This window comes from Macadamia integrifolia, chromosome 8 (genome assembly GCF_013358625.1).
Source record: "Macadamia integrifolia cultivar HAES 741 chromosome 8, SCU_Mint_v3, whole genome shotgun sequence".
Classification (NCBI taxonomy): domain Eukaryota; kingdom Viridiplantae; phylum Streptophyta; class Magnoliopsida; order Proteales; family Proteaceae; genus Macadamia; species Macadamia integrifolia.
The window spans coordinates 12,532,523-12,604,611 of NC_056564.1; the positions used below are offsets into that span (position 1 = coordinate 12,532,523).

The 72,089-nt window shown below is 39.4% G+C and overlaps 3 protein-coding genes across 4 annotated transcripts in view; all 3 read right to left on the reverse strand.

The window, feature by feature from the left end:
• The window catches only part of LOC122085382 (putative GPI-anchored protein pfl2), a 7,844-nt gene extending 6,971 nt beyond the window's left edge, over positions 1-873 (reverse strand). The window contains exon 1 of one of the 2 annotated variants that reach the window (XM_042653775.1): positions 637-873. In XM_042653775.1, coding sequence (XP_042509709.1) covers positions 637-751 — 115 coding nt within the window. In that variant the 5' untranslated portion in view covers positions 752-873. Of the gene's footprint in view, positions 1-630 lie in introns of both variants that reach the window. The other variant, XM_042653774.1, reaches the window with a different exon arrangement.
• Positions 874-11,029: 10,156 nt separating this feature from the next.
• Positions 11,030-12,821, reverse strand: LOC122085909 (dof zinc finger protein DOF3.2-like). The gene is made up of 3 exons (XM_042654518.1): positions 12,803-12,821; positions 12,609-12,717; positions 11,030-12,080 (listed from the first exon to the last, which is right to left on the reverse strand). Exons 2-3 carry the CDS (start codon positions 12,633-12,635, stop codon positions 11,187-11,189), a joined length of 921 nt encoding a protein of 306 aa, XP_042510452.1. The 5' UTR covers positions 12,636-12,717; positions 12,803-12,821; the 3' UTR covers positions 11,030-11,186.
• Positions 12,822-20,276: 7,455 nt separating this feature from the next.
• LOC122086723 (phospholipase D delta-like) lies at positions 20,277-58,799 on the reverse strand. Its single transcript, XM_042655704.1, has 8 exons — positions 58,740-58,799; positions 57,995-58,111; positions 47,615-47,809; positions 28,001-28,282; positions 27,805-27,873; positions 26,958-27,105; positions 22,202-22,350; positions 20,277-20,369 (listed from the first exon to the last, which is right to left on the reverse strand). The coding sequence occupies exons 1-8, from the start codon at positions 58,797-58,799 to the stop codon at positions 20,277-20,279; spliced, it is 1,113 nt and encodes a 370-aa protein (XP_042511638.1).
• Positions 58,800-72,089: the final 13,290 nt, after the last annotated feature.

The window sequence follows — 72,089 nt, forward strand, 5'->3', positions numbered from 1 at the left end:
TCATAAATGAAATTTCCAAAACTTGTACTTTCCAAAAACGAACCTACCTGTCTGGTGGTACGAGTTTCCAGGAACTCTCATTGCAGATTACCAACTCCATTATCTACGGGAAAACTCTCTCTTCTCAACCTATAAACCTATTTTCCACACCCAAATGCATTTAGGCGTGACTTTTTCGCTAGTTAAACAAGTGGTTGCAAAATTTTAAAAGCCTCTGCATGTGCAGTTGCAGGAAGCCAAAATTCACAAAAGTAACCATCTTTCATCTTCAAAGGAAGAAATCTGATTTTTCATCTACTCTTAGCAAACACCATTTCATATAAGCCAGACTTCTAGTCTACGAAATTACAAAGAAAAATACCTTTCGCAATGAATCAACGAAAGAACTGCAACTCCAACTACAGAGTCAAATCTAAATCATAATTGTAGAGTAGCAGAAATCATCTAAATACAACTAAGAACAAAAAAGAAATCATCGAACCCTAAAACATTGAATCAAAATACTACAAGAAAAGACAGATACAATTAGAACAAAAAAGACCACATCCCACTAATTAGAGTCAGATCGTTACTGTCTCTAGCCAATCTCTAGCCAATCAAGACGAAATAAAAGAAGATGAAGGGACATACTAGAACCTTGCAGATTCAATGTCCTCCCCGAAGGAGAAGCTATCAAGCAATCATCGTCAAATGAAACATCGAAGATGTGAAACCTCTCCGTCTCCTGATCTCTCTTCTCACTATCATCCATCGCTAAGTAAACAAATCGAAACGGAATCCTTCCGAATTTATGAACCAGAACAGTAATCAGACAAGAACTAGAGGAATCGAGATTTCAAGTTTGAGAGGTTAGTCTCTTCTTGGAACCAAAAAGGATTAAGGAAGAAGAAATTGAAAAAACCGACGGTTTAATTAATATTAATGAAGTCGGATTAGAACGAAAGTCACTGCTTAGCCACTATGAGCGGGAATTTTGTTTTTTTCCATCTCAAGGCTTTCACGGTGGGGAGCCCAAAGCCCAGGTCCAGGTATAGGCCCAGTCCCACTTTTTCTAATGGATTTTCTTGGATCTGGCCTACATTGTCCGGGCTGAGTTGAGCGGGCCTAGTTGCAAAATGATGCATAGCGACTGATCTTTTGCCTGGCAAATGCGCAGCCCCTAAGAAGAATCCGTTCACCACTAGTGATTTCATCTTGTGATTGGGCTATTATGTCTTCATGAACTCTCACTCCCTATTGTTGAAGGTCTGAAATGCCCTTCTCTTGTTCAATAAGAATTACATTGGTGAGTAAAACCTTCGCCAATGAGAGATTACAGAAGAAAATTTATTAGCCCATATTTTTAGTCCCAATTGGTAACACTCCCAATTCCATATTCTATTGATTATTCTTTTTATTTTTATTTTTTAACCCGAATATTATTTGGGAACCAATGGAACCCCTAAATTTTTATTAAATAAGTTAAGAGAAACAAAAGAGGGGGGGAGAACATAACTCGCCTTATCCCAACTCATGAGATACAAATCACTTACACGGGGGTGTTTAGTGCCCTTCATTGGTTTCAGTGAAAGTTGAATGGTTCTCATTCAACCCCGGTATGACTCTGTTCATGTGGTTGTGGGGTCAGTATGGGCCCGTGGGACTAGTCAGACCAAAGGCCTGGATATCCGTCGTTAGAAAAAAAAAAAAAAGACACAAATCACTCTAACACTCATAAAATCCAAAAGAAAACCTGCAAAAGTTGAAAGTTACATTCTAAAGATTGGTAATCCCGCTTTATCCTCCTGAATGATATAACTAATATTAGATGTGAGAGCATTATCACCATAAAAAGCCGAATTTATAGTAGATTCACTTGCAAAGTTAACTAACCAATCCGCTGCGCGATTGCTTTCCCAAAATGAAAAAGAGATATGAGCTCTTAGGGAATCGTAGAGGTTGATTACTTCTTGAAACCAATACCAGCAGCTCCACAAGGCATATGATTTTGAGAGATAAGTATTACAATCAAGGAGGAGTCAGAATCAATATAAAAGTTAGAGAGGCCCAAATCCTTATACAATACCAAGCCATCTCTAAGGGCCCTCATCTCCATCATTGAATTTGTACACACCGTAAAAAAATTGGAAAAGATTGTCAAAACATTTCCCTTGTTGTTTCTAATAATGCTTCCTCCACCACTAGTACCTGGATTCCCCTTGCTTGCACTATCCATATTTAGTTTAACTGAATAAAAGGGAAGGCACCAATAAATAGAAATTGCACTAGCCATATTCCATTGATTTCTGTTCCGCAAGAATAGATTGGGAATGGAATTCTGCTTGGTAACACTCGTCTGATTTCATGTTCCCATCAGTGAGACCGGTCCCAAATGCCATACAAAATCAAGAATCTCTAAGCCGGGCGTGGAAGGTACACTTAAGAGTGTTAATTTGGGATCGGAATCAGAAATTGTCCTAGAATTGACCTTCTAAAACTCGAAACACACCTGTCCCTAATGGGAGCTCACTTTGGGATTAGTTATTAAATGAGATGGAATATGGTTATAGGATGGGCTTCCCAATAGGTTTAAAAGCGAAAGATCAATAAGAGATAGACTAAACGAGAACTGCTAGGACCTTTTAAGATACATACTTATTTAGAGTTGTTATTATTATTAATATTTCTATTTTTTTGTATAGCTTTTTTAGGGCTAGTTAATGTTTAATAGTTATAATATATAAGGGTTATGCCATAACTATATAGAAAAAAAACTTAGGCACCGTTGAACAATATTCCGTTTTTGTCGTTTCTACATTTTCTTCTTCCTAGAAACGGAGAAACAACCAAAAGCATTTGATAAAGGGCCCGTTTGATAATGTTTCTGCCGTTTCTATGTCAAGAAACGGCAGAAACATAAATTTATGTTTTTGAGAAGAAAAAAAAAACGAAATTTAAGGTGTTTGATAAACTCTGTTTCTAGAAACGTTTCCAGCAGGCAATGGTGTTCGATAACAACAAGAGAAAGAGATAGCAATGAGTTTATACATCATACCCAGTAGCAGTGCACAACAGTTTCAAACAAATATTCCCACAATGACCACACATATAGAAGTTGATTTCATAGACATTAAACTACAAAAGGAAAAAAAAATAAAAAATTAAAGCAAAATAACAACTTCTTTGCTGTGAAGCAACTAGTCGGCAAAATGAAGCATAAGAGAAATGCATGAAGCGCTCAGAGATAACTTTAAACGGAATCATACTTGAGAAAGGAATCCAGTCATGCACAATGATGAAAACCAAAAAAGGATTGAAATCCCCTTACTAATCTTGAAGCAGCCATTCCGATTTCTACAAAATTAGTTGTAGTCTATCGTATCCAGCGAAATGGACATACAAAACCCTACAAATTTTGATCGCCACCTTCGCATATTCCACACAAATTTTTGGAAAAAATTTCTAGGGTTTGTGTAGGAAAGGCGAATGATATTCTCAAAATCCTCTATCCCGAGTTCCAGAGAGTATTATGGCATCGTTTGAGCAAGAGAGAGTCATTGGAGCTACTGCTACAACTTAAGAGCAATGGAGATGTTTCAGCAAGAGAGATTGGAGACCAGGTTCACTGGAGCCATGGAATCGTTTGAGCGAGAGAGAGAGAGGCAGAATGGGAGTCGTTTGAGTGAGAGAGTGAGAGGCAGATTTCACCAGCGATATGGCGTCATTTGAACGAGAGAGAGAGAGAGAGAGAGGCAGAGAGAGAACAAGAGGCACCGTCATCAAATGTCGAGGAAAAAATGTCGGGTTTGGGGGAAAAAAAAGTCCACAAATCTATTTCCAGAAATGACGAAATGAGTTCTACTCGTATCATCGTTTCTGTTTCTTGAACCAGAAATAGATATAAATTGCTATTTTTGTTTCTGTAATTTGGTGAAACGGAACAGTTTTGTCAAATGTTTTTTGTTCCGTTTCTGTCGTTTCTTGGCACAGAAACGGCAGAAACGCTTTTCTTGAAACGTTAACAAATGGGCCCAAAATTGTTCCGTTTCACCTGTTTCTAGAAACATAAATAAAAATTTATGCATATTTACAATTCTAGAAATGACTTCAACGAAACAAGTCTCTATAAAAGAATTTGAGAGAAAAAAAAAAAAAATGTTGTTGTGCCCGATAAATCTCTCAACTATTTAAACTTTAAAAAAGGCAACTGAACCCTCTCTCCCTTTTGGGCATCCAATGATACTATTGGGTTTTTTAGTAGCATTATGTTTACAAAAAACATTTCAAGAAACAAGTTTATCAAACACCAAAACATTCGTTTTTGTTTCTGAAAAACGTGAAAAGCCGTTTCTATTATTTTTAGACAAAGAAACAGCATAAACGTTATCAACGGTGCCTAAAGTTATTTGTCAAAGAAACACTTATATGCAAGTGTTTGAGACATTTGAGCGCCTAAAACCACCAGCGAATCATAATCAGAACCCAGACCATCCCATTATTAAACATGACTAAATCCTAATTTTGGGACCATTTAATATATGTGACGGTTCGGGGATTGACCTCTTAGGACTAAAACTAGTAAGAATTGTCTCTATTTTCATAACCATTCCTTTTGACACCCTTAGGTACATTAGCACCATCTCTCTCTCTCTCTCTCTCTCTCTCTCTCTCTAATCTATACAAAACCATTTTGTCACTCCTCATTGGTGTGCTCCCTAAATTGTTTGCTCATATAGAACCCTCTCCCTTGAGTTAAGGGTGTTAAATAGGACAATTTGATTCCAGTCCCAAGGGGCCAATCCCTACTAAATAGTCCCAAAATTAGGATTTGGTCTTATTTTTCTAGTAGAACATTTCTGGTCCCTCAACAGTTCTCGGCCCTCAGAGTCTCAAACACTCAAATATAAGTGTTTCCTCGACCCAAAAAAAAAAAGTTTTAAATTTTTTTTTTTTTATAATGATTTTTAAATAAATTTAACTATCAACAATTAACTAATCTTAATAAGTAAAATATACAACTTAAACGAATCCTAACGATTCTTGTTCTAACCGATTTCTTATTGATCTTCCAATTCTGAACCCATTGGAAAAATCTATCTCATAATCGTTCCATCTCATTTAATAATCGATCCCAAAATCAACTCCTAAAATTGCCTCATTTATTAACAGAACAATTTGGTTCTAACCTTTTAGGGTTTAGTAGGTCAGTTTATTCCAATCCCAAATTGACACCGTTACGTGAAATAAAATTTTACAACTAAGATTTCGGTGTTAATCTCCTCTATAGCTCTACACTTTCCCAAGAGGCAAGACCATACATCCACATATAACTGTTTTTTTGGTCATAACTCATTGGCCACATATATTCATAGAAACACTCATCTCATGATTATTTATTAACAATGAACATTAATGTTAATTTTGTGAAAGCTCTTGTTCATGACAATAAGCTTGAATTTTCTATGACATGACCCAGATGATGGCTCCCACATTGATTAGTACAATAATATGATGGAAAAAGAAGACAAAGATTGATGGCCCTTTGTAAGGTAAAAATGCATCCCCCCGCCTCCTACTTGAGTCACCATCTTAGGCTGAGTTTGATAGTCATTCAGAAAAATGTTTTTGGTGTTTTTTCGTTCTATGGGAGCTAAAAAAAGGAATAAAAATTTTGGTGGCAACTTGGTGTTTTTCCCTTTTTTTGGAACAAAAAGGCAAAAAAAAACGCTAGAAACGCAAAATGATGGTATGACAAAACCTTGTTCCGTCATTTCCATTTCATTCAAAATACAAAAAAAATGTAAACTAAGGTAATCGTTCCTGAAACAGGTTCACCAAACACCACTTTTTGTTTTAGAACAACATTTTGACGCAAAAATTGAAAATTCCATTTTTGACACAAAACGTCATTTCTGGAACTGAATGACTACCAAATGCAGCCTTAGGGTTCTAAAATATCTCATTTATTGGATAAAGTTGATAATATCTTCTTCATGTTATGTGATTTCCTCTTTTATCCATCCGAAAGCCATGTTCAAAGTATTCTCCTTCATTGTGACTTAAAGAAAACTTGATAACTTTTTTTTTTCATACAATTGAGGCTTGAGAATTGAGACATGGATTGGACTTTGGAGCACCCCACCTCATAACGGGACCAAAAAATAGAAGACAGTACATATATGTATCACTACTTATATATAATGATAAGAAGTATGAAAGGTACAAACACTAGCTGTAGTCAATTCACATTTTTTTTCTTTTTCTAAATAGTTAGGTCTCGTCCCTTATTATTATGATTGGTTGCCTACTTAATATGTGCTATTAAGTTTGTACAAATGTGGGATTCTTAATCCCATATAAAGACCAAATAGGTAGTTCCCTACATAGGCAAATGTCCTTGTTTGCTACAATGAGGGAAGACGTAGGACCCCATTGGATATCTTACCTTATTCAAATATTTTATAATATCCATTAATCTAAATAATGGTTACTATAATGATATATGTTTAATAAGATATTACCTTTAACTCTCCAAAGTAATAGAGATTTGCAAGTTACTCCAAACAATATAATATGATGGACTATATAGCAGTAATATATTACTGCTTCTACCAAAATAAAACATTACTATCCAGAGATCATGTGTCAATAATTGGACCAAAACATTTAATAAAATAATATTAGTTTTAAAAACAATTCAAATATATATATATATATATATATATTTTATAAGCAGAAATTCTATTAATCTAAAATAGTTACATTATAGTCATAGTGTCCAGGTTACAAGCCATATGATATATGAAGTTCATAATTGGGTAATCTTCTACAGTCTTAAGGTGGAAGGAGATTGTTTGTGAGAGAGATAATATCTCATGGAATTTTGCAAAATGTCGGAGAGGCCAAGCTTCATTGCTGGGAATGGAAGTAGCTGAATTAAAACCATTAATTTAAACACTTTATAAAACCATTACTTGTCCAATCATATATTTACATTATTACATTCTCTCTCTTAGATATAATTCATAGTAAGGCAATAGATTCCGTGCTGTACTATAATTCAGTATACCGACATATAGTCAAGTGGATATCAACAATTGGTGTGCCAAAATTCATGATGTTTAATCGCAATAATAAGGACTCTTCAGATTAAGAGACCAATTGACTAACTAAGAATCGTGTCCTCATCAACCAGTAATGACACATGCAAGACTACCATGTGATCATGTTCAATGCACACATTGTATGTGTACTCACACTTGTATCTTGCAAGGTTTAAGATCTCGCTATTGCCCCCCTCTCTTGCTGATCCAAAAAAGAGAGATCTGGTAAGATCTCGCCGAGATCATGTATTTTTTTCCCGGTCGGCTCGGTGGTGATACTTTGACTTCGTACCCTATGTAAGTAGTCTCTAGCTCTTTGGACCGTAGGCCAATTAGCTCTATTCCACAATATACATTCCATAATCAACACATGACACAACATAATTATAAGAATTTAAAAGACATCATAGATAATTACTTCATATTTAACAATTAACATTGATGACTGATGAGTCACATTCACATACATTGAAAATTAAAGTAACTCTAAATGTGGATGATGAGGTAATTCTACTCTTTAAGCTTCAATGAGAGTAGGAATGGAGATCCTCAAGCAAAAGCACAAAATCTTTGCTCCTTAGTGTTTATTCTTCAAAAAATTAGAGAGAGACGAGATCTCAATTGAGTTATTGTACAATTATAACTTGCCATACATCTCGTCTCGCCTTTTTCAAAAAGATAGATGTTAGCGAGATTTCGCCGAGATCTTAAACCATGGTATCTTGGAATCTATACTCATAAGAAGGTATAGTATGATGTCCGAATGGAATGTTCAATTCTACCCCTAGTTGAGAACCATTGTAGGTGAATATGTAGGAAGATCATAGCCCATTAATAATCATAAATAATAAAATAATTTAAATATGGGCGCGAGAACCCTGCCCGTCCATATGTCTGGGCATGCTGCCACACAAGTTGATAGGGTTCTTTTTTCCTGTAAATATTAAATAAAGATGCGAGTTTGATAAACATATTTCCAATCATAGATCTCAAGAAGAATTGAACTCATGATTTGTATCTTGTAAAGCATTGATCCTTGCCAACAAAGCTATGACCTTGGGTTATAATTGAAAGTTACAATAGGTAGCACTAGTCATTTCATTCATAATGACCAATGTAGTTGAAGAGAGAGAGAGATTGCGATTATTTATATATACTGATGTTTGATTATTTCATTTAGGAACAAATTTTAATAAACCCATGGAGTGGATTCATCCACCATCTTAGAGTTCACAAATCCCTATAAGATTTTACTACATTCTTAAAATATCCTCTCAATACACTTCAAACGCATCTCAAGCCCTGCAGTGAATGAAAATCCATTCAAAACTCGGTCATTTTCATTTTATCTCCACACATGAAATCATGCAAAGCTTAACTATCAAAAAAAAAATCATGAAAGGAGCTCAGCCCATTAAATGAATACCAGGTTATGGGCGATGCAAGATTGAATGAACAGTTAAATGTAGTAAATGTAATTGGAGAGAGAGAGAGAGAGAGAGAGATTGTTCACAATAATATTTGTTTATTTTAATTTATTTTTTGCATTCAAATATAGATTTGTATATTGAATGGAGATTCTTATCGTTGTAACTTAACACAACGATTCATTACTCATCTTAATGGAGGTTCTTTAATTTAATTTGACCACCCCTTCCTCCATTTAATTAAATTGGACCAACCACCCAACTTAAACAACTACGCTCACCAACTTATTGATTTGAATAATACTGAAGGGTGGCACCCTATCGTCCCACCTGGGCTTTACAGAGTTCAACTCTTGGAACAAAACCCTCTTAGCAAAACCACTTGAATGAGAAACTACTAACTTAAAAATATTTTTTAATTGGAATACTCTTTATTCATAAAATTAATATCAATGGGTAAACTTCAATCTCATTGATACACATAATATTTTGGAAAAAAAAAAAAAAAAAGACCAATAACATAATTATTAAAAAAAAAAATAGAATCATCAGACCTTGTAGAAATATACAATTATCTACATTTAAATTTTATTTCTAAATATTCATAGTTAATTTAAAATTTTAACATCTAGAAGGGTGGCAAAATATTAAGAGGCTAGATATAATAATATTGGTGATACTCGTCCCTAACACTCCTTATTGCCATCCCAATTGGCATAGCTAATTGATCTAATGAATTTTCCTTTCTCTTGGATTTAAGCATGATTATAGGAGATGAAAAAAAATTAATGAAGAAGGCCAATTCAAAGTATATGTTATGGGTTAATATATGTAGAAAAAAAAAAAAGAAGGAGAGAGATAGAGAGAGAAATAATATATACAGATAATGCTTAAAAGTATAATTCTACCTTTTTGCAACAAATCGACTATTGGAATGTTTTGCCAAAGTGTGGATTTGTTTTAGTAATTTGGCTGGTCTGTGAGTCTGTATTCTCTAAAAGCTTTCTATGGCCAATCAATGGTTTGAGCTATTCTTAACAACTATTAATTTTTTCAACCTTAGCAAATGATGAGATGACGAAACACGGTCCATGTAGTTTGTGGGGTCAATATGGGCCTACGGGACTAGTCAGGTTGATGATCTAGATACCCGTCGTTAGTTAAAAAAAAAAAAAAAAAAAGGGTGACCAAACCCACTTCGTATTTTGCAAGAGAAACTGTTTTTTTTTTTGGGGGGGGGGGTAGGGGGGGTGGTTAGACGGACCTCACTATATTTGGGAAGCTAGGACAGTATGAATTTTGAAGATCAATTTTGGACACCCTTTTATAATTAAAACTATGTTTGGAAGCCAAGAGAAGAAAAAGGGGGTATGTGTACTTCGTTATATAAAGCCAAATTACTTAAATAAATTTCCTTTTCAAATTTAGATTTTTCATTGACCATTATATCCGTCACCTTGCCTCAGCTAATTATCGAACTGTTTTTCTGAAATTATTTTCATATATATACCATTTTAATGGAACTTTAAAGGTTTTTTTTTTCCAAATAATTTATAGAACTGCAAATGGGGAAAAATCCATGCATGGTTGGTATCATCTTCAAATTTGAACTTGTTTTATATCAAGTTAATCTCTACTACTCAGGAAGATACATGGTAAATGAGCAACCAGCGAACACTAATCCTTAATTTCCCGTGACATCATCATACTATCACTCTCTCACATGATTTTTTTTTTTTCCTTCTCTCCTCGTCACTATTGATGATTTGATGTGGCATGGCAGCTGATTCCCCTCACTGGCGTTGTGTGAAACTCTCTCCCATAAAAATAAATCAAATAAAGACCAAGTGGTGTGAAACTATTCTACTATATATCAAAGAAAGCACCAAAGAATCCAATTCTACAGAAGAAAAATCTTCTACCAATGCTGTCCATTGGTAGTGCTTAGCAGTTTAGCCTACACAGTAACACAGCGCATGCTACTATGCTACTATATATTTAAATAAAAAAACACACTTCTAAGTCTTGAAATTTGAAATTCTGTAACACAGTACTGATCAGTGCTTATATTTATATAGCTACTAGGCTTAATATACTGAGCAATCTCTCACGCCCAAATCTAACTTAGATGTGGTCACCTATACTATATATGCTTCACTGAAATTCTTACACATTCATGGGAGAAAGTAAACAAAGGAAGCTGAGCAGATTCATATCAAGCCATCATCCTTAAATTATTGACCTTAATTAGAATAATCATTTTTATACTTCATTCTGTATCTTTCTCAAAATAAGAGTCAATCATGAAAGAGAGCATCTTGGAAACCCTGCAACCAAGGTTACCCTTTGCCTATTCTTGGACTGAGCTCTTAGCCATGAAACATCACTGTCTCAATCTCTCATTCTCTCCTTCTCTCCTTCTCTCCTTCTCTCCTTCACAGTACTCTTTCCTTATATAGATATTAATGAGAACCCATTAGTCTCTAGCTCTGAATCATATATTTTTTACTTGGTTACTGGTTAGAAAACAAATCAGAGAATCCATTAGTATATCAGTCATTACAACAGAGACAAAGAACAAAAAAGAACAAAAAGAAGAACCCAAAAAAGAAAAAAGAGATTATAGTAAGAGAGCACAAGACACTTCATTCATGAGACCATGAAGAAGAACTAGATACTACATCAGAGGAGTACTGTTAACAAGTCCATGCCAAGAAGACCCAAATCCATTCCAGCTTTCTCTTCCTGAGTCCACACCACCCATGTTTCCATCTCCATTAACCTGCCATGGAAACCCAAACAAAATTCTATTCTCTCCATCTTTACCTCTGTGATACTCTTGTTTGATCGTTGTTACTGTTGCAGTTGTTGCTGTTTCCTCATAAGGGAACACCATCTCACCACCACCGACACTACCACCGCCTCCGCAGCTGGCGGCACCGCCACCTTCTAAGTCTCCCAGGTTTCCATTCCCAAACCCATAGTAGTAATTATGATGAAACCCATTTAAGGAAGTATCAAGAAACCCACTCCTAAGAGCATCAAGAAAACCAGGACCTGTAGTGGTGGTGGTGGTGGTATCAGGGTTTCCAAGGATGTCACAGTGGTTGGCATTATTAGGGTTTCCCAAAAGAGAATTCTCATGGTCATCAAGGCCTAACTGCCTGGTGGGTTGTTTCTGAAGCCTAGCAAAGGCAAGGCTGAGGTCATTGGAGTCATAAGCAAAGGGTGGGAGGGTATGGATTGGGTTATTAGAGTTTGTTGCAGTGAGAGATTGGTCTTGTGTAGTCATCCGTTTTGATGATGATGATGATGAAGATCTCTTGTTCTTCCTGCAACCTCCACCCACTGGAACATTTCTCAGTGATCCTCCTTTGGTCCAATATCTTCTACATGCCTTACAGAAGTACCTAGGCTGTGAGAGACTGTAATTGTTGTAGTAACAGAACTTGGTATTGCTGGAGTCACATCTAGGGCACTTTAATGCGTGTTCTGGTTGTGGCCTGAGTCTCCTCTCCTGCTGTGGTTTTGGGCAACCCAACACATCTTCGATTGACTGGCTAGACATGGCCTGCAACAAATTTGAGAAACCCAGTAAGGAAAAACTGTCTTCAATGGAATTCAAGCTTCACAAATCACATTCCAATTTAGAAAACATCAATTTATGGATACGGGTTCCATGATTTTTCAGAGTAAGAACTGGATTTAGTTCACAAGTTCTTCACTTTACTAATTTAGAGTTTTCTAGAAAGAATTCTTTTGAATTCAAATCTATTACTCATAATTGTTTTATTTTCGAGTTTCTTCAGAATTATACCATAGTCTTGAAAGAGACTCAAAAGTAAAGGCATTCAGAGAAATAACCAAAACCCAGAAAGACTAGTTTTCATAATAGAACTCTTCATCATGACCTTCCTTCTTTATGGCTTTTCAACATAATCCAAAAGCCGTTAAGAGGTCTAGTTCTCATTGATTGTTGTTTTGTTAACTTTAAATCAAATAAAGCGGAAATGGAAGAAGATGAAATTGAAAAACAAAAATAGTGAAGCTGAGTGACCCAAGGAAACAATTTGTGGTGATTTTAGCTCTTTCTCCTTACCTGCTGTGAAGCGTTTGAAGGATCCATCCATGCAAGAGTGCAAACCTGCTCTGAATCTGTGATTGACGCACACAGACGGAGCGAGAGATGAAGAGAGAGAAAGAGAGAGAATGTGTGAGTGATGCAAATTGTGAAGGGTGAAGAAGATCCTTGATAAATAAAGCAACGAAAGCACAGACTCTGTACATATACAGGTAGAGAGAGAGAGAGAGAGAGAAAATGATTACTTTCCGTACGGGATGATCGATGTGTTTGGCTTGCACGCAGAGAAAGCATGGAAATTTCGAGTCGATCTTGCAACGGATTCATGAAGAAGCGTGGGCCCGAACGAGAATGGGGAAAACGCAGGTGGACCCCACTCCTCCAACGAATTCATCGCCCAAGATCTCGCGAGTTGGCATTCGAATACTCGCGGGCATTGTTTGAGGTATCGGTTATCGGCTGGATCGGGTTTGGGATTGTTTTACCCTACAGGATACCGATTTCTTTGACAAGTATACCATATGTCCGTACGATTTCTTGTACTGTACACCGATTTGGGATTGATGGGTTCGATACACCCATAAGAAACCAGTTACAACCAAAACATTATGACCCATTTTAGATTGCGTTTGGTAAACGATGTTTCATATCAATAATGGAAATTTTAGTTTATGTATCAAAAGATTAATTTTTTTTTGTTGAACGAACTGAAATGACAGAATTACGTTTTGTCGTTCCTTCAATGCTCTTTTCTAGAGTATTTTTTTTTTTCACTTTTTGTTTGAAAAAAAATGAGATACATCTTTAATGCATCAAACGCTTTATTCTATTTTTTCATTCTATAGGAATGAAAAAACTCCTAAAACATTTTTTTAAAACATTACCAAACGCTTATTCTCATTTCTAGAGTATTTAAGATGCATATTTACTGAATCTAACACTAATCTATAAGGCCGAAATGTATCAATATCGGATATTGTGAACTAAAACCTTAGTTAATCCTCATTGCCTCATCGTATTCCTATAATCGTAGCCTCGTGGCTCTCCAAGCCCGAGTCACCAATCCCCAATCCCCAATACCCAATCCCAATCCCAAACCCAATCCCCAATCCCCAATCCCCATTCGAAGATCGCACGTCACCGTCAACTGGCATCCTAACACTATGGGCCCACTACGGCAATTGTAAGGTTTTATCTCCATCCAATCTCAAGCATCCTCTAACCAACAGGGCACACTACCCCTATCACACCCCAGTTCCTTTTGACCCGTTCGATTAAGATCATACAGATAGGGTAAATATCTTGGAAATTTGACACGAATACCGAGTACCGACGCTACAGGAAATCAACAAACAATAATTGATCGCACTTGGTCGGTCGGTTGGTCGGGAATCGGATTTTGAATCCCAACCAGGAGCGGCGGCTCTTTCTTCATCCCATTAACTATATATAACAAAATATTCCAAATCCCTCCAATGATACATCGACTACCAGCATCAAATCTTGGTGCGTCTCACTTTTTGTGGACCCCATTCCTTGATTAAAACAGTAAGGACCCACAACCACTGCTATCATTGGGATCAGTCAAGATCATTGACTGGTCAAACTTACCAGTCAAAGATTAAACCTCTCCCCGAGGCAAACATAGGGAACATGTGCCTGACACACACATACACCGTATCAAGTAGCCAGATAAAAGGAATCTAACCACTCTACGAAGAAATCCAATGGCTCCAGAAATCAAGGCACATAACAGTTCTTGACCCGACCCATATCCATAAACCCGGAAAACTTTTACATACTCTCTAATTCCGTTGAGAACTCGGGTTTGGGTTTTGAACCGATCCGGATGTGGATACGGTCTACCAATAGCATCTTCCTCGGCATTGTCGACAGTGGACACTGGAGTCCACAACAGCTATGTAAGTGGCCTGCAAGTGTTTTCATGGTTGTTGTTTTTTTTTGTTTGTCTTGGTTAAAAACTTCTAAAGTGCGCATGCCCTTCATTAGTCTATTCCAATTTTTAACTAGAAGACAAAAATTATACTCTCAACCCAGTCGGACCCGGTTCTCTACCACTAAGTGGTGAGAAAGATGTTCTTTGAAGTCATTGGGGCCCACTACAAAGAGAACATCAACTTGTGGATACAAAGCCAACTACTTTGATTAGCCATCCATCAAGTGGTTTGGATGCATTCCTCAAGGAATTAGGTATGGATTGGTTGCACCAGTCGATTTAGATCAAAATTGATCGTGATTAATTCTATATATCGATTTTAGCGGATTCTTTTCAATTTCAATCAAAATGAAAGTGTAACTGTTGATCAATTTCAAGACTCGAACCATATTAGGATCAGAGTTTTAAAATATAAAATCAGATTCAATATCGACCAAAATTAATATGAATCAACCTTGAAATAGATGTTTTGATGTCCTAACCCAAGTCAGAGTCATTTCATCCGATCCAGCTGATTCAATCTAGTTTCTTGAAATCCTAGATGGGGCCACTAGTACATCAGATAAGGCTCTTTTTAGGGTGTAAGAGTTTTAATTTTTATTTTATTTTATTTTATTTTTTAGTGGTTGTGAATGTTCTATGTTTGGACCACATGGACCGGCAAAATTTCCATCCTGCTTGGATGGCCTGCCCTACAACTACTTTTCCCACCATTAATGGGCCTCGAATCAATAAAAATTATAAAATACAAAGAAAATCATGATTGCTGATCATATTTTAATTATAAGCCACGTGTCGTAAAAAGAAACAGTATTACAACATATCCAAATAGGTCCTGTTACACCGTAAAAAACGGGGCGAAATTTTGAAACAGTGAAGCGGGGACGAGCCGACGAGGAGAGGAGAGGAGAGGCAAGGGGAGAAGCAAAGTGGGGACGGAAGGTGAGTGATTGTCGGTGGGCAGTGGGTCCATGTCTGATGCCTATGTCCCACCTTACACGTGGCCTCCATTTGCGGCCGTCACGAATATCTTGATTTTCTCGGGGGGAGAGAGAGGGGATAATGAAGTGTGAATTGATGGAACGGAAGGAAGGTGGGGTCTACCTGAAGTGAAATGCGGGGCCCACAGGTTCCTCTCTTGTGAAGTAAGGGATAATCTTCGTTTGAGGGAGAGAAGAAAAAAAATAAATAAATAAAGAGAAGAGAGAAGACTTGACTAGAACGTTAATTAGGTGTATACAACACGTGGATAGCTGCTGACGCCGTCCATGGGATACACGATATGCGTTACTGTTGGAAACGGACCTAGCTTTGTCTGAGAGAGAGAGAGGCAAACGGAAATGGCGAACTTCCGTGGAAAAAAACAAGAAGTGTAACTGTATGGGTAGAGTAGTGCCAAAGAAGCTATTTGATAACGTACGAGGTCTCCGTGATCCTCAAGCTCCACTGAGTTTCCTTGTCGGCGTTAAGATGTGAACATACATGTGTATTTTGTGAGTTTCCTATTTTTATTTTTGAGGAATTATCACTCCCCTCCCCTGAATTTTGAGAAAATATCAAGTTTCTCCACGATTTTTTGAATTAATTCACTTTTCTCCCTTGAAATCAAAGTTTCTACCACTAGTTAGTTCCTGTTAGATTTTACTATTAAGTGATTAATAAATTTTTTAAAATTTCAAAATTACCCTCTAATAAATCAATTAAAAGAAAGAAGAGAAGTCCTCTTATTCAACGAGAAGAGTTGTAATACCCTACTTCTTAAATCCGGTCTGATTTCGCGGTTGACCTGGTTTAACCATGCAGGACCCGAACCGAAGAGAGTTAAAGCGGGTTCCTTATAGACTATGATGGCAAGGGTGACCTTAAACACCGGCTGGCCCGACAAGTCCGAGTCAGTGCCAGAAGAGACGGGTGCACCCAAGCCGTGTACATGCACCTATCATAAGGCTATGTATGGATAAAGCAGGTATGTAGCCGTATTTTAAAGCGCATACGTATATTACATCTTATGCCAAGAGTGAGATTCGTGCCGATGCCCGAATTCTGTCAAAATCCCATTTGTTGGCCAAGTTTTGACCCTCAGGTGGGCGGACAGGTGGGCGCATCCACCCACCTGAGTGACCCATCCATGTGATTGCTTAGTTATTTAGGAAGTATAAATAGCATTTAAGTTTTCCTTTTTCTTTTCTCGTTTATGACACTTGTACGTTGGTGAGAAAAGTAAAGAAGAGAGAAAAAGAAGGGAAAGAAGAGGAGAAGAGAAGGAAGAGAAAGAAGAGATGGATTTCAACGGCGCCGAGGCTTGATCTTCCCATTCCGACGCCGGAAGAGTGATCTTCAACACTAGATCTACGTTTAGAGGTGAGCAAAGGCTGGGTTCCTTAAACTTTCACCATACCCAAGTAAAACCCTTGATTTGAGTAGGGTTTTTTGAGATCTTGAAAATCCCCCTTGAAATGATGAATCTAAGGTTTAATAGATGATTTATGTGTTGATCTTAAAGGATTTGAAGAAGTATTTACAAGGTTGGAGAAGCATTGTGGATTTGAAGAAGTATTTACAAGGTTGGAGAAGCATTGTGGATTTGAAGTGATTTTGGGGTTGTGAAGGTGTTCTTGAGCAAAGAATGTAAGATGGCTTCACATTCCTTAAATCTAACCTAGATCTAGGTTAGAACCATCCTATAAGACCTTGAATGTGTGAAGAATGGGTTTGAAAAAGCCCATTTGAATCCTCAAATGTTGGAAAAAGTTGGGAAGAAACAGCAGGTTTTCTGCCAAGACTGGTGGGCCATTTGGCCCGCCTGGGGGCACCCGCCTGAGAGGGCAGGGCCCTCGGGCACAACCGGCGGGCCAGACCGGTGGGCCACCCTGCCCGTCGGTCTTAACAGGGCCTCGGGCCTAATCGGTGGGCCAACCGGTGGGCCGACCTACCCGCCAGTCCAGACCGGTGGGTCTGATTGGTGGGTCAGACAGGTGGGCTGTCCGACCCACCCGAGAGGCTCCAAATGTGATTCTTACGTCCGATTGGACCAAAATCAGACGTGTGACGTTCTTTTAGGATTCTAAACATGATCTTGTCATTGGATCGTGTTAATCTTGATTCCAAAGTGGTGAAGTACTAACCCCGCTCACTCATGATAGGTTCACCAAATCCTACGCTTCTCGCACTGGATTTCACCCGTACCGAACGTGAATCCTTGTACACTACAAGTAAGTGGGGAGAGGACGTTTGGCCTTGTTTCAAGGCATTGTTTGGCATTCATTTAATTGTATCTAGTCTAGTCATGCCATCATGAAAATGCTATGTAGATTAGTCATCCTCACATGATTATGCATGGGTGTTGTGTTTATTTTCTAAATGCCAAGTGATAATATGCTTCTGTGATGAATGTTGACATCATTATACATGATGCATTAATAGACTAGATGCCGTAGTCGGCTTAGAAACGAGTGCATTGGTGGCCCGTGGTATGGGACGTGGTGGCACTATGCAATCGTACTATTGTCATATAGGAGCATGCGGTTTAGGATTATCACCTTCCCGTGCTACGACCCTTCCAAACAGGGGTTAAGGTGTTGGGTTACCATTTGGGGGGAAGCAGTGGTCGCGGCTGTCGGGTCACTATGGCGGTTAGACATAACGCCCGGCGGGTCATTAGGACAGTCGGTAACCCCGGTGGTATATTCAAGAGGACCAATCGTACTACTTTTAAATTGCTGAAGTCAGCACCTTTAATTTCAGTCATTTACTTTTCTGTTGAGAGCCGGTGGTCGGCATGTTTTTACTTTTCCGAGTACTCACGGTGGGCCTTCTCCGACAGCCCTATGGGCGTATCGTGGGATGGAGTTCGCGGCTCGTACCCGGAGTATACGCGCACTGTGGCTGTAGTAGCACTAAACCAAAGACTTAGTAATGTTGCTTAGGTGGATGTGATTTAAAATGTATTGCATAGCATGTAGTGCATATGGTTGTGATTTGTTGTGTGGACTGCTGTGTGGTCCATCTTTTCACTTACTGAGCTAGTGAGCTCATCCCACGTGTGCACCTCTTTTTAGATGATTTTGCAGGTCATCCATCTGAAGAGCATGGGTCGGGTCCCACGGTTGAGTTCCCTGAAGAGGACTGGTGGGCCCCTGAGGAGTTAGAGCACGGCACTGATTGCTCGTGCGAGAGTTGTGCTACGGGACCGCAGTTCTGATGCCGAGCTGAGCTCCACTTTTGATGCCGAGCTGAGCTCTACCTTATGATGCCGAGCTGGGCTCAACCTTTGATACCGAGCTGAGCTCTAGGCTTTGATACCGAGCCGAGCTGTATACTCTGATTTTTGATGATTTCTTTTATGTACTTGATATGTGAATTGTACTCTTATTGTGTAAATATCACGCCTTCGGGCCCACATGTAATTAACTATTGTATCACAATTCGGGAATCAAGTATTATGGGAATATTCACAGGTAAACCAAGTCTTCCGCTGAACTGATAAGCTCTTTCTTAGTTGTGTGTATGCTGTGGTGGAATACTGTATCAGATGATCCTGGCAGGTTTGGGTTAACCGGTGTTAACCCAGTCACTGGCCCGGTTCTGTGTGAACGGGGTGTGACATCTTTGGATCCACATCCTGAGTTTTCATCTCCCTCAGTCAGGTAACATTCCTTCTCCTCTTGAGTTAGATCTCCCTATTGCTATTCGAAAGGGTAAGAGAGCTTCTACTAATCCCATATCCTAGTTTGTTTCCTATGATGCTCTCTCTCCCATAGGTTTTGCCATTACAGCTACTCTTTCTTCTGCTTTCATCCTAAAATTGTTACTGGGGCTATGACAAACCCCAAGTGGAAGCAAGTCATGACTAAGAAAATGATTATACTTAAGAAGAACTACACTAGGAAACCGGTTGATCTTCCCAAGGGGAGAGTTCTAGTTGGATGTAGGTGGCCCATACAATCAAGTACCGATCAGATGGTGCTATTGAGAGGTACAAGGCAATATTGGTGGCCAAATGGTACAGTCAGGTGTATGGAATTGATTATCAAGAGACCTTTGCTCCTGTGGCCAAACATAACTCTATAAGAGTTCTTTTATCTGTGGCGGCAAACAGAGCTTGACCCTTATATATGAGTTGGATGTGAAGAATGCCTTCCTCCATGGTGACTTAAAGGAGGAAGTGTATACGCAGCCCCTACTGGCTTCAAGTTTCCATCAGCTGATGGTAAGGTGTGTCTGCTAAAGAAGGCTCTATATGGTCTCAACTCTCAAGCAATCACCTAAAGCTTGGTTTGAGAAGTTCAGGCTGGCCATTCTGAAGAATGGGTAATCCCAGAATCAAACAGATCACACATTATTTACCCGGAGAGGTAATGGTACCATCACAACATTGACTGATTATGTTGATGAATGTGGTGATTGGAGATGACAATGATGAGATGGCTAGGCTGAAAGCCTACTTGGCTAAACAATTTGAGATCAAAGACCTGGGACACTTGAAGTATTTCTTGGGAATTGAGGTGTCAAGTCTAAGAAGAGAATCAATATTTGCCAAAGAAAATTTGTGTTAGACCTGTTGAGAGAAACATGGATGCTGGGGGGTGTGAACCAGCAAGTTCTCCTATTTAGCAAAATCACAAGTTAGGAGAAGACTGTGGTTCCTCTCTTAATGATGCAAGGAAATACTAGATGCTAGTGGGGAAGTTGATCTATTTGTCTCTAACTCGCCCAGACATTGACATTACTTATGCAGTGGGAGTAGTGAGCCAGTTTATGTATGCTCCGAAGAGTGGGCACTTGGATGATGTATACCGCATCTTCAGTGTAGAAACATAACCCTAAAACGATGCAGAAGATAATGGAAAAACAAGAACAAACAATGCACACAGATTTTACGAGGTTCGGCAAGGTTGCCTACGTCCCCGGTGAGATGAGATCCTGCATCACTATCAATGGAGAATAGGGTTACATCGCTCGTCCTCACACCTCTTAGTATTGCTTGCATTACAAAGAAAGAAACCCTTGCTACAAATATATAGCGAAAAACCCTAATCCGGAAAGTACACAATTACTCTCAAATAAAAAATTCGAGTGGGGGGCTACACCCCTTGTTATGCAGCGGGACCGCTGTCCTGCCTGTCTAGGCGCTGCACCAGTACTCCCTGGATTAAATTGCGATGGAATACAAGACATCGTACACCAACACTTCAGATACTTGAAGTCCTCTCTGGGAAGAGGAATTCTATATACCCAGAACAAACACTTGAGGATAGAAGGTTCTTCTAATGCTGATTGGGCTGAATCTATCTCTGACAGACGATCTACTTTTGGCTATTGCACATTTGTGGGTGGTAATTTGGTTACATGGAGGAGCAAGAAACAGCTTGTTGTAGCTAGATCTACTGGAGAGGCAGAGTACAGGACCATGGCTTATGAAGTTTGTGAACTCATTTGGTTGTGAAGGCTGGTTCTAAAGCTGGGATATGGTACTGACGGACCTATGCATCTCTACTGTGATAACAAAGCAGCCATAACATTGCCCAGAATCCAGTGCAACATGATAGAACAAAAGCACATTGAAATTGACCGGCATTTCATCAAAGAGAAGATATACTCTGGCAATATTTGCACACCCTTTGTGAAGACATGTAATCAATTGGCAAACATCTTCACCAAAGGACTCATTCCTCACTAGCTCAGTTCCCTCTTATGCAAGTTGTGAATATATGACATTTATTCTCCAGCTTGAGGGGGAGTGTTGAGTTTGTGTGATAAGGGTACTTTAGGGTCAAGTGTATTTTACTCATCACTTGTTGTACTTTCATTTTTTTCCCTTTTACCTCCCTATAGAGGTGTGTGTAATTCTTTAAATCTTGTTAGTGAAGTAATATATATGTGGTAGAGAATCTTTTCTCTACACACAACATTCTAATATTCTCTTTTTCCTCCTCTTCTTCTTCTCCAACCCTCCATTCATTTGTTCTCCTGTTTCTCCTTCAATCTGTACATTCTAACTAAAGAATCACATAAAGGGGGCCCTTCGACCAGAGTTTCAGGTTGATCAGAACCTTTGATCTGCCAGGGTATAAAGTCTACCATATTTGGATTTTGACTTCAATCCGACCGTTGAATTATTGCAGTACTTTGCAGTTTTATTGTTCTAACATTACCTTTGACCAGAATCTAAGCCCCATCCATAAATGTTCTTTGATTTATTAATTTACCTAATTTCTGGCTTAGGATTTTCTTTAGATCCTGTTACGAGGATGTGTAATTCTGAACCACCTAAGTTTCATCCTACCTAACCCCCCACTAGAAAGAGTTTTAATGATTGATAAATAAATACAAGAAGATGTAAAAAAAGGGGCTAAAAACAAGGGGTTTTGAAATGCAGGACATTTGATCGGATATTAGATTACCGGATCCTAATCCAAATATATAAACAGAAATGCAGATATGATTTCTCATAAAATCAGGTATTGGATATCCTGTTAAATAAATTGACTGAATATGAGTAAGGGTATATCCGCCTCTATCCAACCTATTTACAACCTTATGATTTGGTAGATATGAAGAATAATGATTATACAAGAAGAGAGCCTTACTTGTGATTTTTGAAGCATTTTAGGTTTTGTGAATAAAATAATTAAGAAATAAGTAAATGCCTTACCTGCCAAAACAGAATCTCTTGCACAGTAGCAGAACTAGGAACACCCTCAGGCCACATTGGTATGACAATATACACTGAAAATCTCTCATTAGCTCTTATTTTGCTAGCAATCTTTAGTGCCAATTCCATTGGGATTAAATTATTAGCACCTGATCATAAGAAGAAAGCATAACTTCAAACAATCTAAGACAAAAAAATTTAGACCTGTAGACCTCTATCAGGATTAAGAGGGGAAAAATGAAGTAAATAACAAATTAAAAAGGAGCAACCTAGTGCACGAGGATCCTGCTATTGTAGGGTCTGGGAGGGGAAAATGTACGCAGCCTTACCCCCTGCTTTGCAGAAGAGGCTGTATCCAATTTTTGAACCGGTGACCAACATGTTGCACTAGTGCAACTTAACCATTGAGCCACTGGCATAATAACAAATTACACAACTAAAATTGTGGAAAATTGACGTTGGGTGCAAACAGATCCACAAGAATCCACAAACAACAATAAAAACAAGAAGATAGCAAAGGAGAAAACCAGAACAGCAAGAAGAAACAAGAATATACTCCTGCATAAAAAAAATCCAAATACCACCTAGAAAGAAAGAACGCACGGCTTAATATTGGTTTTTAAAATTCTAAAAGGCATAATGATGTTTATGATTCGTAAAACCAAAACGAAGTACTTTATATTTGCATAAAACCACATAGATGTACAGATGCACAGTTGTTTCAGTTCGTTGAAAGAATAAAGAATAAATGATCACAGAAAACAATTCAGCAGGTATATAGCAGTGCATTTGAAGTTTTGAACCAAGTCAGTGAGTATATTAACCATTTAATTGGGACTTCTAAGATTGAGAAATTGATTCAGCAGCTGTAATAAACAGAATGATAACACTGAGCTTCCTGCCTTCTGAAAATCACCAGTGACACATTAAACATTATCATTATAAAGATTTCATGTTCCCACTAGTGCAAAATTATAATGAGGTCAGGTCAGATATTGAAGGTGCATGGGAGTCCCACCATTGGAATATAGGAGCATTCAAGTTTAAACACAAAACCACTTGCTTGAGTATTTGGGGCCACAATTAGCTGCTTTAGGTGTACTTAATATCCTTCACTTGATAAGTTTGAACATAAACTGGGATCATGGCTGCTTCATAACCCTAATTAAAAAAATTAAGGCTAAAATTGGGGGAAAAAATAAGAGCTAGCACATGATAGATTTAGTAATCTTATGATATCTAACCAACCATAGGTCAAAGCTAATTTTCCAGTAGAGGAGTTCTCTAACTGAGGTTAACTAGTACCACAAATATTGCTGGTTACCCTCCAAATTCTAGGGGTGGGACTGGAGTCTGCCAATCTTGGACAGAACAGGGGAGGCTACTGGTTGGGTATGGAATTGGGACTGTAACTAGGGTTTTATGGTAGCACTTGGAAGGGAATATCACTACAAAACACTAATCAAAATAGCTATAATGAAACTATATTGATTATCAGTTATGCAAAAAAAAAAAAAAAAAGGGTAGTCACAAGGGTCTATTACTTTTCCAAAGCTTAAAGACACCTATTTTGCCACATAGACAGATGATGTGCCCATGACTCCATTCTGCCCATTGGATAGAGAAGAAATGGTTTAGATTAGTATTTCAATCAAATATCCTCATGTATTGCATGCATCTCGTGTATGTCCATGCATCATGCATGTGTACCAGTACTGATGTAGGGAGGGTGCCTAGGCAACTAGGTTTCCTACAGGGGTCAATCCACTAGAGTAAGGAATACTCAATAGGTCTTGAATTGGGTTGGGTTCAAAGTTGCTCAGCAAAGTACAGATTTAACATGCAAGATAATAGACTAATTAACAGGGCAGCTTTGGTCAATAATAATCTAAGCATGAAAAACACTTAAACTACCCAAGCGTCAAATGGGGGTATTGGGAAGGGAACATGACAGCAAATATGAGTTAGGTTTAGCACACATCAATCAAGACACTAAGCATAATAAGCAACCTGCGCAGTTCTCTGAAATCAGTCAACTAATAAGGTAAAACAACAGGGATTAATTTCAGGTTTCAGTAGAAAATAGATGGTTTGAAAACAGAGATTAATTTCAGATTTCAGTGGGGGAGATAATAGGGATAATAGGCAGTCAATGGATGTGGAACAGGGGGGGGGGTTTTACTTACCTTCTTGCTGTCCCGATCTGAGAAGAAATGGAGAAGCCGAAGTCCTCCAAAACAGAGGTGCAGTCCACCTTATTTGACGAGGAAAAAGGTCCAGCTTGATGATGTAGTGCTCAGCAGCAGCCCAGCTTGATGATGAGGAATTCAGCAGCAACTCAGGTGGGGTTTATTCAATGGGGGTGATCTCCAGATACTGTGGACAATGGCTGCAATAGTGCAGCAGCAACAGAGAAAACAAAAACAGCAAAAGGGAGAGATGAAAGTTGAGATAAGAGAGAGTCGAGAAAGAGAGAGGACGAGAGTGAGAAAAGAGAGAGAGACCGAGAATGAGAGGAGATCGTGAGAGGGAGAGAGGGACGCTGGCTTTGCCTTTTTTTTTAACAACTTTCATTCATCTCATTGTGGCCAATGGCCTTACATATATAATAGGATAATTACTAAAAAGAAAAGGCTAATCTAGGAACATAATCTCAGAAATAAAGAAGTTTCCTCAAAAAAACAAATAGGAGTGTTATTTAGTTTCCTACTTAACTCAATGACCTAAATAAACAAAATCCTAGGAAATAAAACTACTAACATATCAGATTTGGTGGGGGCCACACAATCTTGGCAAAATCCTAGGAATTAAAACTACTAACATATCAGATTTAGTGGGGGCCACAAAATCTTGGCAAAGAAAGGAAGGAGAGGACTCGATCCAGCACTGGGAAGGCTGGATCGAGCCTTCCTTTTCTTTTTCTTTTTTTCTTCTTTCTTCTTTCTTCTTCTTCTCCTCCAACCACAAAGAAGGTTGGGTCTTCTTCTTCCTTCGGCTGTACGTCTTGATGTCCCCATCAAGTACTCTATCCATTACTGTGCACTCTCCTAACTCTAGCAGGAACATACGGTTTAGATAGGAGAAACCATGAAAATGGATGTCTCAGTTCTGTCTTGTGACTTTCAAATATGTCACAAACAATTGCGACATCAATAGCTAACTATAAAATGTCTTGCAACTTCCGAAAATGTCACAAATAGTTGCACCATCAATTACTACCTATTAAAAAAGTGCCTTATTTATAAACTGAACTACTCCCTCACTTTCTAAGTTTGAGCAAGACTCAGTTATAGACTTTCCTAAACTCTCAAGACTTGAAGATTAGGAAAACAGAAATACAGACTCCAAGAAACTACTTGGACTGAAAATAGAAAATAACCTAGGATATCTAGGCTTACCAAAATAGAAACTAAAATAATATCTCGTATAGAGCTGACTAAGCCATCACGTAGGCTTATGGAACTGGTCTATCGCAACAAAATCCCGAGAATAGTTATCCCATGACCCATATAACCCATAGGGGGTTTGAGTCTAGGCTTATTCAAACCTAACAGTTTTGCAGCCTTTGGCTGCATCTCCAACGAACCCATCATTTGAATGATATAATCATGTAAAATAAAAACCCAAACTTATGAATATGAGACGGGGATAAATAGATCTATTTATCCCCAATGGAACATCAATATCTCTCCTCCCATTAGGTTTATGATGATCATGAAGATCAACTCTTTCCATTATACAGAAACTCTGTAGTCAACATTTAAATTGAGTTAAACCAAAAATATTCTAGGACCATTGGAATGAGCAACAGAGCTGTTTGTTGCCAGGACAAAACGATCTGTATCAGCCACAACTGGGTGTGGTCCAATTTTTTATAAAACCATTGGTGGGCTATCCAGTTTTCATGGTCAGACAATAAAACATAAACTGCTGGTTTTTATTTTTCTATTAGAAAAAAAAAACAAATGTCATGGATAGTTGAACTCTGGATATTGGGTTCCATGTGTGGGTTTGCGTACTGTTGCACCACAACCATGCTAGGTTCTATTTATGAATAATGGCATTAGTGTCAGATACTTGAGTCAAAATTCTGAAATTACTGGTACAGAACAGCATCTGCAGCAAGACTTGCAGAATGGTACTAAGGAACCTCCAACGTTAGCATTGCATCCAGGAGAAAGATATTTGCAGGGAACAGAAAACCATGTTCACTTTCAGCAGTCCTATTGATGTGACAAACCTATCCTGCATAGCTTAATGCATGATATAACTACAAATATTCAAACAAACAAAAAAAAAGAAAAAAAATTGCAAACTAACAGAATTTTATAAATAGCAAGAAGGAAATGTCAAATGCATGGCACTGCTCTAAAGAGACAGAAATTGATAGCATTGAGAATTGTTGAGATGACCGTAGTTAGTTTGCTTTTACCTTAGTTATTTACTATTTACTGTAGTAACTCTTGTTGATAGGGACGCTTAGTCAGCGACACCCTACTTTCTTTATCTGTTATCGTTGTAACCTCTTATAAATAAAGTTAACCTCTGTTATTATTGACAAGTCGAATCATTCCCTAAAACTCTGATTCTCAACTAGAATAAACAGCAATTATGAACCAGATTTTTTCTAAAAGCTAAGAAAGCAAATAAACAATTACTGAAAGAAAAAAAAAAAAAAGAATTGTTTCTATAACAAATGGAAACGATCTTCGACAAAATATGGCAAAGCAATTTACAAAGGGAAGTAGCTTCCAACCTGCACTATTGTGTGATGGCCATGCATAAGATGACCCTAGAAAATATTGATTTTCAATGTATATGAAGTGCTGGGCAGATCTAATTGCCTGGATGTATGCTGTTTGAATGCTCCTATCGACCACTGATTTTTTATCAATAACAAGGTTCTGCAGTAGAAAAATATCATACAGTTTAAATTTATTACCTTATTTGAATAAAATGGAACAGTTTGAACGATTACCAAAACATAATACAATTTTCAATATAGAAATCCTAGCCAAAATCCCTAAAAGCATGCGATCCTAATGAATGTCCAAATCATGTTTTCCAATTAGTAATGGGATAATTGCAACATATGCGAGTTTTGCTAGGCCTAGCACAAAATGTGCCTATTTTTGACGCACATGGAGGGGCTAATCCGGCCTATCTGAACCATTTGTTAGGTCAGTAATCCCAATGATTGGCCATATATAAAATTTGGCTGTCCAACTCAACCAAATGCTCTACATGTATTGGAGTTTTCCCCATGTATTTTCAATTGTTCATCAGTTTTGCTCCTTGACACGGAAAAAAAAAAAAGAGAATGTGGATAATGTATTGGCAACAATGTTAAACCATAAGGAAGCTATCAATCCCACTTACGTTGGGCCAGCCTCTTTCTCGGGTTTTAACCAAAATTTTGGCAAATATGTGTAGAACTCAGATAAGGCTGAAGTTTACAGCTTAATAGTGGACAGTGAGACTACCTTTGCACCATGTTTGCTAACCACATGACCTGCCACATGACAGGTATAGGGTGCACATTGTGCCAAGCCTGTACTTCCCCATTAATAATTTATAGAAAAGATGCAAGTTACAAAATAAACCTGAGCCTCAGCCTCATGAACACATTTAGGAAATCCTTTTACCGATCCAGAGTCAATTGATCGGAAAACCTGCCAATGAACCGAAAACCAAACTAAAATGTCACGATTCTTTTTTGGCTAACGAAAATGTCATGATTCTAACCAACAAAACCAAAAAATAAAAATTGAACACCAGTGATAGCTTGGATTACCCAACCTGAGCATGCCAAGTTTCAGGATGCCATTCCATGGAGACTGAAAGGATAGGGCCATCATCAGGCACATTTGGAGACGGACTAAGTATCCATGAGATACGTTCTATCTCTATCAAAGCGTCATCTTGCCAATGAGATATCCCCTTGAAACGCCGGCCAAACTCTGACCATTTTTTTGCCTTTCTCCAATGCTGCTCAAAGTTTTTAAGGACATCATATGCAGCATGACCTTCAATTCTGCTGTGCAAATCATGCCATGGTTGTCGTGGACCATTAGTTCCTGCCTGTTATACACAAAACCAGGAGATAAGTAGTCCAGCCTGAAGTAACTATTGGCATGGAAAGAAATCAATAAATAGTAAGAATAAAACTGAAAAGTGCCATCTTCAGATAGCCAAGTGAAACTAATTCTCATACACCATCATTGTATGCATACAGTTCTAAGGGGCCATACAATTGTTGGGAGTAATCCCACATCGACTAACTCTGGAACCTTTGATGACTTCATAAACCAGTTGTGCCTTTCCCCCTAACAGTTTTTGTATTGGATGATTCAACATGGTATCAGAGCCATCAGCCCCCCAACATTAGTGATACATCTTTATACGACTGCCACTCAAAAGAGGGCAAACTATGAGAGGGAGCATATGGAATAATTACTATTATCTACTAAATTTGAGACCTTGGATGGCTTCATATACTAGCTGAGCTTCTTCAGCCTCTTTATCTAACAGCTTAAGATTTTGGGTTGAATTATTCAACAACAAAAAGTACAAATGGTACTGTCATAGCGTAACAAACAATCAGCCTCATTTAAATAGATGAAAGATGCTTTGGAACACTTCCCCCCTCTCGACCCAACCCACTGGGAAAGAGAGCAAGGAAAAAGAAGAAGAAAAGGAGGATAAGATACACTCAGCTGCATAAAGGACAGTAAATGGTGTTGGGAAGTGAATGGTCAGCAAATCAGACTACTTGTTAATGAGGCTTTCAACCAAAACATGTTCTGATTTCAGATGCTATTTTATTATTATTATTATTATTTTTAGGGGGGGGGGGTTCATTTCAACTTAAGCGAGTCCTATACACAATAGAGGGGCTAGCATCACAAGAGAGAGGCGGCAGGAGAGGGAGAGTCATGCAATTCAAGGTTCTAGAAAGAATCTCGAACCAAAAAACTGTTGTCTAGAATTGAAATTGAATCGATAGAACTAATATAAGACCAAAATAGAAGAATAGTACGAGAAATTATATAACTCTCAAACTATTATTCAGTATACTCTATAGTTCTGGTGGAGTGTGAAAGTCTATAGTCAATCAATTGGTGCCAAAATCATGAACATAATTGTCAAGGCATCGCTTAGGCGTCTAGGTGGTTTTCTTGGGGTTTATGTGGTAGTCGCCTTAGTGCAAGGCACCTTGAAATGGTATCAAACCAAGTTTGGCACTTTTTATGCCAAATATCTTAAGTGAAATATTGCTTAATTAAGATATTATTCATAAATAATAAAAACACCCCCCATTTAAATCCAATAAAAATAGTTAAAAAATTAGATTCCAAAAGGATAAAATTCAATCTCCCAGTTTAAGAACAAAAATTGGATTTTTTTGTTGTAAGGGTGATTTTCAACTTTCAAATGCTAGGGTTTTTTCAAAATCTGGAAATTCCATAAATCTTTTTTTTTTTTTTGGTGAATAATTTAATTCATTACCAAAGGGGAAAGAATATACAAGCACCTAAGGAGGGGAGGGAGAAGAAAGAAGACAAAAAAGGAACTCAATGAGAATCCAGGGACCTGGACACATAGCTAGAAAGCTCCTAAGAAGTTACAATATGATCATTTCTAGGGGAAGGGGAACAAGAGGAGGAAACTTTTGAGATCTTAGCTTTAACATAAAAAAAGATGGAGCTCCAAATCTTTCCAAGAGGCCGAGAGTTGGAGGTCTATTTTCAATGATTTCTCTCCATCCATCCATAAATCTTGTCATAGTAAACATTGCTAAAAACTAAAAGTGTTGTTATTTTTTTTAATAGCATTAACGCACCTTAAAATAATTTTGACCTAAACATAAGTTTGATAATACAATTCGGATTTAAGCAATCTTGGATTTGTTGGAAAGCTGGTTTTGTGATCTACCTAATACAAAAAGTCTCATGTAAAAATAAAATCATTAGAACAAGAACATTTCTCTAAATGTTGAATTTTGATGCCTTAAAGTGACTTAATGTTGATTTTTAATGACTTTATGTGGTTTAATGTTTTTTTTTTTTTTTATCCCTTCCCCCTCTCCCTGCTGGCCACCGTGGCAAAGACGATAAGATCTCTTGGTTCCCTTCTACTAGCTTATTCTCCTCAGCCTTTGCTTGGGATTTTGTCCGATCTAATGGCCTCATTTTCCCTTAACGCAACATCATTTGGTTCAAAGGTCACATTCTGCGTCACAGTTTCACTACTTGGTGTGCCTTCTCTAACTTCCTCCCCACACAATACTTCCTCATCCACCGACACATTCAGGTTCCCCCCTTGCTGTCTTTGTTGGAATGGCACCGAAGATGTCAATCACCTTTTTTTTCTCCTGCCCTTTCTCCTTTATCATCTGGAAGAGGTTTTTTAGCTGTCATTGGCTTTCTAGAAGAAGTGTTCTCTCCTTTAGTAGAGAATGGATCTAGATTGATATGACTTTTAGTGGTTCCACCATTTGGGACACTGCCGAGAAGCTCAACTTTTGTGCTACTATTAACCATATCTGAATGGAGCAGAATCATCGTAAATGGTCGTACAATTATTGTTCATATGACATGATTTGGAAAGCCATCTATTTTGACATATGCTCCAAAGTTGCTTCTCTTAAGCCTCGTATTGTTAGGTTTCCCCAAGGAACAAGCTTATTGTTGTATCCTGGGGCACCCCTTCCTCTGTTTTACTTACTGCTTCCCACACTGATGGTTTGATTCCTGCTTTTTTGGGTCTGTTCCTCTTTTAGTTGCTGGTTCCTCCCCCCCCCCCCCCCCCCCCCCAATCCCTTTTATATCCTTCTCCTTTTCTGGTAATGAATTTTTATTCATCCAAACAAATGTTTATTTTTAATGTAAGGCATATGTAGCATACTAAATAATGTTAGAAAAGAGGAAAATAAAAAATAACACTTGGAAGCCTTGGTCGCCTAGGTGGGCAGCTTGTTGCCTAAATGCTTAGGCACCCCTCCACCGCTTTGGGTTGCCTTTTCTCCTTGACAACTATGATCGTGAAAATGAGAGGTCAAGAAGAGTTGAAACTCAGGGAGCATAAATTTGACGCCACAAGTAAGAACTGAGGAAACAATGCAAAAATTGATGATCTGATTTAAGGAACATATCTGGAATGACTTGATCAGATCAAAGGAGTTCAGTTTAGCAAATCAGAAGTGGGATTCAATGAGTATAGTAAAAGAAACTGACAACCACAAGAACTATCAGCAGACCAATGTAAGAACAAGGAGGAGAACTAGAAATTGATAGCAGCAGCCAGACTAAGAAGAAGAAGAAGAAATCAGATCTGGGATACCAATCCTATATGCACAGCTCAATAGCTATAAAACTCTATTAAATTCTCAAATTCTATTTTCAAATCATGTCCAATTGATTGATGGAGGGTGCTTATATATATGGTCCTTTGAAATTCCTGATTCACCCATACTTTGGACTTCTAACCACTCTTCACACACTGAATAAAATAAATAGACTCAAACTGGACTCTAAGGCTCTGTACTGTAACGATTCTGTTTTTTGAACTTGATTCTAGGTCTAGCATACTTTTTTGCATTTCTCTTTTTTTTTTTTTTTTTTTTTTTTTTTGAAGTGATTCTGCATCTTAAATGATGTATGGTAACCCCAAAAAAAATTTGATTCTGTAACATGGAAGAAATAGACACCAGTATGATTCGCACTTAACAGAATCGTTTCTGTTAGAAACCAAAGAAACCAATATTTACATAAAATGCCATCTTCACCATGGGTGCCAAAAAATGAATTTTGATTACATAATAGCTAAAGATATCTTGCCCCATCATGCAATCTCTCTCTTAATTATACTATTGAAAACACCCCATTCAATACATCAGCAATATTTGTCCACCAATTTTCAGATCTTTGACCATTCTAAAGGCAAATGAAACCACTCTTTACTATCTCAGAAGCTGCGGTTTAATGTTCCATAGTTTATCATATTGGAGAGAAAGGAATGCAAGAGAGATTTCAGGTGACTGATAAATCCAAAAGGCAGCTTTCTTGGGGTCGATGTTCAGGTTAAAGACTCACCTAGAACCATGGTTTTAAGTATCGCTGCGTATCATGCCGTATCGGCCGATACATATTGGTATCGGTAGGCATCGGCACGATACATACCAATACGCTATAGGGAATTTTGGGCCCTCTTTTGTGTATCGGTGTATCGGTAGTACCATATCGTGTCGTACCGTATCGGTACCGATACGTACGATACTCTGCGATACGAACTTTTGAAAATATGAAAATTCCCGTGAGTATCGGTACGTATCGACTATATCGTACAGTATCGAACCGATACGTACCGATACGGTATGATATAGCTACTTAAGTGTGAATGTGCCTTTTGTTGTTTGAAACAAACACTTCAAACTCTCACCAACAGTTTTCTATATTTCTCTTCTTTCTTCCCCTTTGATTCACACACCTTTTTGGAGACTCAAATGGTAGATTGAAAGAAACATTGTGGAAGTGAATGGTTCAAAGAAGGAGAAAAACATAGTCCAAGAAGAACCTTGAACTTGAAAGTTGAAAATTTTGAATAGTAAGTTCTTGAATCTTTACTCACTTTTTTCAACTTTAACCTTAGATTTTCAAGTTTTTTTACAAATCTAAGGTTCATCATACTTAGAATCGTAGTTGCTCCTAATGAAGAAGAAGGTCCTAGCCAAGGATCTGAACCACCACGACACTCTTCAGGGCACTCATCACAATGGCAATGACAATGAGGAAAGAAAAAACTGTAAGAAACTCAAACCTCATCATTTTGAACATTTTCAACTCAATATATTTGTCTATCAATACGATACCCTCTACTTAAGTATTTATGCATTCTACATGTTATATATAGCTTTTTTTAACTATTTTTTTATGCAAAAGTGTATAAAAATGTGTTCCCTATCCAATTATGTGCGTATGCGTATCTCCGATACGATACGATACCCTCTGATACGTATCTTAATTTTGATCGACCGATACGGCGATCGATACCGATACTTTAATCCTTGCCTAGAACTTGAAGTTTCAGCTCCTCTTGTTGGTTAGAGGTGCATTTATATCTCTCTCCATCTCCTTGTGTTCATGAGGCCCATCTTTAAGGAGATTACAGAAGTTTAATTGACATCATGTGGACTGAACTGGCATGTCACGATATACAGTACAACTATAGAAGCAAAGTCACCATATATTCCTCCCCATCAATGTTTCAAATATACTACAACACACGCAGGACAGGCATTAGGTGAGACATAATTTGTAGCTGAGATCAATAACACATCCAACATCAAAATTCATCCCCAAAATTGTAAGCATAAGATCTGACCAGAAACCCACCACTGTGATCTGCACCCTTTCCCTTATTTCTATTTTCCCCTCTCTCTCTCTTACCAGGTTTTGATCACAACATCCAACCAGAAACCCACCACAGCAGATCCATCTATTTGATCTGCATCACGAACCAGCAAGCACAGCGGCGACTTCGCCATAACAGTGCAACTTCGCAAGCACAGACGCAGACCTCGAAGGAAAAAAGGCGACTTCCCAAGAAGACCTCGCAAGACTAGAAAAGAGATCGATCTACAAAAAAAGAAAAAAATTAGGGGGCAGAGGGACAAAAAGAGATCGAGAAAGACAGAGAATGAGAGAGAGAGATCAAAAGATCGATCTAGCATCCCACCTTGTCGACGGCAGGTGATCTGAAACTTCTCGCAAGAAAAGAGGCATCTTCGGTTTCTCTGTATGCTTCTCTCTTTAGCTTTTCCAAGATAGAAGAAGGTAATAGGGTTTGCAAGCCACCATTGAGCCCTTTTCTTATGTTTTGAGCGCAAATTCCGATTTTACCCTTCCATACTTAAGTGAGAGCCTTGATTCTGCACCTTTTGTTAAGAATCGATTCTGAGTGTGGGAATCTTGCTTCTTATGCTCCAAAAGGGACTCCAAAACTTAAAAAGTTTCCGGTTCATTTAAAAAAAAAAAAAAATTTGAACCGGGCTTACCATACAGTTTTTATCCCATTTATGTTCCAAAAAAATGAAAAAACAACAAAATCCATTTTTCAGAATGTTACAGTACAAAGCCTAACTATCTAATAATTATCCTATTCTAACTCAAAAATCTTTTACCTTAGCAGACTAAGACTCTTACTATTACTATTCCTGTTAGAAACGTAAACCTCATAGATGCGCTTATGAATTATGCCCATTAAAACAAATAACCAATAAACAAGTAGACCAAGACCCATAGAACCCATCCATGGCCCAAAATAAGGTTTTCCTAAGTGCAATGGACTGCAATGGAGGAAGACGGGAGGTTCCTTTTGTGCAAGTGAAAGCAGGATAGTCAATCCCTTGACCTCCTGGTACCCCCATAACTGCCTGCAAGTGTACCAACCAATTGAGACAGCAGTTGCCTTGATTTCCAATAGTTTTAAGTGAAAAAAGATTCATGCCAAGAAAATTTAAGGCATAGAAATAACTATAAATTAAAACCTGACAAATGATTGGAAAACAGATAATACCAATGAAGAACTACTCAATTCACTTTGCACTGATTTTGATGTTTTTTCCTTAAAAGCATTCACATCTTTTTAATTTTTCTGATGGTCTTTCATTTGAGATCTCTAAGGACATTGTTTAACTGATGGTACACTTGGCCCTATGTGCCCCTTGGAAACGAGGCAAATTATTATCCATGGCAGTCCTCATAGCTAACCTATGGGGATTCTAGGAGGAGATGAATGCAAGGCCGCTTCAAGATATCTATATCAGATATAGAATAACCATGACTGTCGTAAATGGGTACAAGGGTAGAATTGTCTTTTAGGGTATTTTAATCTTGTATTTATTCCTGGAATGTTCACTTCATATTATAAATAAAGTTGGCCTATGTCCATTAGACAAAAGTTATTATTTCCTCTCAACATGGTATCAAAGTGGAGATCCAAGCCCTATTACCGCTTTCTTGACCTTGGGATCAACGACTCTCTCTCTCTCTCTCTCCTCCTCCTCCCCCCCTCTTGGCTTCCTCTCTTGGTGGTGCTTCTCTAAACAACCAAGAGCCTCTATACTCCTTCCTTCTCCTTTGTTTGGGCTCTCAGATCTCCTTTTCTTGATGACTTGAGAGACCCAGCCCCCTTTCACTTATATTGGTTTTAAGGTTTTCACCCTATTGGTTTTTTTATGTCAAGGTTATGTTTCCCTTGCTTTTTGCATTGATTACTATTGATGATGCCTTCCTCTGGTGTTGTTCACCAACTATGTGGCTTTTGCTAGCAAATTTTCCATGTCACATTCCCTACCCAAGGAAAATCAATTAATCAGGGTTTTCACCCTTATCAATTTTTGGATTTTCAGGGTTTTTTCCCTACTTTTTCGTGCTTCTGCTGCTTGCGGTGGGTGTGTCATCTTGTTCCATCCAATCTCCATCCCTGCAGCCACTCAGTGGTAACCATGTCAGGGTTTGCGTGCTCAACTACTAGTGGTGAAAACTCCTCTCGAACCCTACACCCTTCTCACATTCCCTCCATGTGCTATCAAGCTTAATGATACCAACTATCTTATGTGGTCACGCTCATGTTGTATATCCATCAAATCCCGTGGTTATTTTGGATATCTTATTGGACCCACAAAGTGGCCTACCACAAGTACGAATATTGATAAATGGGAGTATGTAAATTCTTTTGTTATAGTTTTCCTTGTCAACTCTATGCAGCCACAAACTTCTTGCGGCTATCTTCTTCTTGACTCCACTGTGAATATAGGGAAGTCAACACAGGACACTTACTCCTAGGTTGGGAATGATGCTCATGTATTCAAAATTCGCCAGAAGGTTCATAGTCTGAAGCAAAAGGACTAACTCAGTCACAATACTATTTTGAGTTGCAAACTCTAAGGCAAGAGTTGGAGTTCTATGAGGAGTCTGTTCCCACCACTCATACTGATGTCACCAGGTTCCAGAAACGAGAAGATAAGATCAGAGTCTATGATTTCCTAGTAGGACTGAATGTGGATTACGATCAACTGTGGGCTCATGTTTTGAGTCCGTCTCCCTTTCCTACTCTATTATACAACTTGAGGACAGCCGCTACATTACTATGCTCCCACAACCTATTACCACTCCCATGAAGAGATTTGTTCTTGTCTCTAGTACTCAATCCTATAATGTAGCCTCACTGTCTGGTGGCTCCTCTACTAGAATATTTGTAAGTGCGACTACTGCGGCAATGATACCAACGTGCACTTTTTGAAAGCATCATGGCTTCCCACTGACAAATCTGGAAAAGGTCGTGGACGTGGAAAGTCATAGTAATTCTAGTCCGGCCAACCATACTGAGGCATTTGACTCCGACTTTGCACCAAGAATCCTAGTAGCATCACTATCACCAGATGAGCTTCTTTCCTTTCGGCATCTTCTAACTCAGTTAGAACCTCATGTATCTGCATCAATGAGTTTTTCTCACTTCACTCCATCCAGTTCAGGTACCTATTTCTGTGGCCATAGTACATCTGTTCAGTCTTCCCCGTGGATTATCGACTTCGGGGCATCAGATCACATGCTAGGCTCTTCTACTCTTTTCTCTCAGTATACTTCCTACTCAGGTAATAATAAAATTAGATTGGTAATGACACTCATTCCACTATTTTGGGAAAGGGCTCTGTTCGTTGTAATCCTACTTTATCTCTTTTGACTATTTTGTATGTTCCATCCTTTCTTACTAATATAATTTCCATTAGTAGTCTCACTTCCAATCTCAATTATAAAGTCACATTTTTCCCTTCTCATTGTCTTTTTCAGGATCTAGTGACGAAGGCAACAATTGGCTCTCGAAGGTGCATAGTGGTCTGTATCTGGTTAATGATGACCGGTCTTCGGTCTTTGGTCAGGAACTTCAAACAGCTTCCTCACCTCCCATCTTGTTACTACAGTGGTACCGTCGGTCAGGACATCCTCCATCTTAGCTACGCTTTTTCCTTCTTTCAAGCATTGTAATTCGAGTAATTTTTTTGTGAGGCATGCATATTGGCCAAACACACTCGAATAACTTATTCTACTTTTGGTAATAAAAGTGTCACTCCTTTTCATTAATACATTCTGATATTTGGGTTCTACCCCGTTATATGTCTATAAATGGTTTTCGGTGGTCTATTACTTTTATCAATTGCCATTCTCGGACCACTTGGGTCTATATGATGTGAACCAAGGGCTAGTAGGTTTTTCATTGTTTTCAGCAGTTCCATCGTATGGTGCAAACCCAATTCAATGCTACTATTAAGGTTCTTCGAATGACAATGGGCATGAATACTTTGAGGTTCTTTTCAGGCTTATCTTTCAGCTCATGAGATGGTTCATCAGACTAGTTTCGTCAATACTATGGCTCAAAATGGTGTTTTTGGAAGGAAGAATCGCCATCTTTGCAGGGTTGAACACTCATGTTTTAGATGTATGTCCCTCCCCAATACTAAAGTGACATTAGTCTCACTGTCGCCTTTCTGATCAAGCGAATGCCTTCGGGTCCTTGAGTTCTGCTACCCTCTGGATCTTCACCTATGCTCTTTTGTCTTTCCCATTCCTCCTAAAGTCTTCGGCTGTGTAAGCTATGCTCGTGATCATCATCCTCACAGGAAGTTTGATCCTCGTAGTATCTAGTGCATCTTTTAGGGGTACTCTACCTCCTAGAAAGGCTATCGATGTTATCACCCTCCCTCTCAGCATTTGTTTGTGACTATGGATGTTGTCTTTCTTGACCCTGCGTCTTATTACATGTCCCACCTCTTTAGGGGAGTCTTCTTCCATAGTGAAATATGCGCCGCCTCTTGAACTAGATACATTACCATTTGTTATCCATGTCAATGATCCTATTCAAGGGGAAACTAACACTCCTACTCCAGATCGTCCTTGTCCAAAGAGGCGTGTTTATAGTCGCAGACAGCAGACTCAGATCATTACACCTCTTGCTCCTACTCTACAATGCCAATCGTCACCTCTCAAACCTAATCTAATTCGCCCAGACCCAAGTAATTCTCAATCCCCTCCCGATGAAGTTCTATTTGGCAACATTGACCCTACTCTTGAGTTTCCTATTGCTGTTCGCAAAGGTATTACGTCCTGCACTTTCATCCTATTGCTAAAATTATTTCTTATGACTCACTTTCTCCGCCCTATTATAGTTTTGTGTCCTCTTTATCCTTTGTTCTATTCCCCATACCAGGAAAGAAGTAAATGCAGACTCACAAGGGCAGGCAACTATAGTTGAAGAAATGTAGGCTCTAAGAAAAAATGACACATGGGATTTAGTGTCTTCCCTCACAGAAGATGGTTGTAAGTGGGTATTCACAGTTAAACAGAAGGCTAGTGGTACGGTGGATCATTACAAGGCTATATTGGTTGCCAAGAGCTTCACCCAGACTTATGGGATTGACTTCCAAGAGTCATTTGCTCCAGTGGCCAAGATGAACACGTTCCATGTTATCTGATTATATGTTATTAATTTAGGCTAGGACCTTCAACAACTGGATGTCAAGAATGCATTTCTTTATGGGGAACATGAGGAAGAATATAAACAATCCTTTTGGGTTCACTTACTCTAAAACCCAAGGGAAGGTGTGAAAGTTGAAGTGTGCGCTATATAGGCTGAAGCAATCCCCTCATGCTTGGTTTAGGCAGTTTCACAGGGCTGTGATCGCTACAAGGTACTCTCAAAGCAATGCTGACCACACTGTGTTCATCAAGTGATTTGGTGGAAAGATTGTTATTTTGATTGTCTACGTAGATAATTGTTGTTAAAGGTGATGACCTTGTAGATTTTCTCGCCTAAAGGAACACCTGTGTGAGGAATTCGAGATTACAGATCTTAGATTACTTCATTACTTCCTTGCTATTGAAGTTGCCAGGTCTTCTCATGGAATCTACTTCTCAACGAAAGTATGTGCTTGACCTTCTTTCTAAGACAAGTATGTTGGCCTGCAAGCCTGCAGATATTCCTATTGATGCTAATGGTCACCTGTTCAGCGAGGAAAGTGATCATGTGGATAAGGGGAGAAATCATAGATTAGTTGGGCGTTTGATTTATCTTCTCATGCACATCCCAACATAGCATATGCTATCAACTTTTTTTGCCAGTACATGCATGATCCTTACTCATCATACATAGAAGCCATGCTGCACATTCCCCACTACTTGAAATCTGAACCAAGACGTTACATCCATTTTCTCCTCATGATTACCTTCGGGTTGAGGCCTTCACGGATGCTAATTGGGCAGGTTCACCTGATGACCGCATGTCTACCACTGGTTATGGCACATTCGTTGGTGGTAATCTTGTTATTTTGGAGAAGCAAGAAGCAAACAATTGTTGCCCGGTCTAGTGATTAAGCAGAGTTCCATGTTAGGGCCCATGGTATTTGTGAGCTTATATGGCTTCATGGCCTTCTTATAGATTTAGATATTCCTACCACTCTTCCTATGAAGCTATTTTGTGATAGAAAATCTACCAATCAGCATTTCTCACAACCCAGTCTAGCATGATCAAACAAAACACGTGGAGATTGATCGGCACTTCACATGAAAAAAAAAATAGATATGGGTCATATCACTATGCCTTTTGTTCCCATCAATGAACAGTTGGTTGATCTATTTACTAAGGGTCTTAATAGTAAGATGTTTCATCCTATTATCTACAAGTTGGGCATACGTGATATCTATGCACCAGCTTGAGGGGGAGTGTTGTAAATGGGTACAAGGGTAGAATTGTCTTCTAGGGGAATTTTAATCTTGTACTTATTTCTGGAATGTTCTCTTCCATATTATAAATAGAGCTGGCATGTGTCCATTGACACAAGTCATTATTTCATCTCAATAGTAAGATAACAACGAAAGTGGTATATTTAGCAGCAAATGATGATTATGTTATATAAGTAAGATAACAGAAAAGGTGGTTTTACTTGGCAACAAATGATGATCCTTTAGAGGTAAACAACCAGATTTTCTACATTGTGAATGCAAACAATTCATTGGTGCCTTTACATTCATTAGAAATGTTAGATTCATATACATCATCACAAAACTCTAGTAACAGAGGATGGAAGATTCATTTTGATGCGGGAGCATCTCTGCCGACCAAATTTGTGGTTTGATTTTCAAACAAGGGCCTTGATTTATAATTTTGGGGCAAGGCGTGCATTTCATAGGTTGGGCAGCATCAAATAAGGTTTGTATTATAGTACTTTCTTTAATCGTTCTTATTTAATTTCTGGGCTCAGCCTAATGTCTAAAGGGGATAGGCCAGACGTGCTGAGTTGTATGTAGAATTCCACTTGTGTTTAGTAAATTTTCAAGTCATATGCTGAGCAAAGGTCGGTTTCCTACTCACGGTTTGAAGTATTAGACCATATCATATCGTATCGGCTGATATATACTAGTACTGGTCAGTATCTATACGATCAAGTACAATACAATACTTATTTTTCAAAAAACAAAAAAAAAATTGTATCGACCGATACGATCTGATACATGTAAGATACGCCTCCTTAAACCAAGAAACAATTGAGTGAGATACGAAACTGAGAGCAACCGAAGGACTTGGAAAGCTTGTTTTTCTCTTCGATATGAGCTAAAGGAAATCATCTAACATAAGAAACGACTCAAATATTCAACAAGTTGAGGACTTACATTGTTCAAATCATGGATCTAAATAGATTTTTGTGAAAAAAAGGGTAAAGTTGCAAATCTCCTTTTTAAAGTTTCCATCTTAATACCAATTGGCCTGAAGTGGGGTGGCCTCTTGTGGCTCTTATACATGATAGTTAAGTTACCCATAGCCGATGTGAGACTATCTCAATACTCCCCCTTATGTGCAGACTTGCATTGTGGGCTCTGTCATGTGTGGAGCAAAGCTCATCATCAATAGAGGCCCAACCTACCCGCTCTGATACCATGTTAAAGTTTCCATCTTAAAACCAATTGGCTTGAAGTGGGGTGGCCTCTTATCACTCTTATACATGATAGTTGGTTACCCACAACTTATGTGGGATTATCTCAATACTCTTTTCTTTCTTTTCGGGTGCTCAAATCACTTTATGCGTCATTAGATTAGTAAAAATGACTTAAATCCTTGCATCAAGCTGATATATGTATCATAAGCATAATAAGGTTTTTAATGCTTCAAAACTATATTTTATATGTATCATAAGCACATGCATGCATTTAATAACCGTTTCCATGCATATCTTTAGAATATCATGCATCTCCAATACGATGTGATAGCTAGAATGTAAGGTTTGTGATTAAACAAGGGAGAAAGAGAGAAAGAGAAAGAAGAAGGAGAAAGGGCTGGAGAGGAAGAAGAAGAAGAAGAAGTATGGTAGAATATATTTTGTCAGTAAAGTCTCACTAACACAAATATATTACTACACTAACATATTTACAAGATATTACACATATCTCCCTAAGGAGGGAAATTACACACACCTCCCTAAGGAGGAAAAGGAAAAATAAAACATAACACGACAAATTACTAAACTACCCTTATAGAAACATAACTAATATCTCTAACACTCCTCCTCAAGCTGGAGAATAAATATCATGCATTCCCAGCTTGGACAGTAGAGAACTGAACCGATGATGAAGAAGACCCTTTGTGAAGATATCAGCTAGCTGATCTCCAGTCCTCACAAAAGGTGTGCATATGTAACCAGTGTCAATCTTCTCTTTAATGAAGTGTATGTCCACCTCTATGCACTTTGTCCTGTTATGTTGCACAGGGTTGTGGGCTATACTTATGGCAGCCTTATTGTCACAACAAAGCCTCATAGGTGCCTCAGTATCAAATCCCAACTCTTGGACCAACATTCTTAACAAGAGAAGCTCACACACTCCATAAGCCATGGATCTAAATTCTGCCTCTGCACTAGGCCGAGCCACCACAGATTGTTTCTTGCTCTGTGATGTAACTAGGTTTCCACCTACAAATGTGCAATAGCCTGATGTAGATCTCCTATCAGAGACTGAGTCAGCCCAATCTGCATCAATGAAGCCTTCTATCCTCATGTGGTTATGCTTGGCAAAAAGTAGTCCTTTTCCTGGAAAGGACTTAAAGTATCGGAGAATGCGGTCCCACTCTTGGGAGCATGCATAAACTGACTCACCATCCCCACTGCATAAGTAATGTCTAGACGAGTCAAGGACGAATAGACAAGCTTCCCAACCAGCCTTTGATATTTCCCTGCATCAACAAGAGAAGGCTAGCATCTTTCCCCAGCTTATGATTATGCTCAATAGGAGAACTTGTAGGTTTGCAACCTAACATTCATGTTTCTTTCAATAGGTCTAGAATAAACTTCCTTTGGCATATATTTATGCCCTTCTTGAATCTAGACACTTCAATCCCCAGGAAATACTTCAAGGGTCCTATATTTTTAATCTCGAACTGTTGGGCTAAGGAACTCTTCAGATCGGCTATCTCAGCTCTGTCATCTCCAATTACCACAATGTCATCAACATAAACAATCAGAGTTGTAATGGTGCCATTACCACGGTTAGTGAAAAGAGTGTGGCTAGTCTGACTTTGAGAATAACCATTCTTCAGGATGGCCTGTCAGAACCTTTCAAACGAAGCCTTTGGAGATTGTTTAAGACCATACAGAGCCTTTTTGAGAAGGCACACCTTTCCTGCAGCTGAAGGGAACTTAAATCCGAGAGGAGTTTGAATATACACCTCTTCTTCTAAGTCGGCATATAGAATGGCATTCTTCACATCTAATTGATACAATGGCCAATCCTTATTCATTGCTAGAGATACAAGGACCCTTATGGTGTAATGCTTAGCCACAGGAGCAAATGTGTCTTGATAGTCAATCCCATACACTTGACTGTATCCTTTTGCCACCAGCCTTTCTTTGTACCTCTCAATAGTACCATCTGACCCGTACTTGATTGTGTAGTCCCACCCACATCGAACTAGAGTTCTCCCCCTTGGAAGGTCAACCAATTTCCAAGTACAATTTTTTTCTAGGGCCATTATTTCCTTAGTTATGGGTTGCTTCCACTTAGGGTCAAGCATAGCTTGAAAAACATTCTTGGGAATAGAAGCAGATGAGAGAGCAATAGTAAATGCAACACCTGCAGGGGAGAGAGAGTCATAGGAAACAAATTGGGCAATAGGATTAGTACAAGCTCTCTTTCCCTTCCTAATAGCAATAGGAAGATCTAATTCTGATGGGGAAAGATATTATCTGATTGAGGAGGGTGGATCTCAAGAGTTGGATTGAAAGAGGACTCATAGCAGGTCTTCTTGTTCCTCCTTGTATACACAATCGTCATCTTTTCATTACCTGAGCCTGAACCACCTTTTGAATGATCACCAACATCAGTAATATCCACCTAAAAGTATTTCCCAATGTCAAGCACAAAAGGAGAGATAGGCAATGGAGAAAGAAAAAGGATCTCATCAGTAGTCTTTTCACCTTCATTATGTTCCCCCTGAAAAGGATGCTGAGGAGAGGCAAAAAAAGGTGCAGACTTAAGGAAGAAGACTAAGGAGACAAGGTGTCCAAAAGAGTTTTGGAACCAAGGAGTTATGTTGGCTTATGGTTGATCAAATAAGCAGTAGTAAGGAGAGCATTAGACCAAAAAGTTTTAAGAACATGTATGCCAAATAGGAGTCTTACTGACCTCTAACAAATGGTTGTTTTTCCTCTAAACTACCCCATTTTGTTGTCTGTCAACACAAGCTAGTTGATGGATAATGCCATGATCAGTAAAAAAGTCTTAAAAACCACCATACATGTACTCCCCCCTTTATCAGAATGAATAATTTTAATTTTGGTATAAAACTATGTACATACCATATGATAAAAAATTTTAAAGGCATCATACACATCACTCTTGTGCTTCATCAGAACAGTCCATGTAGCACGGGAAAAATCATCAATAAAAGAAACAAAGTAACGAAAACCAAGTAAAGAAGTAGTAGTAGAAGGCCCTCAAACATTAGAGTGTACAATATGAAAAGGAACAGTAGATCTATTACCATGATAAGGATAATAAGAACGACAATGTTTGGAAAAAATATATGGTTCACAATGAAATACATGAGAACTAGGAAAAGAAGTAAATAAATGAGGTAATTGTTCCTCATAACAACAAAAGATGGATGTCCTAAACGTTGGTGCCACAACATCACAGAATCCACAGAACTGCTATCAATACGTCCACACACATAAGACTGAGTTATAGCCAAAAAAGGTGATTGAGGTTCAAGTAGGTAGAATCCTTTCTCCTCACGCCCACTGCCAATAATCATATTCGTCACCAAATCCTAAAAGAGAAAATGAGAAGGGAAAAAAGTGCCATAACAGTTTAAGGATTTTGTCAGGTGACTCACAGATAAGAGATTACGGGTAAGGGCAGGAACATGAAGAATAAAATCAAGTGAAATGGAAGAAGTAATAGGAATGCTACATTTACCAGAAATAGAGGAAAGGGAGCCATCGACAACCCTAACCTTATCTCTACCGGAACAAATAGAGTACGTATCATAATAATTATGAGACATACTAGTCATATGATCCGTAGCACCAGAATCAATAACCCAAGATGGAGCTGTGGAAGGGGCAGGCGAGAAGACCTGTAAGGCGGAAGCCAAGGACTCTAGCAAAGTAAGTGAAGGAGATGATGAGCCTCCTAGTTGGGACATGACCCTGTGGAATGCTGTAATATCCTTCCTAGTAAGGGAACTATGCTTTGCCTGTGGACTAGGAGCAGACCGTGCAGTAGCATGCTCGGCCTCAACACTGTGGGCTCTAGCTCCCCCACTACGTCCACCACGAGCACCACTAGTACCACCATGCATGTCAGGAGGTCGACGATGAAGAACCCAACATCTCTCTTTGGTATGCCCAGACTTCCCACAATGATCGTAACGTCTGTCATCCCCACGGGATGGACCTTTTCCTCAGCCACCACCACGCCAATCTCTCTGAGAGCTAGTAGTAAGAGTTGACTGCTCAATGGAAGTAACATGTTCCATGGCCACCCGCCTGGTCTCCTCACTCTGCAAATAGCTACACACTTCATCAAGGGACGGAGTAAACTTTAGTTTCATCCTCAGGATTGGACAGTTGGAGGTCCCTGTAGTGATCATACTCCTCCTAAAGACTAATGACAGTGTTGTAGTACTTAGAAAGGGTCCTATCCCCTTGGTTCATGCCAATGAACTTTTGGAGTAATTGATAAACCTTGGCCGAGTCACCCACACAGTCAAAAGTTTTAATAACACTGTCCCAAATATCCTTGGTAGTTTCTTTCTTCATAAACCTTCTTCCAATCTCAAGTCTCATGGAAAAAAATAAGACATGTCATAACAATGGAGTCTTCAGTCTCCCATTTCGGATATGTCGGGTCATCCGGTTTAGGAGCCTTAATGGTACCTGTAACATACCCTAGCTTTCCCCTGTTCAGCAAGGAAAGCTTCACAGAATGAGTTCAATCCAAATAGATGGTGTTGTCCAACTTCACAATAGAGATCTCAGTATGTGGGTTATCAAAAACCATAAGATTAGAGGAGCACTACTCGATACATTGACTGAAACATCACCAAAGAGGGCTCCAAGTCCACTATCTCCAGACATGTTGTGGATGAGGAATCACAAACACAATGGGGAGTACACACTCTACCCAAAAAAGTCCTTCCCAGATACTCAGAGATAAATCCCACAAGGGAAGAAACACAATAACCAAGGAGAAAAACTAGATCAAGGCATACTAATAGCAGTAAGATAGATCATACCATCTCGCAACACCCAACAAATGCATCTCACAATCCAATATGGCTGAAATCCATCATAAACACAACTTTGGAACACAGCAAAAAAGAAAACAGAGGAGGCAGTACCTGTAAATCAGTAGAAAAAGAGGTTGTGACCTCACATCTCTCTCTCCTTAGGGCCGAGAGCTTAAGGACTTTGTAAAGGGGCCTTGGGCGATTCAAATGGGGTATGCACCACCCTCAATGGTGGCAGGATGAAAGAGAAAGAAGGTTTTCAAAAACAGGAGGGCGGTAATCATGGGATGCCCAGAAAATGGTTCTAAAAGCTCCTTAACAGCTTCGATCCTTCTAAAAAACTCCTCAACGGTTTACTTTGACCTTCTTTCAAGCTCATCTCAATAATACTTCAAGTCCTTTTCACATTATGATCTCTTCCTTGGAACCCCTTTGTAACCTAGGGTTTCAAAGAGAGGAAATAGGAGGGAACTTGTAATCCGACTCCCAAACCAAGATCTTATGCTTTGATATCAAGTTAGAATGTAAGGTTTGTGATTAAACAAGAGAGAAAGGATTGGAGAGGAAGAAGTTGAAGAAGTATGGTAGAATATATGTTGTGATGTTGTGAGTAAAGTCTCACTAACACCAATATATTACTTCACTAACATATTTACAAAGTATTACACATACCTCCCTAAGGAGGAAAAGGAAAAATAAAACATAACATGACAAATTACTAAACTACCCTTATAGAAACATAACTAATATCTCTAACAATGATAAGTCTCTAAAATCACCCTCCGATATATGATACCCAATACCGATTCTTAAATCCTTTCTCTTACAGCTAGTTAATTACTTAAAAGATTCAAATACCTACTCTATCTATGTTTCCGGCTGTTAAGCATCCAAAAGTCAGTATTTGTTAGTTTTGAGAGTCTTTTGGACTGTCAAAGTTAGTCTTACGTAAGGAATGAAATCATCAATGGTTTTGAGGGGGCTTTTGATATTGAAAATTTGAGATTTCTAAGGTGGTTGTCTGTACCCACAACTTAACCAGCAATGGATCTCTCCTTCTCTCTCCCTCTCTTATCCTTTTTCTTTCCTTTATCTCCCTCCACTTTCTCCTAGCCTAAGAATTCGTTTCTTTTCCTATATTCTACCCTCATGATATTTCTTATATTACATGTCAACTTAAGATCTTAGTTGCAGGTGCAAATCCACATCAAAGCCTATGATACATATACTCCACCTAATTTTGATACTATTATTTCTTCCCTTCTTTTTTCTGAATCTTCTCCACTATTACTTATTTTCCTTGAAATCTGATCAAAAATTCTGTTACTTGTACTACTCTTAACTCTCAGATCTATTTGGGCCCATTACAGCAGGATGCTGGGGACATAGATCCCTACCTGCATCACATTTCTTTCGACAAACAAAGAATGTCCCCACCAAGCTGAGACATGAAATTGTGAACATCAGTAAGAAACATGAGAGTTGCTAACAATTTTTACATCAACCAAAAAAAGGGGGAAGAAAGGATGGGCGAAGTATTAAAAAAATAGAAGACCATAAGAATGGAAGAGCTCTCACAGGGAATGTAGGGTTGTGATAATCATCATGAAATACAGTGTCAAGATCGCGAAACAGTCTGTGCTCAGGAGTGTCATAGCGACCATCGCCAAGATCAAGACCACCCAAAAATGCAGTGATCTTTCGGTAATTTCCAGGTGCTTGTGTATCAACCAGCACACATTTCTGATGGTGTGTAAAGATGGTCCCAACAACCTGGATGCAGAAACCAGTAAGAATCAATCTTAGCATGTTCATTTCATCATTGAATAGAGTTATGGAGAGACCATTATTTTTAAGAAGCATCAACAGGGATTAGAATCCAAACCAAAGAAATCAAGTTATAAATCTCAGAAAGCCCCAGGAATTATTTATTTAACCAAATGGCCCATGTAAATGATAGTTTTGCCTTACTTCAGATACAAAATGTTTTGTTTAAAAAACTATATGGCTGAATAGAAAGGAAAATTGTTGGCATAGATGTCTGCAATGTGCCGATGTCTCACATTGTCATCATCTAATCCATGAAGGTATTTACATAAAATGAAACATAGTAGAGAATATGTTTTTGAGATAATGAAGATTCCCAAGATTAGGAATGATAATCAGATATTCATCTAACGTATTTGTATTTCATTTAACCATAAAACAAAAGATACAATTGAGATCTCCGTGACTCCGTGTTCAATGAATGCCATCATGAGGAAGCATTAGTGAGCAGAAGCCATTATTACAGGTCAAAAAGACTCAGAGAGATGGGAATCCTAGCAGCGAAAAGCGTTCTGATGGAATCATGGAATACACATAATGCAGGACATGGACCTGAGAGATTGGAAAGCAGAACAAGATTCATGGATCAGATCCAGATAATTGGGACAGCACTGAGATATGACATGATGGGGCTAGCTACTACCATAGTTGTCATGGCATCCTGGCAACCCAAGGCAGTGGAGGGGTGGCTAATCGATTTGGCAATGAATCGCCTGCTATGGTGTTGCCATGGTAATCAAATTGCCCATGTGTTATTTTTTATTTCTCTTATTTTCTAAAGTTATTTAGTATGTTACAATATATACCCTGACATAAAATATCGACACTAAGCAAAATCAAGTCATAAGAAAATCAACATATTCACACTCATATGAAGTCATCAAAAACCAACACAACTTATTGACATTTAAAGAAATGGTCTAATTCTATAACAAGTTTGATTCAAATGATTTTATTTTTGCATGACTTTTTGTATTAGGTAAAACACAAAATTAACCTTCCAACAGTCTAAGATTACTTTAATCTGAGTTGTTATGACAATGTTATGTCCCGATCAAGCTTATTTTCAAGTGCGCGAATTTTGCACCTAAATGAAAATAATTTTATTGACATCAAAACAAAAGATTACTTTACCGGAATTTTGGTTTTCAGCAATGTTTTACCATGATAAGATTTATAAAATTTTTAGAATTGAGAGAAACCCTAGCATTTGAAAGTTGAAAATCACCCTATAACCAAAAATCCAATTTTTGTTCTTGGACTAGGGGTTGAATTTTTATCCTTCTGGAATTTGATTTTATACTATTTTTATTGGATTCAAATAGGGAGGAATTTTCTTATTTATGAATAATATCTTAAGTAAATGGATTTCAATTTTCAATGACATTTTTCTTTTTCACATGATTTATCTAGACACTGACAATATTTTATGACAAATCCGCCAAATCGAAGGAGCAGACACTGAGCATATTCTTGGATTATGTCTACACTCTTGCATCAACATAGTTCACAAGAAAGAACATCAAAGTAGGAATGAACTTAATGATAATTTGCAATCGTCAACATAAAATCAACAGAGCATAGTTAGTCATAAACAGAGAAACAGCGAGAACTTTAACTCTACCAACACCACCAACCCCAACAGAGAAAGACAAATTACAAGACTATGACCATGGTAAATGACACAAAGAATCCATAGAGAAATATTGAAGCACCATAATTACATAAGCAAAACATTGATTGTAGAATTGCCTGATAGATTTAGTACCAATTCCGATTTACTAAGATAGGGCTGATCAGTTAGTTTTAAGCCCATTAAAGCTTACAATGATATGGGATTGAGAGATAAGCTACAAAGAAATAGCTTCATTTTTATGAGAGAAGAATTCCATACGAATTTCTTTGTAAATAATATAATAAAATATTCATAAAAGGATGCAGTAACCAGGAATTGGACTCAGCATCAATCATCCAGCCAGTAATGTTGCATACAGAAAGGAGGATAAGATATTAAATGAAGTCACTCAGAAAGCGGAAAAAGGACAGACAAGGAAATAGTAGTAGTTTCAACGGTATGTATTGAATGGTTCTGACCAACAAAATTAACAAGATAATTTACTAACAAGGGTTACTAATATTATTACAAAAGCAATCTGTCAATGATGGTAATTGGCAACACAAAGAAGTAACGGGAGTGGAGAAAACTCAACCTAGTCTGCTATGCCCTTTCAACAGCTACCTTTCTTTCTAACTGGCAAGCTAAGTAAGCTACTGCACACCCTTGGGAAACAAGCAAGTAAACTCTCGCTCACTAACACTTTGCAAGTAAACTACCTTACTTAGCTTTCTCGTCAAGGAGGAGCGAGAACGAGCAAATAAATTCATTAACAATGAGGAAGAATATACAAGGAGAAGCAGGGGGAGGGACTATAAGGAGCAAGCCCTCAATGGAGGGGACAACAACTGTGGCTAGAAGCCTGACAAAGAGAAGGGATACATCAAGGGGAGGGGATATGGTGGAAGAGGGAAGGCCCTAGGAAGCAACAATGAGCATGTTCCTTGGGGTATCACTAACCAGGCGATGACGAAGACAACTAAGCTTGGAGGTCACATTATAGTAGATGGCTTTCAAAACCTTATCGTAAGATCAGGAGCTGGAAGTCCATCTACGCAGATTATGCTCCATCCAGATGTGGCTAATAGAGGCACCAAAATCGAGCTTCCCAACCATGTCACAAATAGAAGACCCTCCAAACGTCATGTCAATCCAAATCCATTCTTAGGATAAATGGAGGATGGGCCTGCGGGAAGGCCAGCAGGAGCTGAGGACCTTTTTCCAAAAAGAGGCAAAGGGGTAGTAGAAAAAAGATGGTCAACATCTTACGAGCCATTCCAGTGAGGACAATAAGAGGGGGGAACCTGAATGTGCTGGTACATGAGGAAAGACTGGATAAGAAGGCAGTTGGCGATGGCTTGCCATACCGTGAAGCATGGCAAGGGATGTGGCCTTTAAATTGGATGGTGTTCTGCCATGGCATAATGGGGCCTTTAGAGAAGATAAAATCCGAAGCAGAGGCAGAAGTAAATAATCCCTATGAGGAGGGGAGTCAGAGGAGCTTGTCCCTACCACAAGAACCAGGAGGGATAGGGGGACGGAGGACCAAAGATCACCAAGAGGAGGGAGACAGGAGGGAGGATACCATCTAATGGTAGACATGACGGCATCAACCTTGGTCAATCTACTCAACCCAAAAGAGTAGATAGATCTAGGGGGGACTAGGGAGAGCAACATTCCAGAAGGGTGCCAAGGGTCAAGACAAAGGGAAGTGGAGGAGCCATCTCCAATAGAATAGGAAATCGCACTAAGGGCAATAGGTCTAGCACTGAGGATTTTGCGCCAGATCCAAGAGGCATCAGAAGGGGGGCCACAGTCCAAAGAGAGTTAGAATATAAGGATGGGAAGAGAACAAGGAAATGAGAGATTGGAGGAGAAGAAGAAGAAGAAGAAGAGAAAAGAGAATAGTGGAACATTGTATGTAGAGAAAAGATTCTCTACCACATATATATTTTGCATCACTTAACAAGATATATGATATTACATACACCTCTCTAGGGAGGTAAAAGGGAAAAAGAAAGTACAATAAGTGACAAGAGTAAAATACACTTGACCCTAAAGTACATTTATTACATAAACTTTAACACTAAAGTTAGAGAATAAATGTCATACATTCCCAGCTTGCATAAGAGGGTACTAAGGTAGTGAGGAATGTGTCCCTTGGTGAAGATGTCTGCCAATTGATCACCTGTAATCACAAAGGGTGTGCAAATGTCGCCGAAGTCAATCTTCTCTTTGATGAAATGCCAGCCAACTTCAATGTGCTTTCTTTTATCATGTTGCACAAGATTATGGACAATGATTATGGCTACTTTGTTGTCACAGTAGAGACGCATAGGTCCATTAGTACCATATCCCAACTCAAGGACTAGTTGTCGCAACCAAAGGAGTTCACAAACTCCATGAGCCATTGCCCTCTACTCTGCCTCTACACTAGATCTAGCTACAACAGGTTGTTTCTTAGCCCTCTATGTAACCAAATTACCACCAACAAATGTGCAAAAGCCAAAAGTAGATCGTTTGTCAGAGATGGGTCCAGCTCAATTAGCATCGGAATAATCTTCTATCCTCAAGTGATTGTTCTGGGCACACAAAAGTCCTTTTCCCATAAAGGACTTCAAGTATCTGAGGATGTGGTACACAATATCGAAGTGGCCACTCTTGGGACCATGCATAAACTGACTCACTATTCCCATTGCATAAGATATTTCTAGGCGATTCAGAGACAGATAAATCAGCTTCCCTAATAGCCTTTGGTATTTTCCTACATATACAAGATAGGAACCACGGTCTTCTCCTAACTTTTGATTTTGCTCAATAGAAAAACTTACAGGTTTACACCCCACCATCCCTGTTTCTTTCAGCAGGTCTTAACACAAATTTTCTTTGGCAAATATTGATTCCCTTCTCATACCTTGACACTTCAATTCCCAAGAAATACTTTAAGTGTCCTAAGTCTTTGATATTAAATTGTTTGGCCACACAGGCATTCAACCTAGCTATCTCATCATTGTCATCTCCAATCACCACGATATCATCAACATAAACAATCAATGTTGTGATGGTACCATTACCTCTCCGAGTAAATAATGTGTGATCTGCTTGACTCTGAGAATACACATTCTTTAGAATGGCCTTCTTGAACCTCTCAAACCAAGCCTTTGGAGATTGCTTCAGACCATATAGAGCCTTCTTTAGGAGACAACTTACCATTAGCTGCTGGACACTGAACCCAAGAGGGGGCTACATATATAGTTTCTCCTCTAAGTCACCATAGAGGAAGGCATTCTTCGCATCCAACTGATACAAGTCCAATCTCTATTTGCCGCCACAAATAAAAGGACTCTGATAGAGTTATGTTTGGCCACAGAAGCAAAGGTCTCCTAATAATCAATTCCGTACACCTGACTATACCCTTAATCCATTAATCTTGCCTTGTACCTCTCATTAGCACCATCTGATCAGTACTTGATTGTATAAACCCACCTACATCCAACTAGAACTCTCCCCTTGGGAAGATCAACCAATTTCCAAGTTTAGTTCTTCTCAAGTGCCATAATTTTCTCAAACATGATTTGCTTCCATTTAGGGTATGTCATAGCCTCAATAACAGTTTTAGGGATGGAAGCAGAAGAAAGAGCAACAGTAAAAGAAACATCTGTAGGAGAAAGCATCATAGGAAACAAACTGAGCTATAGGAATAGTATAAGCTCTCTTAGCCTTTCGAACAACAATAGGGAGGTCCAATCAGAAGCAGAAGAAATGTTACCTACTTGAGGAAGATGAAACTTAGGATGTGGATCCAAAGAGGACTCTTGGCAGGTCTTCTTTGTCCTTTTTGTGTATACAATATCAGGTGCCTTCTCTATACAACGTCCACCAATTCAACAATATCCACAGTATCAAAAAAATCCACCTCTTTATGTTTCCCAATATTAAAGAAAAAGGAGTAAAAGGCAAGGCAGTAAAAAATGCAATAACATCAGTAGCCTATTCACTTTCACTCCCATTCTCCCCCCGAAGAGGATGCTGATGTGGTGAGGTACAAGATCTCATACCCTTTCGGATAGCAACATGACGATCATAATGAGGAGGAGGAGAAGGAGGAGCATTGTTACCTTCTGTGTTTTTCTGAAGCTGGTTCGGGAGGCACCGGAAGACATGGTAAAGGTAAGAGCAACTTTCTCTTGGCGGGGAGAATAAGTTATAAGCTCTTTTCTAGCAGTCAAACGACCTTGAGCATTCTACCCCCGAATATGAATCAAATCAATGATGAAAGAACTTGGAGACACTGTATTTGAAGGTATTTCTTCAATAAAGTAATTATGCCCCTGAAGAGATGCTAGATAAAAGGGTTCACCTTCATAGAAAGTTACATCTCTACTGACAAACAATTTTCGGGTAGTAGAGTGATAGCAGCAATATCCCTTTGGGAGATGGAGTACCCGAGAAAGACACACCGGAAAGCCCGAGGATCCAACTTGGGACGTCGAGGAGAGGAGTTATGGGCAAATGAAACACACCAAAGACCTGGGGAGGGAGATAAGGGGCAATAGCAAAGTCGGGAAGCATACTATTAGAGTCTTGAAATCCAAAAGAGCAGAAGCGACCCTGTTGATGAGGAAGGCAGTAGTGAAAATAGCATCCCCCCGATAAAATTTGGGAACATTGGGGGTGAACAGGAGACCTTGCAACATCAAGAAGACGCCAATTTTTTCTCTCAGGAATACCATTCTCCTCTAGAGTCCGAACACAAGAAGATTGGGAGAGAATACCATCGTCGTCAAGATATTTGGGAAAAGAGCTATCTAGATATTCAGTGCCATTATCACTACGCAACACCCAAACTTGAGCACCAAATTGGGTTCAAACCATATTACGGAATAATTGGAAATAAGAAAAAGCTTCAAATTTTGTGTGAAGGAGATAAACCTATGTTAGACGAGTGAAGTTATCAACAAAAGTAATAAATCAACGATACCCACCCTGAGCAATAATAGGAGGACCCCATAAATCAGAATGTATGATAGAGAAAGGTAAACTACTATTATTATCACTTGGGGGTAATAAGAAGACCAAGTGTGCTTGGCAAGCTCACACATCATAAAAAAAATGTCCATGTGGACTATTTTATTAAATCAGGAAATAAACAGTTTAAAAAAGGGGTGCCATTGATGAAGATGGTGGAAATTACTAGCAACCCGACTAGTATGAGCAAAGAACTTAGGAGATAAAGAAGCAGGTTCCGGATCTCAATAGTAGACCCATCTCGAACCTTACCATATCCAATTGTTGCCCCCGTCACCAGATCTGAAAAACATAATGTGAAGAAAAAAAAATGAAAAAAAAATTAAGATAGACAGTAAAGATGATAAACTGAAAATAGATTAATGCAGAGATTAGGGACATGAAGAACAGAGTAAAGGGAAATGGTGGAAGAGATGATAACAGTGCCTTTACCAGAGATAGCGGAAAGAGACCCATCCACTACCACGACTTTGTCCTTACCTGAACAAGGATGATAAGTATGGGAAATGTACGAGGAGCTAGTCATATTGTTAGAAGCGCTGGAATCCAACAGCCAAGAGTGACTATGCTAAGAGGAAGCAAGAAATATACCTGACTAGGAAAGATAAGAAGTGGAGGCAGAAGATGCTAGTGGTGCACGAGAAGCAACAGAGCCCTTCTGAACCATCATACGTTGGAGAGACATTAACTAATTTAAAGAGAAGGTGAGGATGCAATAGTTGTTGTAATAAAACTATCAACAGTATCAGCTACATGAGCCTAAGAACGGGAACCACCTTGCTTCCCACAATGCCCTCCTCCCTTAGGGTGACCATGAAGCTTCCAACAAGTGTCCTTGGTGTGATGGGGACCACCACAATAGTCACACTAAACCGGTTCTTTGCCAGGAGCAGCTGATTTAGTGAAGTCAACCTGAGGAGTGGAGGTAAGGGTTGATCGAGAAAAAGTAATAGAAAGCATTACAAGAGACTGACGGCATTCTTCATGTTGGATGAGGTTAAATGCCTCCAGTAAAGTGGGAAACCTATCACGGCTGATAACATGGCCAAGAATTTGATCATACTCGGGTTTTTAGTCCAGCGAGAAAGTCATAGACGCGATCCCTCTCGGGCTCAGTCTGGAATGTCCAGGCATCAATAGGATCAAATCATGGACACCGGGTGGTAAAAATCCAATTTCTATCACAGGTTTTTGAGGGCCGAATATAATATGCAGGGAGTGTTAACTCCTTCTGAGTTATTTACCAGACTTGGAGACGCAGCTTATAGATATGAGCATTATTATTGGATTGCGCATAGGTATGCTTCACAACGTCCCCCAATTCTTTAACCAAGTTCAGAAGCACAAAACTAGGGCTGATTATGGCTTCCACTGAGCCAATAAGAAAGACATCACCCGGGTGTCATTGGCCAACCACGCATTAGCAGCGGTGGGTTCAATTGGCTTAGATTTATCACCTATTATATATTTATATATCCTAAGAAATTATTACCCTGGATCATGAGCATATAGGCTCGGGACCAAGTAAGATAGTTGGACCCATTCAATTTAGTAGGTCCAAGATGGAAAGTAGGGCTATGGCCATGGGTACCAAGACACACTACCCCCAGCTCCCCCTTGAGAAGTTGCTAAACTTTCCTCCATAAGGAGGATGGAACTAGAACTATTGATAAATACACACAAAATAAAAAACAAAAACTTTCCTCCATAACAATAATAATAATAATAATAAAAAGAGAAGAATGAGTGTAAAGATGATCACTGCAGCTATCAATAGAAGATAGAAGTCCAATAAATACCAAGATAGCAAGTAAATAAGGCAGCAACAAAGAAAGAGACCCAGACAGCAACCAACAACCAGGTGCAACAGCCTTTGCGAGCATCAGAGAGGAGGGTAGAGGCCTTGGCGGCAATCAGAGAAGGATGGAGAGACCCTAGCTGCGAAAAAGTGGGTTGGAAGCCCCTCGAGACACTGGAAAAGGAGGGTGGGACCCCTGCAGGCAGCAGCAAGGGGCTGGAGCCCCAATGGTTAAAGGGCATGATGCCCTAGTGGCAGCGGTGGACATGTTGAAGAGGTTAGTGATCAGTGGTGGAGGCAGCATGACTTTTATGTGACCGTGCTCAGCCTTGGGAGGCCAAAGCCTCTGTTTTGGGGCTTACCCTTCGCAAAAGAAAATCCCAAAAGAATCTCGCTTTAATACCAAGTAGAAATAAAGGAGAAGAGAAGAGAAGAGAATATTGGCTTGTCAGAGTGACAGAGGCCACCACTTTATTTATAATCAAGAGAGGAATTAGAAATAAGGCATGCCTATAAGGCTCACTCATAGGCCTTATTAGCATATTTTATTTATAACCAAGAGAGGAATTACAAATAAGGCATGCTAGCTAAGGCTGACTCATAGGCCTTATCTAGCATGCAGGTACATTGAACCTAGGAATTGCAAAGAGAATGGACCTAAGTCCAAACCAAAGAGAACCGGACCATATTTCGATCCATATTTCATCACAAGCAAAACATGGCAATATTTTATCCGTATCTTCAAAAATACTCCTGCTATGGCCTTAGTAAATCTTACAAGGCATCCAGTTGTCCACAGAACTTCGCCCACCAGGATCAACTGAAAATTCAACCACCTCATAAAACCATCTTCATTTCAACAGAACTAGCATTCAGATTCACAAAACCAAACAATAATGCCATGAACCATCAACTCCTTCAACTCTCAAAAAACGTAAAGATACTAATTTTACTTAAATTTACCATATACTGGCCAAATGAGACCTAAATTTCCACCAAACTCTCTACATGGCCCATGCAAAGGGAGTTGAAGAGACCATGGATAGTCCAAGGAACTATTGTTTCTGAAAGGACCAAAGCTTCAGCCTCAACTGCAGCCTTTTTCTTGGACTTATGTTGGGTTATGATATTTAGATCCAGCTTTTACTAGTAAATTTTGTGGTTTATGCATGCACTGATGATTCTGGACACATCAGGTGCTTCTCTTTAATATTGCATCGTAGATTTATACCTTATAGACATTACTATATTGGAGTCTGTTGTTTTGATGCAAGTCCATAATTACCTTCTTTTCTACTTGAATGTTTTCTTACATGCTTCTGTATAATAAAACAGATTCACAAAATACTTGGTTACATGGAACTCCATTTAGTACCAGACCACAAGCTTGCTGGCACTCTAATTCAAAGATCCGATGGTTATGACTCCTATGAAAATTTCAGCATCTAAAAACTATAGCCCACCCCACCCCAAAAAAAAAATAATAAAAAAAGAAAGAAAATTGTAAAATAGACACAAAAAAATACAAATTGTAGCCAAATGCTCAGAAAAACTATATCACAACAAATTACTGTAAGAAATGAAATAAATTGTAAAATAGACAGAAAAAATACAAATTGTAGCCAAATTCTCAGAAAAACTATATCACAACAAATTACTGTAAGAAATGAAATCATGGTATAACGCCTGCCTTTTGCTTGACAATGCTAAGCTTACTACTGGCATAACGAGGTGACAGCACACAGATGACTGATGAATGCTTGAAAAACTTCCGAGTTTCTTCATCATGAGTTTGCATCACTCCTTCCTGCAGTCGAATGTAAAATCATCATAAGTGGGAAAATATCAACTTCACCAAGCATCCAAAAATCACCTCTATGGATCCAAGAGACTATTACATCACAATTAACCGTAAATGCTGTAACTGAATAGAAGCATACTAAGTGAAGGAGTTGCATGTAAAGAACAGCAGTCGAGGCAAAACAATGACTATTGCAATATACTTGCACAATAAAGTATTCGTTTTAAACCTTGGTGAGAAAGATCTTCATGTGGTCCTTACTGGCTCTGAAAAGCAAATAAAATAGTACCAAAAGAAAAACATAGGTGGGTGATGCAGATCCAAGATATTCCCTCAAGTACCAGAGTAGGAGGAAGGAAATCAGGCCACCAAAACAGCCTGCGGTTTCCCCTGTGAACCAATTCTGGTTGGGTATTGGTTCACCTAAACCTCACGGTTTATTTTATTGCTTCATTGTACAGGTGTGAAACTCTAATAATAACTCCACACCTTTTTAAGCCTGTTTTAAAGAGTCCTAATCAAGTGAAGGAGTGTCCAAGAACTGAATGTATGTGTTAATCCACGTCCTAATTCGGTTAGATTTGAAATTTTGCCAATAGGTGGTGCACCCAAGAGTGACAACTCTACTACCTACTAGCTTGCAGCAATCTACTGCACGGAGGGGAGGAATAACCCCACATGTCAGTGCAGACATTGCCGGTCTAACTGGAAGGGATTCAAACCTCCCAAGCCATGGTGGTAAGTGACCAAACACTTCCTCACTTGACCCCCTTGCATGGTAGGAACATCACTAAAAGGCCATGCACAAGTCCCTAGAGAACCCCCTAGGTGTTGGCAAAAAGGGCTAAAAACCGGCAAAGTACAACAATTGTCCACCGGTTGGATAGTGACCTACAGGTGGCCATCAAGCAGTGGGTCCTGCGCTGAAATGTATTCTTTTCCCGTGGGGCCCGCTTATGTGTAATGGCCTACTCCACTCTTGTCCCCACACTATATGTGATGACCATCTTGACTTACACACCATATGGGTCCAAGGTGGTGGGTCCACATGGCCCGACCCCCGGCTTAGGCCAATTTGGCCGAGGCCCAGTAGATAGACAAAAAAAAACCCAATAGTTTTTAGCTATAAAAAGGGGAGAATGAGCCTTAAACTCATAAATCACCTGAAAAATCGTGGGGGAGGAGAGGAAGAAGGAGAAAAAGAAGGGGAAGAAGAAGAAGGCAGAGGAGAGAGAAGGATATCCGACTGTTTTCCTAGTTGCCGGTTGCTTCCACAGGTAAGGGAAACCCCTTCCCCAAACTTGTTCCTCTTTCGGTTGGTAGGAAACCGAGGTTTTGCCAGGTTGGAAGAGTACACATCGGCCCCAGCAACTTTGGATGACTAAAGTAGTGTACATTGCACTCCCCTATGCGTTCCCAAGCTCAAAGTAGGTTTCCCGAGCTCCAGAAGCATTTGACCCAAAATGATGGTTTAAGGTTCGGCCGAGGAATCGGTGTAGCTCCTAAATGGATCAATGGAAACACGATCAGCCGAACTTAAATGAAAGGTCAAGAGAACCTTTACAAACCCCACAGAACAAATCCTGGCAAGCAGACCCGAGACGGTGCGGCCCCAAAAGTGTACAACACTTCTGGGCAGTAGGTCCACTACCAACAAGTGCCACGGAATTGTTTGATCTTAAAGGAGATCTTCTATAATTTCAAACGTGAGGGGTTATTTCTTGGTTCCGTCCAGTCATTAATAACTTGATTATTTTTAGATAAGTAGATTAAAAAAAATGTTCTTAAGGAGTCCTATTGAAACCAAGAAATATAGGCCTACCCATAGTTTTTAAGGCGCTGGTAAGGCGACGCCTTAGCAGTGCCTTGGCGCTGATGCGGTCTAAAGATGGTAAGGCAGTGCTCCGCCTTACGTGAAGTCGTGCCTTACGGGTTGTTTTTTTCTTTTTTTAAAACACATTTTAAAAGTACTTGATGAAGATTCCAAATATAGATTTTTTATTGGTAGGTGTATGGTTTTGTCAACACTTGAGATGTATGGGATCACCTTTACTCTACCAAAAATAACCAAAACAAACAAAACAAAAACATAATTCACAAACAGGGTTTGGATTTTGTCAAGGGTTTTAAGAAAGGGCTTTGAGAAGGAATCAAGGAACAAGGAAGAACCACTGATCCAGGCGACCATTTTGCTCCGGCAGCGGTGAACTTCATTTTTCTTTGACAGGAGTAGAAATATAGTGGATAACCTTAGGGTTTAGGCACTCATTTTTGGCATCATAGAGGTAAGTATAATAAATACTTTTATTTTTTATGTCTTTTTTTCTTTATATTTATAATTTTGTTTCATAATTATGTATTTATATTATATGTTAATATGTTATGATGATTGATGATTGATGATTGATGAAGATGAACTTAGTTTATTCACTTTATTGATTTGTTTTCTTGATGAATATCTTATATTGGTATAAATATGAATATTTAATATTTATTTAACATATGAGTAATAGGATTCAACTAAGATTTGAGCCAAATAGATTGGATTTATAAAAAAAATTACACAGGAACGTTTTAGTCGATAAGGCGACGCTTTATGCCCGTCTTATCGCTAAGGCGCTCCGAAAGACCCTCAAACGCCTCCGTCGCCTTACCGCCTTAAAAACTATAGGCCTGCCTGCCACCTATCAACCAGTAGGTCTGCTGATCCAAACCAACCTCTGTTCATACCATCAGTAGCAACCACCGGTTGGAACAGACACCCATCGGTGGACATCTACCGATGAGATGGACCTTAGTTAGCCTCTGTCCATCTCACCGATAGCACTCCTCAACATGACAGATACTTACCTGTGGACCATACTGAGCTTCCCTTTTGGCCGATTTTGGGGATTTCAAGGAACCTTCTAGGGACCCTCTTAGTCACCTTTTTTACACATTTTAACACTTGTTTACCCTTATAACTAGGATAGAGATGATCATATGCAATTAGGCCTAACGGGGTTTAATTCAGGCATTTATACTTGAGAAATTCTCACCCGATCAACAGACAAGATGAGTAGTGGTATGAACTTAATTTGGAGTGTTTTAAATATAAAATTGATGTATGTCATTGCAAACATGTGTTTTACAATTATTATAGCATGTATGCTCTATTGAACTATATAAATTGTGATATGTTGATTGTTGCATGTGTGTGGGATCTGGTGTGGCCGAGGGCAATTCTAGTACTGTGATCACCACAGTGTGGATTGCATCATGCATTTGGGTGCGCATTAGCCTATGCTTGGAAATGGAAAGCAATGTAGCCGATGGGAATTCCGATACTGTATGGCCATACTAATTGCATGTATGCTAGACTAGGTTTGGACATGGAACGCAATATGGCCGATGGGAATTCCGATACTATATAGACATACTAACTGTACCAATATGAAAGACATATATTTTTGTGGTTAGGTATAACTACCCTGCACTACGATCCATTGCCAACAGGGGGTGAGATATTGGATAATCCACTATGGTATGTTCCATAAACCCTTTCGGAATGCCACTACTGCAATAACTATGTGATTCTTGCCTGAGGAGGAAACAAGCCCGATGTGGCCCGATGGTGATTTTGGTGCTAAGATCAGGTTATCAGGGGTTTGCTGGGTGACCGAGGGTGCATTCCGAGGACTGGAAGGCTCCTATTCAATATTAGGGTTTGTGTCGCTGAGTGATAAATGGAAATTCTGGGACCAAGGATGATGTAGATGCACATTATGGAAGGAAATATGAGAGGAAGAAGGGTCCAGCCAAGGTTAAAGTCCCCCTGAGTGGCTAGGGTCCAGCCAAATTAAGATACGTATCGAACCCCTACTTGGTCCACTTGAGTGGCTAAGATACAAATAAGGGCTAATTGGGACCATCGGCTATGGGAATAATTAGTAGTTGTTTTAATTAATTAGTGGGCCATTGGGCCCATCGAGTTGAGTAAATGGTATGTCGAGTCCAAATTGTCTCAGGACTCTATTTGTTTTCCACATAGGTTTATTATTCCTAGTCCAATTTTGAATTCCTAGTTGTAGTAGGAGTGTCTAGCCCTATTGGGAAACTAGCTCCTAGTTGAAGTAGGAGTGTCTAGTCCTATTGGGAAACTAGCTCCTAGTAGTAGTTTGATTACTATTCTTCCCTCTATAAATAGAGAAGCCTATATACTCATAATTTCATATTTGAATAAAGGAAACTGCAGTCATTATGTTAGAACAACTCGGATAGTTGTAGGTGAGAAGCCCTGGCCGAGACAGACACTCCTCCCCCACATTCCCTTATCTCTCCTCTTATTTTCTGCAGTTAAAATTCTGTTTCTGTTCACTGATTACAGCAGCTATTAATCGCAGAGAATTCAGACCTGTCCATGCAAGATCGATCATCAAGAACTGCCCATTCTTAAACCAATCGATCTCTTCTTTTGGCCAACTCTGAGGTCTGATCTGCAAGGCTTTTTAAGGACTGGTTCAACTCTTCAAAAGGGCCACTCGATCTCTGTTGGGAAGCCATCAGCCGCTGTTCACTTCTGGTTTTTCTGCAGTTCTTAATTTTCTCTCTCCTAGGTCAGAAATCAAGAACCTTCATAACTCCATAACCAGCCGTCAAAAGCACCTCATATTTGGGGTTTTTGTACCCTTGGTGGGCCCTACAATCGATCAAATTTGCAGCTCAATTGGAGCCCTATAGGCCTGGCCGCACCTCTCTCTTTCCAGCTCTATAGCATGTCTTTCTCTCTCCCATCGGGTTGGGTTTTGGGTTGGTTTTGCTCTTGTATGGGTATTGTATCCTTGGAGATTTATTTGATGGTCTTATTTCTTTGTTTCCTGCTCCTATTTGTATTGTTTGGGATTATAAACTGCTGGGGTAGTTTCTTGTAATCTACTCCTGCAGTAAGTGGTATCAGAGCTATGGCTCAGACAGAAGAACCCCAACCCACCCTTTAAGATGTGATGAAAGCAATCCAAGCCTTGTCTACGAGGTTGGATGGACATAACCAACAGTTGACTGACCTAAAAGAGAGTACTACTGCCCACTCTAACACCCAACCAATTGTTGCTCAAACTAATGTTCAACCTGTTGTTAATTGCATTGGTAATGTTCCCAGAAGAGTCACTATGCAACCTAAAAGGAATGTCCCAGCTCAGAATGATGAGCATGATGAGTATGACAATCAGCTTTATCAGCCTGACGATACGTACAAGGTCAAGTTAGAATTGAAAGAGTACAATGGGAGGCATGATCCCCTTTACTACCAGGACTAGGTAACTTCCTTTGAATGGTACCGTATGCCTGAAGAAAGGAAAGTCCAATTAGTTGTCACTAAGTTAACTGGTGGTGCTAAGGATTGGTGGAGGAATAAAGAGAATAGACTGATCCGCAGTCGTCAGATGCCTCACAATTGGGAAGACTTGAAATTTATCCTTAACGATAGATTCTTACCACCCACCTACCGACGTCGGCTCTACGACATGCTGAATACTCTCAGGCAAGGTACTATGACTATTGGAGATTATATTGATCATTTTAATGAACTGCTTTCACGAACAGGTGCCCATAAAAAAGATGAAGAACTGCTCATAGCCCATTTCAAACTGGGCTTAAGGTATGATATTCGTGAGAAGCTTGGTATGATCAAGATACCCTCCTTAAGTACTTGTTTTGACAAATCACTAGAAGCAGAGGATCTGATCAAAAAAACCTCCAGAAGGTACATCCAGCCAACTGACAACAAAAATCCTTATATACCAACCAAACCCACTGGATTTCCTATCCGAGCTCCACAATATACACAGGATAAGGGGAAGACTCCAATGGGAAGGGATAGTGGATCTGTGACATGCTACAGTTGTGGAAAGACTGGACACACAGCAAAATTCTGCCCTAAACGGGGAGGATCCAACTCTGTCATCAGTGCCATCGAATCCAATCCGGATTTACAAATCCACGAACCACAGAATGATGATTGACTGTTAATGTTACAATTGAAGGAGAGAAGGATGAACTGGAAGATGAGCTTGCACCAGAGAATGATGATCCTCATGCTTATGTCAATGTGGTTGCAAGAATCCTAATGTCTGAAACTAAGGGTGAAGACTGGAGGAGGCACAATATCTTCTACACCTTAATGTCTAGTGGACCTCACAAAGCTCAAGTGATTGTGGGCAGTGGAAGTTGTGTGAATGTGGTATCTCAGGCCTTTGTCATTGACGGAAAACTTAAGACTAAATCCCATCCACAGCCATACAAGGTATCTCTTCTAGACAACAACACCATGGCTGTAACTCAACGGTGTTCAATCGTATTGAAGGTCTCAGATTATGAAGAAAGTGTATGGTGTGATGTCATCCCCATAGTCCTCACTGATGTACTACTTGGAAGGCCTTGGTTATATGACAACAATGTGCTAGTGGGAGGTACTAAGAACCAATGCATCTTCGATCACAAAGGCAAACCGTTCATTCTAAACCCACTCAACATACCTCAGGTAAAAGACAAGTTAAGGGCTACCTAACTAAAGAGACAACATGTCTTAAATAATGTTGTTAAGACCTCTTCCAAAAAAACCACTGAGCAAAAGAAGTAACCATGCAAAGAAAATTTCAGCAAGAAGAACACTGTGGACAACAAGCTATGTGTGCTGCCCCATAGAGAATTCCTGACCATTAGTGAAGAAACCGGCCTAATCATAGCTCTTGTTACCAAGGCTGTTGAACCATGATAGAGGTAAAACATCCCCCACAAATCAAACAATTACTTGCTGATTTTTCAGATTTGGTGCCAGAAAAATTGCCTGATAAACTACCACCGATGAGGGATATTCAGTATGCCATTGACCTTGTGCCTGGGTCAGTACTCCCTAATCTACCCACTTACCGTCTTAGTCCTACAGAGCATGCCGAGCTCAAGAGACAAGTGGATGATTTATTAAAGAAAGGGTTTGGTTGAGAGCATGAGTCCATGTGCAGTACCAACCTTATTAACACCAAAGAAAGATGGATCATGGCGTATGTGCATTGACAGCCGGGCCATTAACAAAAACACGGTAAAGTACAGATTTCCTATTCCTAGTTTGGATGATATGCTTGACATGTTGACAGGAGCTTCCATCTTTTCAAAGATTGATCTACGGAGTGGCTACCATCAAATTCGAATCCATCCAGGGGATGAATGGAAAACAGCCTTCAAAACAAAAGAAGGCATGTATGAGTGGAAGGTTATGCCTTTTGGCCTCACCAATGCACCTAGCACTTTCATGAGGGTGATGACACACGTACTACGACCCTTCATCGGAAAATTTCTCGTAGTGTACTTTGATGACATACTAATATACAGCAAAGCACAAAATGAACATTTGGAGCATCTGAGACGTGTCATGAGAGTACTACGGGCAGAAAAGTTGTACATCAACTTGAAGAAATGCTCCTTTATGCTGCCCAAGGTCATCTTCCTTGGTTTTATTGTCTCTTCACAAGGCATAGAAGCTGATCCGAAGAAGGTAAAAAGTGTTGTTGATTGGCCTATTCCAAAGACCTTGACCAAGGTTCGTAGCTTTCACGGTCTTGCTTCATTTTACCGACGATTCATCCAGAATTTCAGCGCCGTTGTAGCCCTAATTACAAAATGCACAATAGGAGGAAAAGTCCCATTTCAATAGACTCCGACAGCCACTAAAGATTTCAACTTGATCAAACAAAAGATGACAGAAGCACCAGTGCTTAGACTACCCAATTTTGATTTTATGTTTGAAGTGCTACTAATGCATCCCATGTTGGGATAGGAGGAGTGCTTATGCAAGAGGGCCATCCGATTGCCTTCTACAGTGAAAAGTTGAATGATGCAAAAAGAAGGTATTCTACTTATGATTTATAACTCTATGCCGTTGTTCAAATCCTCAAGCATTGGAGGCATTACTTAATTGGCAGAGAGTTCGTACTCTATTCGGATCATGAAGCACTCAAATACTTGCACTCACAAAAGACCATTAGTGATCGGCACACTAAATGGATCTCATACTTGCAAGGATACATATTTTTTCTCAAGTACAAAGCTTGGAAGGAGAATCAAGTGGCTGATGCACTTAGTCGAAAGGTGATGATGATGAACACCTTCACAATACAAAGTGCAGGAGTGGAACACATCAAAGAGGAGTACATTAGTGATGCTGATTTTTCAGAAGTATTCAACAACCTACAAGGAGGACGGGATGACAAATTTGCTATACATGATGGGTATCTTTTCAAAAGCACTCGCCTCTGCATCCCAAACACCTCTTTGAGACATCACTTGATTCGAGAGCTACATGGAGGAGGAATGGGTGGACACTTTTGAAATGACAAAACATACTCCATGATGAAAGACTTAAACTTTTGGCCTCAACTCTTAAAGGATGTGCAACATGTGATACAGAGATGCCGCACTTGTCAACTTGCCAAAGGAGAAAAGAAGAATACAGGATTGTACACACCGCTGCCCGTTCCACACGCACCTTGGCAAGACATAAGCATGGACTTTGTCCTAGGCTTACCACCTACACGAGAAAGGTATGATTCCATATTTGTGGTAGTAGATCGTTTCTCCAAGATGGCATACTTTATCCCATGCAAGAAGTCTCTTGATGCAAGTCACTTCGCCAAACTCTTTTTCAAAGAGATAGTGCGCATACATGGTCTACCACAGACAATTGTTTCAGATAGGGATGTCAAGTTCATGAGCTACTTCTGGAAGGCCCTATGGCTGAAAATAAATGCTAAACTCAAGTTCTCCACTGCATTCCATCCTCAAACAAACGGACAGACCGAAGTGGTGAACAGAAGTCATGGCAACTTACTCCAATGTCTAGTGCGAGACTATGAAAAGACTTGGACATCTATACTGGACATTACTGAATTCGCCTATAATAGTTCCGTCAACCACACCACAGGTCGTACACCATTTGAGATTGTCCTTGGACTGCAGCCTCAACGACCAGTTGACTTGGTACCTTTGCCACCTCAGGCCTATATTAATGTGGAAGCCGATGAGTTCCTTGGACACATCACGGAGGTACATGCTGATGTTCGTCGTCGCATCGCTGCTAGCAATGATGGATACCAAGCAACTGCCAATCGACATTGTCGCTACGTGGAATTTCAACCTGGTGATATGGTAATGGATCGAATTCCACCTGAGAGGTTTCCTCCTGGTACAGTGCACAAGCTCCATCCTCGGAGAATGGGTCCCTACAAGGTCTTGAAGCGCATTGGCACTAATGCTTACATGCTAGAGCTACCTCCTACTCTGAAAATCAACAATATCTTCAATGTAGCTTATCTGACGATATATTTGGGGCACCATTCTGATGACAGTGACACTGAACAGACCCTCAAACTTCCTCAATTTACAAACCCTAAAGATGATGTCACCGAAGATGTTCTTGACAACAAGTTCACCACGGTTCGTGGGGGCAAAGGGTACTACTCCTTCCTCATCAAATGGAAAGGTCGACCACGAGAGGATTGTACTTGGATCCATGCCGATGTTTTTCAACGCCTTAACACAGACCTCTATGAGCACTACATGTCCCTTACCCACTTATCGGAGTTGAATGATTCTAAGAAAGGGGGAGCTGATGTAGATGCACATTATGGAAGGAAATATGAGAGGAAGAAGGGTCCAACCTTAGTCCACCTAAGTGGCTAGGGTCTAGCCAAGAAGCCAACCGAACCCCTACTTGGTCCACCTGAGTGGCTAAGTACAAATAAGGGCTAATTGGGCCCATCGGCTAGGGGAATAATTAGTAGTTGTTTTAATTAATTAGTGGGCCATTGGGCCTATCGAGTTGAGTAAGTGGTATGTCGAGTCCAAATTATCTTAGGACTCTATTTGTTTTCCACATAGGTTAATTATTCCTAGTCCAATTTTGAATTCCTAGTTGTAGTAGGAGTGTCTAGCCCTATTGAGAAACTAGCTCCTAGTTGAAGTAGGAGTGTCTAGTCCTATTGGGAAACTAGCTCCTAATAGTAGTTTGATTGCTATTCTGCCCTCTATAAATAGAGAAGCCTATGTACTCATAATTTCATATTTGAATAAATGAAATTGCAGTCATTATGTTAGAACAACTGGGATAGCTGTGGGTGAGAAGCCCTGGCCGAGACAGCCACTCCTCCCCCACATTCCCTTACCTCTCCTCTTATTTTCTGCAGTTAAAATTCTGTTTCTGTTCACTGATTATGGCAGCTATTAATCACAGAGAATTCAGACCTGTCCTTGCAAGATCGATCATCAAGAACTACCCATTCTTGAACCAATCGATCTCTTCTTTTGGCCAACTCTAAGGTCTGATCTGCAAGGCTTTTTAAGGACTGGTTCAACTCTTCAAAAGGGCCACTCGATCTCTGTTGGGAAGCCATCAGCCACTGTTCACTTCTGGTTTTTCTGCAGTTCTTGATTTTCTCTCTCCTAGGTCAGAAATCAAGAACCTTCATAACTCCATAACCAGCCGTCAGAAGCTCTTCATATTTGGGGGTTTTTGTACCCTTGGTGGGCCCTACAATCGATCAAATTTGCAGCTCAATTAGAGCCCTACACGCCTGGCCGCACCTCTCTCTCTCCAGCTCTATAGCAGGTCTTTCTCTCTCCTATCGGGTTGGGTTTTGGGCTGGTTTTGCTCCTATATGGGTATTGTATCCTTGGAGGTTTATTTGATGGTCTTATTTCTTTGTTTCTTACTCTTATTTGTATTGTTTGGAGTTATAAACTGCTGGGGTAGTTTCTTGTAATCTATTCCTGCAGTAAAGGATATACTGCCTAATGTGTCGTGGCATGAACCCAACTTAGTTGTACGTTGGGTAGTTAATAATAAAATGAATTGCATCATCTCGCATTATTGATTATATATGACTACTTGCATGAACTCCATCCCTCACTGAGTTAGTCGTAGCTCACACGATGTACGTGTTGCGTTTAGATGATGATGCAGGCACCGTGGTTCCCATGAGCAATGACACATTCTCTTCCATAGCGGACTACGGCGGGGACTGGTGGACACCAAAGCCCAAGAAGCGTGGTGGTTCGGACTGTGCATGTGACACCTGAGCCTACATGGCACCGTGAGCCGAGGGTGGTGCTGCCCATTGTCATCTATTCCTATATTTTTTTATATTATTCTGTGGATATTTTTATTGTATGTTTTTACGTATATAAAATTAAGATAATTAAGCTTTTGTTATTTTAAAATAACTAACATTTAGATTCTCCCCATTAATTGAGATTGGTACTTTTTATTATCATATCTGCTGCATTTGATTATAATATTGGAACTTTTTTATGGTTGTGACGGTTAAGGTACTGCTATCAGAGATCCTGGTATAGATTTATAACGGGTAAGCGTCCTAGTCACACCACAGGTATCCTAGCGGGAATGGGGTGTGACAGAACGTGAATACATGTTGATGATTTCAAGAGACTAGATTCTGACTTGTACAAGTGCTAAATGTCCTTTACGCATTCATCGGAGAGGAATGATTCCAAGCCAAGGGTGAGTTGATGCAAATAACTCAACTTTTCAAAATCTGTTTTAAGGAGTCATAGTCTAGGAAGGATTTCTCTTTTTGGCTTATGGTAGGGACTTTCTTATTTTTGTTTCTTTTCATGCGTGGATAAGGAATGTTTCCTATTGGCCTACAGTTATTCAAAGGCCAATCTGAATCTGCCTGTACTAAGTTTTTAAATATGTAAGGCTGTTAGTAGACTTCCTATGTTTTGAGTTAAATACAAAAATTGTATTTCTGCCTTTATTGAATTCTGTGGTGATTCAGAGTTCCAGTTGCTGACTTGCTGTGGTGATTCAGTAACAGGATTGGAGGTGATTCCAGCCTAGGCCTCAGAAGGTGATTCCCTGGTCATATCCTTTTATCTTCTTGAGAAAATCAGCAGGATAGGTACTTGAAAAAGTGCCAGCGAAGGAGAAGGAAAACTCAACTTACTGGTTCACCAACTCAGTGAGTCAGCAACTGAGCCAGAAACTCAGTGAGTTGACTCAGTTAGAATGGTGTTCTGGTTCACCACATGTCCGTCCGCCCTTTTTGTTATGTAATTCTCATTTTCTCAAAATTTCCCAATTTATGTATTCTTTAATATTCGTTAAAACCATGATTTTGCCGCTCAAAATCAAACTTGAAGCCATTCATTTTTGGTTCAGCGCACTGTTTGGCTTTAAAAACTGTCTAGTGTATAGCTAGGCCATCCAATGGCAGGTTCACCATGTCTAGAAGCTCACACAGTTCAAACTATTGGTTGGACCATCAATAAAATTTCGTTCCCTACAGCCTAGCATGGGATAGGGGTGTCAAACAATGTGGTTTCGGTTATCTGGTCTAGTTCCGCTTTGGTTTACATTTTGATAAGGTGAAATCAAAACCGCACCAAATAGTAATAAGCTGAAATCAGAATCATTTTCATCCGGTTTCTAATTAGTTTTTGTTATCTGGTTCATAAATGGTTTAGATGCATTTACAGTGTCGATTTTGGAAAACAGTTTGCTAACAATTCATTGAACTGTCGTATGCTACTTATCCGATCTGCCCTCAGATCTACCTACATCTACTGGTCGGGAGTATTCCAACTTCTCAAATCCATCATCAAAGCCATTGGGAAGTTGGAATACTCCCGACCAATAGATGTAGGTAGATTGGAGGGCAGATTGGATAAGTACCATACGACATTTCAATGAATTTTTAGCAAACTGTTTTCCAAAATCGACACTATAAACCGCATGTAAACCTCCTCCGCTGGTCCATTGTTTGCCTTCCCAAGTCGGAAGGAGGACTTGGCTTAAGAAAAATCAAGGATGCCAACTCTGCTGCCATCCTCAAGCTGATCTAGAAGTTAGTCACTAAGTAATCCAGTATTTGGGTTTCTGGGTCTACTCTTCCCTCCTTCGCAAAGACTCTCTTTGGACTTCCGGCATAAGATCCTTCATGCTAAGCCTCTTGCCTTGACTGTCATCAACTCCCGCATTGCTAATGGAGTTGGAACCTCCTTTTGGCTTGATAACTGGCACCCAACTGGGGTGCTCTGCCTAATTATTGGTCATAGATCAGTTTACGCTTCTGGTCTCCCCAAAACTTCCATGGTCTCCTCAATCATCTCCTATGGCTCTTGGTCCCTCCCTTTAGGCATCCTCTCTCCTGCTGCCATTTGGGAGCCCCTCCCCACCCTTTTGTCGGAGATGATCGTATCATTTGGTCCCCCTCCTCCTCCAGTTGCTTTTCCATTTACTCTGGTTGGAACCTTATTCGATTAACCAATCCCCCATACCCTGGCATAAAGGAGTTTGGTTCAAATCTCACATCCCTCGTCATAGTTTTACTATCTAGAGAGCCCTCTCAAACTGCCTACCCACCCAATCCTTCATCATTTATCGCCATATGCATGTTTCCCCTACTTGCTACTTTCGTTGGAATGGTTTAGAGGATAACCACCACCTTTTCTTTGACTGCCCGTTCTCTTCTCGCATCTGGAAGCGTGTCCTTGCTAAATGCTGGCTTGCTTAGAGAAGGCCCCTCCCCTTCAGAGAGAATGGGTTCGGATTGATATGACCTTTTTCTGGGAGATCTATTTGGGAAACTACTGGAAAACTTGCCTATGAGGCTACCATCAGTCATACTTGGATGAGCATAACCTTTGTAGATGAACTTCCAACTCTAGATCCTTCGATAAGATCTGGAATGCCATCTACTTCGATGGTCAGTCGGAGCGAACCATACAGATATTAGAAGACATGCTCAGGGCATGTACAATGGAAATGTGTGGTAGTTGGGAAGAATATATACCCCTTATGGAGTTTGCCTATAACAACAGTTACCAAGCTACAATTGGGATGGCTCCGTATGAGGAGTTATATGACAGGAAGTGCAGAACTCCTTTGTATTGGGATGAGGTAGGTGAACGTCGAATGTTAGGACTTGAAATG

What these genes read in the sequence shown, in the direction of transcription:
- LOC122085909 (XM_042654518.1), bottom strand. Translation starts at nt 12,635, where the DNA reads ATGGATCCTTCAAACGCTTCACAGCAG. An exon ending in CTTCAAACGCTTCACAGCAG is followed by an intron (nt 12,081 to 12,608) that starts GTAAGGAGAAAG and finishes AATTTGTTGCAG; the next exon opens with GCCATGTCTAGCCAGTCAAT.
- LOC122086723 (XM_042655704.1), bottom strand. Translation starts at nt 58,799, where the DNA reads ATGTCTGCACTGACATGTGGGGTTATTCCTCCCCTCCGTGCAGTAGAT. An exon ending in CAGTAGATTGCTGCAAGCTA is followed by an intron (nt 58,112 to 58,739) that starts GTAGGTAGTAGA and finishes ATTCGACTGCAG; the next exon opens with GAAGGAGTGATGCAAACTCA. An exon ending in CTGAAACTTGGCATGCTCAG is followed by an intron (nt 27,874 to 28,000) that starts GTTGGGTAATCC and finishes GTTCATTGGCAG; the next exon opens with GTTTTCCGATCAATTGACTC.